Source organism: Labeo rohita, chromosome 3 (genome assembly GCF_022985175.1).
Source record: "Labeo rohita strain BAU-BD-2019 chromosome 3, IGBB_LRoh.1.0, whole genome shotgun sequence".
In the NCBI taxonomy this organism is placed as follows: domain Eukaryota; kingdom Metazoa; phylum Chordata; class Actinopteri; order Cypriniformes; family Cyprinidae; genus Labeo; species Labeo rohita.
In genome coordinates this window covers 29816236-29880957 of record NC_066871.1, presented here as the reverse complement: position 1 = coordinate 29880957, position 64722 = coordinate 29816236, and the positions used below count along the sequence as shown (strand labels likewise).

The following is a 64722-nucleotide window of genomic DNA, read 5'->3' as shown; positions in this document are numbered from 1 at the left end:
ACTCACCCTTGTGTCGTTCCAAACCTGTAAAACCTTTGTTTATCTTTGTAACACAAATTAAGATATTTTAGATGAAATCTGGCAGCTTTCTGACTGCATAGACAGCAAAGCAACTGACATGTTCAGGACCCAGAAAGGTAGTAAGGATATTGTTAAAATAGTCCATGTGACATCAGTGGTTCAACTGTAATGTTATGAAGCTACATGAATACTTTTTGTGCGCAATGAATGATAAATGAAGTTCTTACGGGTTTGGAACGACAGGAGGGTGAGTAAATAATGACAGAATTTTCATTTTTGTGTGAACTGTCCCTTTAAGTCACAGTGGTTTACTGTTAGAAGAAATAAAATCACAGTAATCAATTTACACAGTATTTTAAATAATTCTGTTGCAGTCAGAAAAAATACAATGGCTGCATTAGCTTTTCACAATACATATAGACACAAAAATAGTGCTCTAAACCTCAGAAAGGTTGGAAATGGAAAAACTCTAAACACAGAATTTGATTTGTGTGTTGTATTTTTTTTCTGCGCCTTCAATGTTATATTTGGTGTGGCCTCTTTAGAGCTGGAATGATATATTTTGTTTTAATGCAATAAATTGAAAAACAACAGTGGACATGACAAAGTATAGAAAAATGAACAGACAACACCATCACCACCAATAACAAAAAGGAATGTACCAAAACCAAATACAGATATATGATGAATAAACATAGAATGTGTAGTGTAAACATTTTCCATAGCCTTTGAATTTGAAGAGAAAAAATAATAATAATAATAAAAAGTTACAATAATATTAATGTACAGTTGTGACATACATTACAATAATTGTGTGTTGTATTTTTGTGAATCTGATTATTCACAAGTTGCAGGTTGCAATTGTGAGAAACCTAACCCTAATCCCAAGCAGATGTGAATCAGAAACTAGAGGTGTTACTAACATCTCCCAAAACTAAAGAAAAGAACTACATAGTATATTTGAAATTATGTATAAGCATGTTCTGAGTCAGCTGAGCTTGTTTAGGTAGGCTTTGTGATGCTCTGAAGGCCGTCTACAGCTCAATGGCTGAATAGGTTTTTGAACAGAAGTGGTTTTGAATGTGTCTATGAGGCTCACATTTTTGGATTTTGTATATGTGATGATTCCACAATATGTGGCCAAGTTGGGAAATTTCAAGTTTTTGTAAAGCTGAGCTCAGATCGTGCAAATGACCCCCAAAGAGTAGCTCTAGGTTGGCAGCACACTAGATTTTGAGACCGATTATAAGCTAAGATGACTTGCAATGCATTTATGCCCTTTTTATGTGAGTTTGATCGTGCCAATGAGGCCCAGAAATGCTGTCTCACCAGATATTGAGGTCTTCAAGGTGGACCGACTCTGCACACGCTTATGTTTCCCAAAAATGCTGGCTACATGGTCAGCTACAGGGGTTGGACAATAAAACTGAAACACCTGGTTTTTAAAAAACAATTAGTACGGTGTTGAGCCTTTTTGTGCCCAATGCAGCATCATTTCATCCTGGGAATGACAAATATAAGTCCTGCACAGTAGCCAGAAGGATTTTAAGCTATTCTCCTCTTGCAAAAAAAAAAAAGTGGCCAGGTCACTATGTGATGCTGGCGTAGGAAAACTTTTCCTAACTCGCTCTTCCAAAACATCCCTCAATAATATTCAGATCTGGTGACTGTGCAGGCCATGGGAGATGTTCATCTTCACTTTCATGTTCATCAAACCACTCTGTCACCAGCCTTGTTGTGTGTATTGGTGCATTATCATCCTGATACAAGGCACTACTTTCAGGGTACAATGTTTGATCCATTGGGTGCACATAGTCAACCTTCACTCTCTGCTCTTACTGGTGCAGTGTGCAATCAGTGAAGATAGGCCACCAGGCTGTGCAAATATATCCATGAAACCTCCAACACTATATTGGCCAGTGTTTCAGTTTCATTGTCCAACCCCTGTATGTCCTACACTGTAAAAAATAAAAAATACAATTTGTTGAGTCGTCTTAAAATAATCTGTTACCCTGCTGCCTTAAAATTTTTAGTTGTACTAAGTAACAACTTAGATATTTGTGCTAAACTTAACAGATGGGTACGTAACCCAGCTGCCTTAATATTTTAAGTTGATTCAACTCAAATATCTAAGTTGTCAATTTAACATTTCAAGTTGAATAAACTTTTTTTGACTTGACTCAACTTAAAATTTTAAGGCAGCCAGGTTACAAATTATATTAAGTTGACTCAACAAATTGTTTTTTTACAGTGTATGTTTTGAGCAGAAGTGCTGTCTTGTTAAAGGAATAGTGATTTATTCACCCTCATTATAAAATCTATCCATCCAGGGGTTTAATAAAGACCTTCTGTGGCAAATTGATTCATTTGTGTAAGAAAAATATCCATATTTAATACTTTATAAACCACAAGCTCTAGCTTCCACTAACTGTCGTATGCGCGTTCACAATAGAGTGGCGCTACAGCAGATGACATAGGATGCAGGTGTAGTCTAAGCTCTTAACATGCTTATCATATCAAAAAATCCTGTGTACACAGAGAAGTCCCTAGTTTTGGAGTTTTTTGACCTGAGCTCACTCAGAATACACTGAAAATGCCCAAAAGGCAGGCCTTGATAGGAAGAATGACTGGGTTTTAAGATGCAATCTGAAAACTGAGATCACTTGCAGTTTGTTTAGGCCCAAAAATGCTGTCTTGTAAAGCAATATGAGGTTTTCGGGCCAAATTGACTCTGAACATGTTTATCATGTCCAAAATGCTAGTTACATATTCAGTTCCCAAAGCTGAGATGACTTGTAATGTGGTTATGCTCTGTTACATTGTTGCCAGTTGCTGTCTAGCTATCTATAGGGAGCTCACTAGGTTTTGGAGTTTCTTAAGTCAGATTCACTCTGAACATATTTCTGATGCAGTAAAATGCTGGCTACAGTCAGTTTTCTTGGTTCCCTGCTGTAAAAAAACAAAACAAAAAACAACTGCTAAATCCAGCCTATGCTGGTCTTCCAGCCTGACTAGCTAAAGGAGTGAATAAAACACCCTAAAAAGCCTGTAAGTTAGACATGATAAGGCTGGAAGACCAGCTAAAACCAGCCAACCATTTTAGGCTGGTGTTTTTGTCTCATAAGTTGACCTGTAAAGCGATTATGCCAAAAAATGCCTAGTTTAGTGAGATTTTTGAACTAAGATGACTATGAACATGCTTATGATTGCCAAAAATGCTTAATACATGGTCAGCTCCCTATATTTTTTGTGTAAAAATGCTGTCTAGTTAAGCAAAGTTTCTTAGCTGACTATTAATGTGTCCATGATATCCAAAAATGATTTGTAGACAGGCAGCTCACTTGGTTTTGGAGTTTTTGAGCTGGAATGACTCTGAACATGCTTATCATGCCAAAAAATAATGTCTACATTCAAGTCCTGAGCTCAATCAAAATACACTTAAGATGCACAACAGGTAGGCCTACATAGGCAGCTGACTAGGTTTTGTGACACAATCTTAAGTGTGAGATCACTTACAGTCCATTTAGGCCCAAAAAAATGCTGAATTGACTCTGAACATGTTTACGATGTCCAAAATGCTGGCTACATATTCAGTTCCCAAAGCTGAGAAGACTTGTAATGTGGTTATGCTCAGTTACATTGTCAGGTTTTTGAGCTGAGCAGACTCTTAATGTGCATACAACGTCCAGAAATACTGTCTAGGTTAGTAGCTTACTAGTTTTTGAAGTTTCTTTAGCTGAATTCACTCTGAATATGTTTATGATGCCAAAAATGCAGGCTACATAGTCTGTTTTCTTGGTTCTCTGCTAGAAAAAACAAAACTAAATCCAGTCTATGCTGGTTAGCTGGTTTAAACCAGGCCAAGCTGGTTAGTCAGGTGGTCTTCCAGCCTGACTAGCTAAAGAAGTGATCAAACCACCCTAAAAGCCTGCAAACTAGATACGAACAGGCTGGAAGACTAGCTACAACCAGCCAACCGTTTTAAGCTGGTGTGTTTTCAGCATGTTTTTGAGACCCAGTCTCTCAACTGAGTTGATTCGTAATGCGGTTATGCCAAAAACTTTTTTGACACAATCATTCAGTTGAGATCACTTACAGTCCATTTAGGCCCAAAAAATGCTGAATTAACCCTGAACATGTTTACAATGTCGATTTTTGAGCTAAGCTTAGTTATAACATGCCTATGATGTCCAAAACACTATGTAGTTTGGCAGCTCACTAGGTTTTGGAGTTTTTGAGCTGAAATGACTCTAAACATGCTTATCACGCCAAAAAATAATGTCTACATTCAAGTCCTGAGCTCACTCAAAATACACTGAAGACGCCCAAAAGGTAGGCCTATGTCGGTTTTGTGACACAATCATTCAGTTGAGATCACTTACAGTCACTTTAGGGCCAAAAAATGCTGTATTGACCCTGAACATGTTTACGATGTCCAAAATGCTGGCTACATATTCAGTTCCCAAAGCTGAGAAGACTTGTAATGTGGTTATGCTCAGTTACATTGTCAGTATTTTAACTATTAAAGTGCATACAATGTCCAGAAATGCTGTCTAGGTAAATAGCTCACTAGTTTTTGATGTTTCATTAGCTAAATTCACTCTGAATATGTTTATGATGCCAAAAATGCAGGCTACATAGTCTGTTTTCTTGGTTCTCTGCTAGAAAAAACAAAAAACAAAACTAAATCCAATCTATGCTGGTTAGCTGGTTTAAACCTGGCCAAGCTGGTTAGTCAGCTGATCTTCCAGCCTGACTAAAGAAGTGATCAAACCACCCTAAAAGCCTGCAAACTTGATATGAACAGGCTGGTGTGTTTTCAGCATGTTTTTGAGACCCAGTCTCTCAACTGAGTTGATTCGTAATGCGGTTATGCCAAAAACTTTTTTGACACAATCATTCAGTTGAGATCACTTACAGTCCATTTAGGCCCAAAAAATGCTGAATTGACCCTGAACATGTTTACAATATTTTTTTGAGCTAAGCTTAGTTATAACATGCCTATGATGTCCAAAACACTATGTAGTTTGGCAGCTCACTTGGTTTTGGAGTTTTTGTGCTGAAATGATACTGAACATGCTTATCATGCCAAAAAATAATGTCTACATTCAAGTCCTGAGCTCACTCAAAATACACTGAAGACGCCCAAAAGGTAGGCCTATGTCGGTTTTGTGACACAGTCTTAAGTGTGAGATCACTTACAGTCAATTTAGGCCCAAAAAATGCTGAACTGACTCTGAACATGTTTATGATGTCCAAAACAATGGCTACATATTCAGTTCCCAAAATCTGAGAAGACTTGTAATGTGGTTATGCTCAGTTACATTGTCAGGTTTTTGAGCTGAGCAGACTCTTAAAGTGCATACAACGTCCAGAAATATTGTCTAGGTAAGTAGTTCACTAGTTTTTGAAGTTTCTTTAACTGAATTCACTCTGAATATGTTTATGATGCCAAAAATGCAGGCTACATAGTCTGTTTTCTTGGTTCTCTGCTAGAAAAATCAAAAAACAAAACTAAATCCAATCTATGCTGGTTAGCTGGTTTAAACCTGGCCAAGCTGGTTAGTCAGCTGATCTTCCAGCCTGACTAGCTAAAGAAGTGATCAAACCACCCTAAAAGCCTGCAAACTAGATACGAACAGGCTGGAAGAGCAGCTACAACCAGCCAACTGTTTTAAGCTGGTGTGTTTTCAGCATGTTTTTAGACCCAGTCTCTCAACTGAGTTGATTTGTAATGCGGTTATGCCAAAAACTTTTTTGACACAATCATTCAGTTGAGATCACTTACAGTCCATTTAGGCCCAAAAAATGCTGAATTGACCCTGAACATGTTTACAATGTCGATTTTTGAGCTAAGCTTAGTTATAACATGCCTATGATGTCCAAAACACTATGTAGTTTGGCAGCTCACTAGGTTTTGGAGTTTTTGTGCTGAAATGATACTAAACATGCTTATCATGCCAAAAAATACTGTCTACATTCAAGTCCTGAGCTCACTCAAAATACACTGAAGACGCCCAAAAGGTAGGCCTACGTAGACAGCTGACTTGGTTTTGTGACACAATCATTCAGTTGAGATCACTTACAGTCTATTTAGGCCCAAAAATGCTGAATTGACTCTGAACATGTTTACGATGTCCAAAATGCTGGCTACATATTCAGTTCCCAAAGCTGAGAAGACTTGTAATGTGGTTATGCTCAGTTACATTGTCAAGTTTTTGAGCTCTTAAAGTGCATACAACGTCCAGAAATACTGTCTAGGTAAGTAGCTCACTAATTTTTGAAGTTTCTTTAGCTGAATTCACTCTGAATATGTTTATGATGCCAAAAATGCAGGCTACATAGTCTGTTTTCTTGGTTCTCTGCTAGAAAAAACGAAACTAAATCCAATCTATGCTGGTTAGCGGGTTTAAACCTGGCCAAGCTGGTTAGTCAGGTGGTCTTCCAGCCTGACTAGCTAAAGAAGTGATCAAAAAATGGCTAGTTCAGCAATGTTTTTGAGCTAAGCTGACTATCGACATGCCTATGATGTTCAAAAACACTCTGTAGTTTGGCAGCTCACGCTTTGAGGAACTGAGATGACTTGGTATGAGCTCCAAAAAAAAAAATAAAATGTCACTGCTTGTTCTGGCCTCTACCACTATTGCACCTCAATATAGGGCACTTGACCCCTGGGTGTCTTCCGAGGAGGCTGACTGTCCCTCCAGCTAGCGAAGCCAAGTGAAGCACTATTTTGCTCAGCGAGTCAGAAGGTGGGCATCATCATTTCACTACTAGTGACTCCATCATCTGATGATGCTGGACCCCGTCTCGCACCCGCCCAGAACAGTCGCAACTCCGACGGAACAGTACGGAAACAGCACTGTCCGGGAAATCCCGATCGCCATCTCCCCCTCCACCCCCCTTTACTAATGTTACCGCACCTCCAACCTTCCCTCCCCCCAGCCAGAGGAGTAGAAACAACAAGCCGCCATTTTGTTTGTGCGGAGAGAGTGAAGGAGGCAGGAGCGACCGAAAAAAAAGCCACTCGAGCGCCGACCACTGCGACTCCGAGCGCCGCCGGCTCCGTCCTCGCGGATCCAGACCGGATAAAAACGCAGCCCGGACGATTCGCGGAGGCAGCGGAGGGAGATTATAGATTCTCCCGTGTAGGAATCAAAGAGCAGACTGGTTTTTCCTTTCTTTTGCTGTTCTTTTTTGAAACGAAGCGGAGAGGCGGAAGAGGGCAATACATTTAAACGAAGGGAAGCTCGTCAGGGGAAAAGGAAAATAACAGCGTCACGAAGTGGGAATATCTGTGAAATTACATCGCCGGTTGCAGGCGGACGACAGCGAAAGTGGCGAAAATTGCAGGAACTGTGCAAGAGAAGGGAGAAATTTAAAAGGGATGAACGCGCAGGGGGGTTCACAGCATCACAAAGCCTATGAAAGGGGTTTGAGGACCCCCAGATTTTGGGGGGTGCAGCTGGCAATATCACCCGGATCGGCAGATGCTTCAGACCCCAAATGTTACTGAAGCCCACCTCGGTTCGGTTCACGCTATTTTCGACCCGCTGCCTGTTCCTCTCGCTCTTTCTTAATGCTCCGCAAGGCTCTTCGTGCAGTGACAAATTATTCTTATTTGCTTGATGTGTCAGTGCATATGCATTGACCAACTTCACTCGATTCCCATTCTTTAGCTCGTGCACCGCGGACTGCGAGACAACATCTTCTTGCACTTCAGACGAACGAGCGATCGCATGCGTGTTCCGTCCATTAGACGGACACTTTTGAAATCATTTCTTTGCATGCATAAGCTGTGCGCAGTGCAGGGTGGTCTCGTGAAGCAATGGTCAGAACACTTTTAACTCGTGCAGTGGACACATTCACACAGAGGGCGCACGAACCATATTCAGACGCGAATGCACAATAAACCATTTAACTTGACACTTTGAAGTGTTGTTGCAAAATACTAAGACGTGGACACACATGCAAGTTGCTTGGCATCATCTAAAGTGGGAGCTCGTCATTACAGCCCTTGGATGCACATTTACCCTGTTATTTATTCCGCAAAGAGGATGAAAGGAACTTTTACACGCATATGATTGTTTAATTATATTGCCATTTTTCAAGTATTTATTTGTTCTTAATTACTTGGGAGGAAATAAAGACTTTGATGAAGGAGATTCAAACATCCGTGTCAATTCTGACGAGCATGATGGACTTTTAAAATCTTTTAAATAAAGTGATGCTGGCTGAGAATCGCACATGCTGCAATGCAAAGACAGACGTAATTGTGAATCTTAGTGTTTGCTCGTAAGCATTGCATGAAGCCGCACCGGAGCGAGTTCGCTTTCTCGTACACAACGCCTTAAAAAAAAAGCCCAACACTTCAGCTCGCCGCCGACAATGGCGGAAAAGACGGATGCAAGCAGCGGGGATAAATCTCGGGAAAATTGCTCAGTCGCCGAGGAGGCTACGTGAGTTTGCGGCGAGCTTGCATGACCGTCTGTCCCTCCCTTCACCAATATACTTTGAGGAACTAAAGACTAGAAAATCTTAAAAGGGAGCATTAAAGGTGGACTGAACATTGAAGCGTTGCATTGCATTGCATTGCATGCATGTATCGTCCCATGAAAGGGAAACGGGAATCCGTCCGGAGTTCGTGAACGAGGAGAGATTTCGTCGCGACTGCACAGGAAGGGCTATCCTACGCGGGATATATGCTTTAAACACTAAACCGGAGGAAAACTATGGCCGATAATGTGCTGGAATCCGGTCCGCCTTCAGCTAAGAGGCCTAAATTGTCTTCCCCGGCTCTGTCGGTCTCTGCGAGTGATGGAAACGGTAAATAATCATGTTTCACGCGCTGCGGTGTGCGGCCACTCTCACGCCTGCACGCTGGAAAAACACACTCGACGTGCGTTTTCAAAAGCTTTCTTTTGTTGGGTTCGTTTGTTTGTTTGTTTGCGTCGCCTCCCGGTATTTAAATAACTTAGCAGGGATAGCTAGCAGGCTAATTTGCGCCGTGTTTTCATTTGAAGTTGATGAGGTGTGTTACAATACTGTTTGTGCGTGGTCATCTGAGTGTGCAAAATAGTATGCAGTGTTTTTCCGGGTGTGCGTTACACAAACTTTTCGCTTTGTTCGGCGTTATGAGCTGGGCTTGGTGTCAAAGGTTTATGAGGTGATGCATTTTGAGCTTGTCAGGCGAAGGAATACTCGACAGGAACATGTTATAAATCACGTCGTTTTACTGACACACGGTTGCGAGTCAAGTCTACAGCACTTTGAGACGCCAGAGGTGTTTCTTTTCAAGTTGGTTTACGTGTAGTGCGTACTGCATAGTTGACAAACCAGCGTCTGCGAGTTTCTAAACACCACCGAGCCACAGAAGCTACTTCATCTGTTTGTTTTCTCTGTATTTCAACCAGCTTAAGGTGGTTTGGTCAGATGAAAAGTGTCCAAGACCCTTCTTAAACAGGCCTGAGCGGTCAAAACCAGCAAATCATTTTACACTGGTTTATACAGCTTTTTTACAGTGTGTCTGCAAGTGAACGTCAGGGCATAATGTCTGAACTCTAGTGGTCCACCAGTAACATTTTTTTTTTTTGTTTGTTTTTTTTAAATGGCTGATACTGAACTTAACAAAGCAGATGGTGACTGTTATGCTAATATATTATCTATTTATGCATTTATAATTTCACAGTTGCAAGTAAGATAGATTTGATTTAGCACAAAACCAGTCACAAGGGTCACTTTTTTTAAATTGAGAGTTATGCATCGTCTTAAAAGCCAAATAAATAAGCTTTCCATTGATGTGTGGTTTCTTAGGATAGGACAGGATTTGTTTGAGATGCCACTGTTTGAATATCTGGAATCTGACGGTGCAAAAAAATCAAAATATTGAGAAAATCACCTTTTAAAGTTGTCCAAGTGAAGTTTTTAGCGATGCATAGCCTGTCACTAATCAAAAATTAAGCTTTGATATATTTACGGTGGAAAATTTACAAAATAACTTCATGGAATATGATCTTTACTTAACATCCTAATGATTTTTGGCATAAAAGAAAACTCAGTCATTTTTACCCATGCAATGTATTGTTGGCTATTGCTACGAATATACCTGTGCTACTTATGACTGGTTTTGTGGTCCAGGGTGATATATTTATCTAATTAAAAAAAGCTTTTAATAACTAAAAACAAGTTTGAGGAAATTGGGGTAAGTTGCACCACTGTTCATGTTGTCATCTTGGCAATAAGAAATTACTGTTTGTACAGCTAATACTTTAAATTAAATCCTTTTTTTTTTAATTTTTACTGCACACTATCTGCAGTGACCTAAAGATGAACCCATAAACTAGGCGTAAGATGGTTATTTTAATATTCAGAATATTTAAGTCAAGTTAAAAAGTTTTTAGAAATATTCTATAGATGTGTAAAAAAAAAAAAAAAACATGCAAAATGTTTTAGCATGAAATAGGCTAATGCTGTCACTTTTCTCATTTGCGTCTTTTAAAAATGTGCGTGAATTAAATAAATTATCCTTTAAATATAAATTAAGGGGGCGCACTCTCACCTATCCATAAAAAGGGTTGTACTGAGACTTTAAAACAAATCAAAATGTATATTTGTATAGGATATGTAATATTTGGCTGAGAGACAACTACTTTAAAATCTGTAATTCTATATACTGAGAAAAATCGCCTTTGAAGCTGTCCAAATGAAGTTCTTAGCAATGCATATTACTAATCAAAAATTAAGTTTTGATATATTTACGGTAGGAAATTTACAAAATATCTTCATGGAACATGATCTGTACTTATCCTTTTTAATATCCTAATGATTTTTAGCAAAAAAGGAAAAATCGATCACTTTGACCCATGCAATGTATTGTTGGCTATTGCTACAAATATACCCGTGCTACTTAAGACCGGTTTTGTGGTCCAGGTTCACATGTATCGATCACTAATGTGAAGACTGCACTCAAAAGTTTGTTTGCTTCATATGTAGAGTATGTTGCATTTATTAGTTGTCGGTGTGTTGCTGTTATCAGGACCTGCCATTATGTAGGAAAAGGCCCCCATTTTGTCCCACCGCTTGTCCATTGTTATGCCATGCCATGTGTTTTTTATTAGTATGAACCATTAGGACGTGCACACCGGCTCTACTGCATACTGCTCTCCTGTGAGCCGATAATCTCAGTCTTTCTCTCATCACGGGAGCTGCGGTAAACTGTTGCATGAGATTCGTTCAGTCGCGCTTTCGTCAATTTGTCTAGATTTCGTGCTGTAGAGTGATGGATCAGCCCGTCGCTTGTCCAACCTCCCGATGTATTACAGATGTGTTGTGCACTTGTTGTGTTTAAGTATTACGTCATCTCATCTTATTAAATTCTGTCTAAAAACAGTTTTTAAATGTCTCTTATGCTATTTCGATTCGTTATTCGCCAAGGAAGCTGGAATGGTGTTTAAACGCCAACCAACTCAATGTGAAAACTCACAAGTAGGGTAAAACATGGTTTCCTCTGCTGTGGCTTTGCTTAAAACGTCAAATTTTTTGGGCCTTCTATAATTATTCTCTAATGTATCTAGTTATTCTGTGACTAACAACCTGAGTAAAGTCTCTTTTCGCCTTTTTTTTTTCAGATTTTGGCTCTCTATTTGACCTGGAGCATGACCTCCCGGACGAGCTCATTAACTCCTCCGACCTGGGCCTTTCTAACGGGATGGACCCCGGCCAGTTACACACCAGTCTGGGTGGAGGAGGGATGTCGGGCCCCCTGGGCGGCTCGGGCCAGGACACGGCGGCCAAACACAAGCACCTCTCTGAGCTTCTCCGCCCTGGCGCCCCTCCATCCACCTCCACGGCCGCCGGCAACCCCGGTAACGCACCCTCCTTGGGGATGATGGGAGGTCTGAGCGGCACCCCGGTTACTCAGGGACTGGGTGGCCCTCAACAGCAGCAGCCTGGCATGATGCCGCAGCCTGGCATGGTGGCGGGACTAAACCGGGGCATGATGGGCACCCAGAAAGGGAACGGACAGCCGCAGAGCATGATGGGAGGGCAAATGATGAATGGTGCACCTAGAATGGGCTACGCCAATGTGAACATGAATGCGGGCATGGTTGGTAACGGGAACATGCTGCCCGATGCTCTGCAGCAGCAGAACGCAGGGCAGCAGATGGCACAGGCCACAATGAGACCGCAGCAACCAGGAGCAGTGAACAAGGTAACGTGTGAACAAACGCGTGTCAATATAATAATTCTGTGCGCGCCAATGAACTGCATGCAAAAAGGGTTTTGCTTGAAGCTTTAAGGTTAACTTGGTTAACTTTGTTTTATTTCTCATTATACATCTGTGAACTGATGTGTTTTTGAGTGAATGAGCTATTTAATTTGGGGTCAGTAAAATTTTAATTTTTAAAAAAAAAAAATATTTTTAAGATTTTTCAAGGACTGAATTTAATGTAATATAATGTAACAATATTATGTTATAAAAGTTATATTTAAACTAAATGCTGTTCTTTTGAAATCTCTATTTAAGAATTCTGAAAAAAAAAGATCAAGTTTCCACAAAAATATTATGTAGCACAACTGGTTTTGACATATTAAAACATATTAGCATATTAAAATGGTTTCTGATGGACGTGTGACATTAAAGACCTGAGTAATGATGATAAAAGTTCATCTTTGCCATCTGAGGAATATTTTATATTTTAAAATGTATTCAAATGAAAAGCGGTTAGTTAAAATTGTAATATTTCACAATATTTAATCAAATAAATGCAGCCTTGTTAGCATAAGAAAATAAAAGGCTCAAATGTATAAAAACATTTAAAAGAGAGAGAGCAAAAAAACAAAAAACAAAAAAAAAAAACAATAAATAATAAAAAAGGACTCCAGATTTTCTCATATCTATTTAATTTTGGTCTTATTGTTAATTACAATAAATATATATTTAATTAACTGTATTTATATAATTGAATGTTGTTAATTTAATATTATTTTAAACAAACATGAGTTGTTTTTCACAAAGGTTCTTTTTAAAAAAAGTTTTTAATTAATTAATTAATTAATTATTTTTTAATAAATTATTATTATTATTTTTTTACAAAAGGTGTGAGCCCTTAAGCTCTTCAGTCCCAACTTCCTGTTTCAACAGTTGGCAAACTATTTTATGGAGCAAAAAGCACACTAACAACAAAAAGTGCAATGTTCTGATGCTGTCACACACCTTTCAGTCCTGTGTCCAGACTTTATGGCTATAAGTTGCTTTAGAGAGAACCTAATATTTAATATTAAAGGTCAAACGAAGAGTTCTCAGGATTTATGACTTTTAAAGGCCAAGTTTTCTTATTTTCAGACTTCATAACTTGAGTAAAATGACTTGTGTAGTATTTATTGTTGGTTGCTTGATTTAAAAAACAAAAAAAAAAATCTGGGTTTCATCATCAAGACAAATCTGATTAGTTATCTTCAATGTATTCCCCTACTTTAAAACCACAATTATTAGTTCATTTTTTGTGTAGTTAGAAACCAGGTAGTGAAATAGACTATTCAACTGAAAAGAAATAGCTTGTGATGTTTCTTGGTTTGAATGTGATGTGATCCTTCACAGTGAAACAGACCTCCGTTTGAAAAACCTTTTCTACTCCCTCGTACGAGGAACTGTGCGCACCATTTTGTTGATTCACAGGCGATTGCACAACCTGGACCGCAGGAAATGGGCAGAAAAAAGAGGGAATGACATTTTCTTTGTTGTTTTGCTGGGTTCAAGATTTTTAGCAGCTGTATTGAGGTTTATTTTGCAGAATTGATACCGCGGTGTCACTAACATTATATGCGTACTGTAAGTAAACAATGAGAATGTGAGCGTCAAACAGAATGAATGATTGATTCTCATCTATTGATGTTCATTTGCTTGTTTTGCTGTTAATATTCACTTAACACTTTTTTTTTTTTCAGCTCATCGTTGATTGTTTATGACTCTGCCCAGGATGATGGATCAGGTTCTGTCATAACTGGAATCTTCGAGACTGATAAACTAGCTCATTTTCATTCTTGACAAAGTTTTTCTTTGCTTTTTTTTTCTCTCAGATGGGAATGATGGGCGCTCCAGGCCCCTACGGTGGCTCGTATGGCCAGTGCGGAGGACAGTCTCTTGGGCCTCAGCTCCAAAACAAAGCGGGTCAACCCAACAGCATTAACCAGTTTAACATGGACAAGAAACCTCAGCATGGGCAGAACATGGGCGGCATGGTGAGAGAACCACATCCACACATGTTCCCTGACCCTCTTTGACTGAAGGGATTTAATTCCTTCTCTAACTGGCCAGCAAGAGGCTTCAGTTATCATTTCCCCTCAGACCTCATCCAGTGGTTCATCCCACAGATACATAACTTGTTGACTGATTATTTATGGGTAGTCACAAAATTTGTTTCCCCAGATTTTTGCGCAATTTGAAAATCCATTGTTTATGAAATTCCACACATCATTAACCCCATTTTCATTTAGTTTTAATGTTAAAAAAATGCTTTTAATAGTGGTGCATTGCAATGAAAATTTGTCATCCACTACTGAAAATTCTGGAATCACTGGACTGAAAGACAAAATGAAAATACTAAAAAAAAATACAATTTGAATATGAATCCTTCATGTTCTGTGTGTCTCTGTGTGAATCAATGGCACAGATGTGCGGTTTCGCTTACTATACACGTACTGACTGTGACACTCGCTGTGTTTTCAGTCTTTGTCACCTCAATATACGAGTACATGAACGTACACATAATTTCTGGAGTTTCTCTCAGAGTCACTTCATGAGCATTTTACCGTTTCTTTTGAGAAAAAACTATTGTCTTGTCACAAATAGAAACTTTATTGAAGCCATTAAAGGAGAAGTTCACTTCCAGAACAAAAATGTACAGATAATTTGCTCACCCCCTTGTCATCCAAGATGTTCATGTCTTTCTTTCTTCAGTTGTAAAGAAATTGTTTTTTGAGGAAAACATTTCAGGAATGTTCTCCATATAGTGGACTTCAATGGTGCCCGTGAGTTTGAACTTCTAAAATGCAGTTTAAAAGCAGCTTCAAAGGGCTCTAAACGATCCCAGCCGAGGAAGAGGGGTCTTATCTATCAAAATGATTGGTTATTTCCTAATAAAATTTACAATTTATATACGTTTTAACCTCAAATTCTCATCTTGTCTAGCTCTGCGTGTACTCCGTGTATTCCAGGTTTAAGACCGTTGTATGTCAAAAAACTCCTCCAATTTCAAAGTCGTCCTACATTGCTGTTTTACATTTTTGATCTTCTTTGACATTCACTTTGTAAACACTGGTTTGGTACTTCTGCAGCGATGTAGGACGATTTTCAAGTTGTACGAGAGAATGAGATGGGAGTTTTTCAACATATCCTAACTGTCATGAACCGGAATACACAGTGTTCACGCAGAGCTAGACAAGATGAGCATTTGAGGTTAAAAAGTATATAAATTGTCAATTGATTTATAAAATATCCAATTGTTGCGCTAGATAAGACCCTTCTTCCTCGACTGGGATAGTATAGAGCCCTTTGAAGCTGCACTTAAACTGCATTTTGGAAGTTCAAACTAGTGAGCACCATAGAAGTCCATTATAAGAAGAGAAATCCTGAAATGTTTTCCTCAAACACAATTTCTTTATAACTGAAGAACCAAATACATAAACATCTTGGATGACAAGGGGGTGAGTAAATTATCTGTAAATTTTTGTTTTGAAAGTGAACTACTCCTTTAAAATGGAATCCAGAAAACAGAATTAAAAAGGTCAAAAAAAATTCTTAGGGCCTTAAAATATATTTTTTATTCAACTGTTAATAAATTGCTGTTAAATTGTGTACGTTTCAGGATTTCAATTAATTAGACCTTTAAAACTATTCTAGAGTCTAGAAAATTTAAAACAGAATTTGGGAAAAAATAAAACTGATTTCACGAGACCCTATTCTTGTTTTACTGATGTATGTGCAGAACACAATAGTGCTCACAAGCTGATTTTTTTAAGCGGTAAAAATTGGATCTGCAGGGACAAGGACTTCTGAGTTAAATATGTCAAAAATTATCCACGTACACACTGCAGATAAATTCTGTTGTCAGTTCACCTTTTACTCCTTAATCGAGTTCTGTATGCAGTGTGTACGGAACTGAACTGAACAACCAGCTGTTAATTTAAACGTGCATCAGAAATGTGTCTTCGTCTGTATGTGAGATGCAAGAAAATAAAGTATAAGAAGTTGTAACTTTAACCTTAGTGTCAATGTTTCCAGATCTTTATATAACAAAAAAACACAAGGACAAGCACAAAAAACACTGAAACACCCAAATGTTTGTTTTGTAACACCAAAAAAAAAATCATCCACAACAGACCACTTTATTAACTCCATGAAGTGCCTGGCTTGATGAGCTAAGACCAAACAACATGCATAAAAGCGCTTGCAAATATGTGGACATGGCAACACTACAAGACAGCACTCTCTAAAGCAGCCTCCCGAGCATAAACAAAACACAGCACATGTTTTAAGCCAAAAAATGGCAGATACCAAATGGCTAAATTCTTATTCACTATTCCGTACACAAATGGACGATAATTTACAGCACTCACTCCCTCATTTAATGCGGCTGTCACTCCTGAAACTTGCAGTGTGTACGTGGCCACAGTTACAGTTATCTGATCTGGAAGTTTCAGTTTCTTCAGAATGTTTTCGACAGCCAAAATGTTGGTACATTCCTTCTTTTGAATAAATTTTGTTTATTTTAAATATACAAGTAATTTCTGGCTGGTTTGCTTGAATTGCAGTATACTCCGTATTAACACATTTAACCATATTAAAACTATTCCGCAGAATCTATACATTCATAATGTTAAAAAGTGTAAAAAAAAGTGTACAGGTTTTGCATTTAGATCACAGTTTTCCCAAAAATATGAATCAACACAGCTGTTTTTAATATGGATAGCAATGTTTCTTGAACGTCAGATCAGAAGTCTCTGAAGACTGAAGTAATGAAGTAATGATGCTGAAAATTCAGTTTTAATATCACAGGAATAAATTACATCCAAAAACAGAAAACTGTTATTTTAGATTGTAATAATGATTCACAGTATTGGCTTTTTTGACTGTATTTTTGATCAAACAAATGTGAATGGTACCGTGTATGCTGCTGTCTTTTCTAATGCAAACTCCAGCTAATTCTCTGATCTTTAACACACTGCAGCAGCAAGAACATGAAATCTTGCCCCTTGAAAACCTCCTTTCTGTCTGTCTCTAGCAGAGCTCAGGTGTGGTGGGTGGCGTATCGGGCCCAGGCGGGGCGGCGGCGCCCCCTGCAGCGGACCCAGAGAAGCGTAAACTCATTCAGCAGCAGCTGGTGCTGTTACTTCACGCTCACAAGTGCCATCGCAGAGAGCAGGCCAATGGAGAGGTCCGCCAGTGCAACCTGCCCCACTGCAGAACCATGAAGAACGTCCTTAATCACATGACGCACTGTCAGGCCGGCAAATCCTGCCAGGGTGAGCATTGCCACCTATTCATATTCTTTCAATCACATTTTAGTTTCCCACACATAAACAAGATAATACGGCATCTTAAATGCTTGTGTGTTCTTCTGCAGTGGCTCACTGCGCGTCCTCCAGGCAGATCATCTCTCACTGGAAGAACTGCACGCGGCATGACTGTCCCGTCTGCCTGCCGCTTAAAAGCGCCGGGGACAAAAGAAACCAGCAGTGTGAGTTAATACGCACAAATACTACTCATCCTTTCTCCTGTCCAGCGCAAACGATATTTCGAAGAATGTTTCAGCTGTTTTCACCCATAAAATGAAACTGTACTGGATTCCATTGACATTTCTTAAGACATTCTATTACTTCTATTACATTCACATAATACAATATCAACATATTTAATATTTAAAAATTGTTTGATATCTCATCCTTTCTCTTTAGCTCTGCTGGGAAGTGCTGGGATGGGCATGGGTGGTCCATTAGGTGGGTCGTTACCCGGCGGCCAGCCTTCAACCCCAAACTTAAACCCTCCCAGTCAGATTGACCCAAGCTCCATTGAAAGGGCGTACGCCGCCCTTGGACTCACCTACCAGGGCAACCAGGCATCCAATCAGAATCAGCAGACCTCTGTACCTGCTCAATCCGGCATGAGGACACTCAACAATATAGGTGAGAGTTTACATAAGCTTTTTTCTCTAATGTATATCCACTATTTATTAGTCTAGAACCAAAAAGGTACACCTTCACTAAAGGATCAGACTGGGAAAATCGTAGTATTTCAATACAGCATAGTGTAGTTAGGGCTCCACGATTTTGGGGGGAAAAATGTAACTGGTCGCAATTTTAAAATGCGCTTAAAATAAATAAATAAATAAAGGTTTGATGCACTTTTTGGTAAGGCTTCAAAATTTGGTCAATTTTGTGATTTATATATCAACATGACTATAATAATAATAATTTATGTATTTACAATACTCTTTTATCCAAAGTGACTTACTAAAGATAAACATAAGATGGTAAGATGTTTGGCAGAGTTTGTGTGGAGCGGCATTTACAGCAAACCAAGCAGATACAATGCAAATATGGGTAGGGGATATGATCAAAATCTTATCAAAATCTTTAAAGACCTTTTATGTTAAAATAAGGAGTTTAAATATATTTTAAAAACTACACTTTTTGACCTATTGTTTAATATCATCATGTGGCCATGATAATATTGAGACAGTTTTGCTATCGCGATTTTACGATATTGATAATATCGTAACATCCCTATTCATTATTAATCATACATGTAGTTTGTTTTCAGTGCAAAAACTAGTCAGGAAGTGCACATCCTTAAAACGTCTTAAACTGTGTGCCCCAGCAGGTGGGAACTCAATGGGAGTGAACGGTGGAGTCGGCACTCCGATGACGAATCAGCATCCAGGAATGCTGCCTGACGGCATGCTGCACAGGAACATGACGGCTCAGAGGTACTGAACATCACTGCGGCTCAGTGGACCAGGCCTGGTTTAAAAGGATTGGTCAGCGAAAGCTTTATGTTGATGTTTGATTTCTCTCTCTGTTGCAGTCTGATGAATGACAGCTCTGGTGTTGGTAACATGGGTTCTGCAGCGACAGCCGCTCCCCCCTCTGCAGGAATGAGGAAGAGCTGGCATGAAGACATCACACAGGACCTCCGCAATCACCTCGTACACAAACTGTGAGTGATATGCTAACACACAGTCTGTGACTTTATAGATCGATTATTAGAAATGGATGTAGAAAGAGCAGAATTATGGTTGGGGAATTTTAAATTATGATAAATGAATACAATTGAAAGGGTGTTAACATGAAATAATTGCTAGTTACTAGTAGACATTCCTGCTTGATCACTGTGTCCAGCTGAACCAGGTGGTGGATTACACTCTGCACTCTAATTGGCCGTCCGCCGAATCACATCACTGCTCATTTGCATAAAGACAGCTAAAAGTCACTGTTGTATGTCATCAGAAAGCACCAACTCTCATTGAAAATGAATGACTTTAGGTCTTTTTATATATATACGCATACACACACACACACATTACCATTAAATGAATTGAAAGTCCAAAAAACTAGCATAGAAATCCTTTGTAACATTATAAATGTCTAAAGATGCCATGGACCGGAATTAGCCGATTTTCCGCTTGATTCTACTGGACTGGCCTGGACTGGCCTGGAAATCAACAAGCGTAACAGCACTTGTAGAAAGTTATAGACGCATAGTGCGATAGGAAAAAAAATTTTGAATATATGGTTTATGTACGCAGCATTGCCCAACCAAGATGATGTTTAACACAAATATAATTGCAATGTGACACTGATTTTATACCATAGTAGTTCAAAAGTTAAAATGAAGTGACTTACATTTTAGAAACAATATTGGCTGTTTTTGTGACTATAATCAAAGCCACAGCAGAACTGCTGCGTATCTCCGAGCAACATAGCGGTTTTTCATTACTGTCAAAGATTTAGAAACCCATTCATAAAAGACTGTCACTTGCCTCATTTCTGAATGAATCGGTTTGGACCCTTAAACAAATCGGCTGAATAAATGACCTACTGGTGGTTTGGTTTCATATTTAAAAGTATTGTTGCATTTTCCCCAACTTTCTTATTTGCATGTTTAAAAAAATATTTAAAACATCAATCTTATATAATTATTTATGCATTTGAAATTTTGCAGTGTAAATGCATTTATATAGAATGTCTGTAACTTAGTCCAGACTGGGGGAGTTGTAATGTTTAATAAATTTTTATTAAGCATTTTTTTTTTTTTGCAGTGAAAAAAATAGAGATTTTTGTTTTTTGTATATGCTCTCAATTATAGTTCTTAGAAAATCAATCAGAATCTGCTAAAATCTGTATTTGTAGGTCACACTTACAAAAAAAAAAATCGGAAATTGGAATTGGCCATGAAAATTGCAATCGGTGCATCTCTATAAATGTCTTTACTGTCACATTTGATCAATTTAATATGTGAATAAAAGTATTAAGTACATTTTTGAATAATAGTGTATGTTGTTACAAATGTGTCTGTTTATACTTAACTCAAAATATTTTTGTAATAGTTGTTAAAATGTCTAACTAAAACTGAAACAAAAATTGCTACATTATATAAATGTTAACTGAAATAAAATAAAATATCCAAAATGCAACATTTTATTTCAGCTAGCTGTCAGGGCAGCATTTCTCTTTTTTTTTTTTAAGCTGATGTACTAAAATAACCAAATATAAAACTTAAATAAAAAAAATCATAAAAAATGTACAGACAAAAACTTACTGAAACTAACAGAAATGAAAATGAAAATGGAAAATACAAAAATAAAAGCTCTTTCAAAATAATAAAAACTATAATAGAATCTTTCATGAGTAAAAACTATAATAGGATCTTTCATAAATAAAAACTATAATAGAATCTTAGTGATATTAAAATAGCACTGATTTAATGCAAATTGCTCTTTGTGAACTTACTCTGCATAAAATGATTTAAAATCCTTATCTAAAAACTTGGAAGTCACCCATAGGGTGCTGTTTAATTTCGTGCACTCACTCTGTTACGTGTGTCTTGTGTGTGTGTGTGAGTAGTGTGCAGGCCATCTTCCCCACTCCAGACCCTGCAGCACTGAAGGATCGGCGGATGGAAAACCTTGTAGCTTACGCTCGCAAAGTGGAAGGCGACATGTACGAATCTGCAAACAGCAGGGTAAGAGAATGCTTGCATGGTCTCATGTCTGTGGGTTATATTTAGTAAATATCTAAGTGAATTCACAGAATCACTTGATTCCTCACATTTTACCCATGACGCAGCTGTCACAGTCTAGCATTGGACAGAGCGCTGGAAAACCTCGTCCTACCAAGATCTGATACGTCCATTAATTTTCCGGTCTTTGCTAAAAGCTGCATGAAAAATACTGAACTGTTTAAAACGAATTGGAAGACTGATAGTCCTTGTGAATGTTTATCTCTTCCAGGCGGAGTATTACCACTTGTTGGCGGAGAAGATTTACAAGATTCAGAAGGAGCTGGAGGAGAAGAGGAGAACCAGACTGCAGAAGCAGGGTATGATGCCAGCTCAGCCTGGCATGCCCAACAGTGCTCTACCTCAGGCACCAGCCGGCATGAATCAGGCACAGCCGCCTAGTACGTACACATACACACCTGCAAGCACTGGGCTTTAAAGGAATAGTTCACCCAAAAATAAAAAAATGCTGAAAATGTACTCATCCTCAGGCCATCCGAGCTGTAGATGAGTTTCTGCATTGGAACGGATTTGGAGAAATGTAGCATTACATCACTTGCTCACTGGAGGGAATGGGTGCCGTCAGAATGAGAGTCCAAATAGCTGATAAAAACATCATAATAATCCAGTCCACTCCAGTCCATTGATTAACATTCTATGAAGTAAAAAGCTGCATGTTTGTAATAAAAAAATCCACCAAGGCGTTTTAAAGGAGAAGTCCACTTCCAGAACAACAATTTACAAATAATATACTCGCCCCCTTGTCATCCAAGATGTTCATGTCTTTCTGTCTTCAGCTGTAAAGAAATTATGGTTTATAAGGAAAGCATTTCATTTTCTCCATATAATGGACTTCAGTGGTGCCCCTGATTTTTAACTTTGAAAATGCTGTTTAAATGCAGCTTCAAAGGGCTCTAAATGATCCCATCATTTTTTTTTTTTTTTAAATTAAAAATTGTATACTTTTTAAGCACAAAAGCTTGTGTAGCACTAGCTCTGGGATGCACGTCCACGACGCTACGTACTACAGAATCACGTCGAAAGGTCACATGCAACTCACCACCTGACTTGCTGATTCTTTCCAACAATGGAGTAGATATGGTCCATTCTTGACAGCATTGAGATTCCTGCTCTGTTGGCAATGGTTGGCATTTTCCACACGTGCACCACCATGTCTTGTTTGAACGTGGTCTGCTCGAGTTCATCATCTGTGTACTCCAGCTCAAAAAGATAGGGTATGGCAAAAAAACTCCATCTCATTTTCTCCTACGACTTCAGAATCGTCCGACATCATTGTACCTTTTTGTTTGTAAACAGCGTTTGACCTGCACTTCATTAGTCTTTGCACATTCACTTTGTAAACACTGGGTCTGTAGTTCCGTCTACGTCGCACGTGACCTTTCGAAGTGATTCTGAAGTACGGAGTGTCGTGGACGCGCATCCCAGAGCTAGTGTTGCATGAGCTTTTGTGCTTAAAGTATACAAATTTACATTTTTTTTTAAAAAATGACGGATCGTTTCACTAGATAAGACCCTTTTTCCTTGGCTGGGATCGTTTAGAGCCCTTTGAAGAAGCATTTAAACTGCATTTTAGAAAAAAAATTAAAAATTAGGGGCACCATTGAAGTCCATTATACGGAGAAAAATCCTCAAATGCTTTCCTTAAAAACCATGATTTCTTTACGACTGAAGACAGAAAGACATGAACATCTTGGATGACAAGGGGGTGAGTAAATTATTTGTACATTGTTGTTCTGGAAGTGGACTTCTCCTTTAACTTTAAACTGTCGCTTCTGACCGACATACCAGTCCATAATCCATAATAATGCTTTCTCAGTGAAACGGTCTGTTGTCCTCTCACATCAAAATACACTGACGTGTCACAATTTTTGACTGGAGAAAGCAATATTATGCATAGTTGACTTGGAAGCAACTGGTTTAAAGAGCAGGTCATATGGTGTTTTAATATTGTGTTGGAGGTCAGATCTAAGGTCAGAAAACATTGTAATTTTTTCAGGATATACATTTAATATTAGAATCATTTTGCAATGATTTTGAAACGATCCATTTGAAGCAGTTCTGAGCTTAAGGTCTATAAACTCCTCCCTTCCATAAGCCTACTCAGCTCTGACTGGTCAGCTGGCCAAGTCTGTTGTGATTGGTTGTTCCGTATATAATGCAAGCAAATCGTGCCCACGTGCTAAACTGTAAACACTTCACAAAACAATAATAGTGGATACTTTAGCCAAGTGCTAACTGATGAAACAATACAGTTTGTAAACCAAAATATGTCTACGTTCTTTATTATTAAACAAAGTAATTAGAACAACGACAGCCTGCATTAATCGACACATTCTAAGGAAATAGTGTGTTCACAGCGAATTATCAGAACTATTTCAGTAAGACAGTAATATTGTGGTTTACCTGAAACCCTAAAGCTGCACTAGGTATACATCACATATTAACACAACCTTGATATTTTGCGCACTCAACTGAAAATGTACACATAACATTAATCGTACTTACAGGTTGTGCTTTAGAGACGCTTGTTAGTCCAAACAAAAAGGTACGGCCTTATCTTTCATGGACAAGCGTTTGCCGAAGATTAGAGAAACAGTCCTTGGTAAAATGACAAGCACACAACAAAAAGTTTGAGTTGTATTGCTATGGAATCGTGGAAAAAATAAATTTTAACTGCTGATTCTTCACATTATCATCTTTCGGCCATGAAAACAAAAGAAACTTGATTTCGCAGCTCAGAACACAGCATCTTCTCAACATGAAACACACTAACTAGCAGAAGTGTTTGTGGGCAAGTCAAAGTGTTTGGATTTTGCAGCAGGGTTGCCAGGTTTTTTACAACAAAACCCGCTCAATTGCTTCTCAAAACTAGCCCAATCGCATTTGCGAGGTGGGTCCCCTGGTAAAAATTGTGTTCTGAGGGTAAAATCCAAGTTTTTTTGACACGACTCTCCTGGATTCTGTGAAAAACAGCGGGCAACACTGTTTTGTGAGCAGGCGGGGATTATGCTAATATATTACCGGTAACAGGCAAAAGTGAAAATATAATGACTCGTTAAGGCGGCTCCAAGTCGACTTTTTTGAGAAACAATATCTTTATTTATCATGCACTTTTTTTTTTTTTTTTTTTGTTTAACAACTTTGCGGACTGTTTACATTGAAGGATAGCTACGTTATAAACTGCAAAAAATATTTTTTTGAAAACCCATATGACCACCTATTTGAAGTTAAAAAAAAAAAAAAAAAAAACAAATGCATTTGCTAATTATAAACATGCAGCTTTTCAGTTGTGTTGGTTACTTGTGGATCATAGTGATGTTTTTATCAGCTGTTTGGACTCCCATTCTGACGGCACCCATTCATTGCAGTGGTTCCATTGGTGAGCAAATGATATAATGCTAAATTACTCCAAATCTGTTTCCATTCTCATCTACATCTTGGATGTCCTGAGGGTTTGAACATTTTCAGCACTTTTTCATTTTTGGGTGGACTGTTCCTTTAAATTTAAACCAAATTTTAAAGTGCAAACACACACAGTCACATCAGGTTTTGCTCTTTGTAATGGGTGTTCTGGTGTTTCTTAGATGGTCCCCTTTCAGATCCGTCCTTAGTTCAAGCCGCTGGACCCAATCAGATGGTCAACCACATGCAGAATCCTGCTGGTATGGCACACTCACTAAATGGTCTGTAGTTGAAGCAATTTTTTTGAACATCTGTAAATAAGTCACTTTTTTTGTATTTGTCTTTTTTTGTAACTTTTGTGCATCTCTTGTGCAGGTATGAATCAGTTTCCCCAGGTGGGGATGCAACAGCCAATGGGACAAAGGGCAACTCCACCCCTGCCGATGGGAGCAAACCTCAATCAGGTAAAATTTCTTGTGACCTGAAGAGGGACAACTAATTTAACTGGTTTAAGTGTTTATTCAGAGTCTATATTTTTTATTTTTAGATGGGTATGCAGGGAACACCTCGAATGACTCAACCCAACGTACCCCAGTTACAAAACCAGTACATGCAAAACCAGTTTCCAGGCACGGGTGCCGGACTGGGCCAGGGTGCAGTCGGTCTGAACCAACCTGCAGGGCAGGGAGCCATGCCACAGGTCAGCTATTAAAATGCATTCATACCATATTACTCAGTACAGCTTGTTGTCTCTAATGCATCTAAATATGATTTGTCTTTTGGTAGCTAAAAGAGTGAAAGTTTTTCTATTGTGAAAGACAATATGATGACTAATGTGAATGAATGACTAATAGTTTTAGGTAAACGTACTGCTTTAATAAGATTTAAAGGGATAGCTTACCCAAAAATGAGAATTGTGTTATTAACGTTATATATATATATATATATATATATATATATATATATATATATATATATATATATATATATATATTAGTAATGGCACCCATCTAATTCTCATTTTTGATTGTTGTGGTTTTCTCTCTCTCTCTAGAATCAGATGCCCACTCCACCATCACTGGGAGTCAGTAGTCCAGTAGCTCAAACCCAGGCAGCAGTCTCGGGCTCCACAGCTGCTGTCGGCCCTCAGGGGCCTCCGTCCAACCTCCCCCCACCTGCTCAGCAGCCCGGACTGCTCGCGCACTGTCCTCCGTTACGCCAGAACTCCCCTTCTCCTGCACGCAGCCTCACCCCTACCCCTACCCCTGCCCCGCACCAAACGCCCCCGCAGTTGCCGGGTAACCAGACCCCCCAGCCCCACACCCCCACCTCTTCGACCACTATGGCCCCACCTGCAACGCAGCTGCCCCCCATGGCACAGGGGGTGGGCTCAGAAAAAGCCAGTCAGCTACAGCAGCCGTCGCATGGGGGCGGAGCCGCTGGAGGCCCCCAAACAGGGCTAGCGTCATCTGTGCCTTCCCAGAATGCACACGGGCTTTGTGCACACCCACGCACTCCTGTGAGTATGACAATTGAGAATGTATTAGTTTGGGGTGTTTTTGTTTATACCTTCACATCGACTCATAAGTTGACTGTCCCTGAAGAGCCTCCATTTATCATTTTTGTTTGGGACTTCTGATGCGGAAAACACAGAATCATAAAAAGTGGAGTTTACAGTAAGATGTGAAATATTACTGAATTCGGCAAAATTTTGATGAATAAATCAAAAGTAGGGCTGTATATTTAATCAAATCACAGTTTTAAAAAAAAAATAATAAATAATAATAATATATATATATAAATATATATATATATATATAATATATGTATATATATATATATATATATATATATATATATATATATATATATATATATATATAATCTTTGAATATTAAATCACAAAAGACTGCCAGTTAACTCTGTGGTCTTTGTGAATGAAAATATATTTTTCAAAGTAATAACAATAATTTTTGTGGGCTGTTCCTTCTGACTTTTGTTTGCCTTTGGCTGTTCTTTTTTATTCTGCCTTTGGCTGTTCTCTTTTATTCTGCTCTTTCATTTTATAGGCTGTTCCTTCTGATTTTTGTTTACCCTTGGCTGTTCTTTTATTTTTGCTCTTTTATTTTATAGGCTGTTCCTTCTGATTTTTGTTTACCCTTGGCTGTTCTTTTATTTTTGCTCTTTTATTTTATAGGCTGTTCCTTCTGATTTTTGTTCGCCGTTGGCTGTTCTCTTTTATTCTGCTTTTTTTATTTTATAGGCTGTTCCTTCTGATTTTTGTTCACCTTTGGCTGTTCTCTTTTGTTCTGCTTTTATTTTATAGGCTGTTTCTTCTAATTTTTGTTCACCTTTGGCTGTTCTCTTTTGTTCTGCTTTTATTTTATAGGCTGTTTCTTCTAATTTTTGTTCACCTTTGGCTGTTCTTTTATTCTGCTTTTTTTTATTTCATAGGCTGTTTCTTCTAATTTTTGTTCACCTTTGGCTGTTCTCTTTTGTTCTGCTTTTATTTTATAGGCTGTTCCTTCTAATTTTTGTTTGCCTTTGGTTGTTCTCTTTTATTCTGCTCTTTTTTTTTTATAGGCTGTTCCTTCTAATTTTTGTTTGCCATTGGCTGTTCTGTATTACTCTCCTGTTTTTTTTTTTTTTTTTTTTTTTTTTTTTTTTTTTTTTGCCAGTTCCTTTTGATTTGTTTTGTTTTGTCTTGCTCTGCTTTTCTTTATTTATTTCTTTTATTTTATTTCCCAGTTACTGTTTTTATTAGTGGCTTCTTCTAATTTTTGTTTGTCTTTGGCTGTTCTCTATTACACTGTTTGTTTGTTTGTTTTTTTTTGTTTTTTGTTTTTTGTACTGTTCCTTCTGATGTTTTCTCTTACTGTACTTTTCTGTTCTATTCTGACAGTTTTGTTATTAGATCTTTTGGTGCTGTTTTTTTTTTTTTTTTTTTTTTAAGCTGTTGCTTTGATTTTTGTTTGCTGTTGGTTAATCATTATTGACTTGTTCTGACATTTTCTTTATTAGTTGTTAAGTATTTTTTTGGCTGTTCCTTGTGTGTGTTTGTTTTTGTTTTTTTGGGGGCTGTTCTACTGTTCTCTATTGCCGTGTGACATTTGCTTTTCTCATAGACATTTGTTATTCTTAAAACATTTATTTCATTATTTGTTTGTTTGCTTGTTTGTTTGGGCTGTTCCCACTGATGTTTGTTTGCCATTGGCCCTTCTCTTGTTCTTCCTGACTTGTTTCTTATTTAGCCATTTGCTTGGTATTATTTATTTATTTCTCATTGGCTGTTCTCTCTGTCTGCTATACCTTGTTGGCTGTTCCTTTTTGTTGGTGTTTGCTCTTCTCTCTTAATGAGCTGATTAATTTTGTTTGCTATTGGCTGTTCTCCTAATCTGCTGTTCTGTCCCACCCCTTAGCTATCTCAGAAGTCGTCTGTGACTGCGGACGGTCAGGCCTCAACTCCTGCATCGGACAGCAGTGCTGACCCTAGCTCGCAGCTGACATCATCCGAGCCCACCGCCCCACTTGACCCCAAAACTGAGGTCAAACAGGAAGAAGAGGATGAAAATGAGACTGAGGATAAGGCCTCGGGGAAAATGGCTGCCATGCAGACTGAGATTAAGGCTGAGGAGAAACCAGAGGTGAGTAGGAAAACTTTACATCTATTAAATCTGAGACTGATCTTTTCAGTCTGTATTTCATTTCAGTCTCAACCTTATTTTGTTTGTTCTGCCAGGTAAAGAAGGAGGAGCCTGCAGGCGATGAATGTAAGACAGAGCCAATGGAAACATCGACTGGGTCGACAGACGAGGACAAGAAGCCAGTGGTCAAAACCGAACCCAAAGAGGAAGAGACTTCGGGAACAAACAGCACTCCCGCAAACACACAAAGCAAGAAGAAAGGTAAAACAAAACTGCACAGTTTTGTAGATGCATTTTCCACAAAACAGTTTTGGGGTACAGGGTAAAACTTTACCTTTAAAGAGATAGTCCACCCTAAAATAAAAATTCTGTCATTAATTACACTACCTCATGGTGTTTCAAACCCATAAGACCTTCATTCATCTTCAGAACACAAATTAAGATATTTTTGATGAAGTTGTGAGACCTTTCTGACTCTGCATAGACAGCAACACAACTGACACGTTCAAGACCCAGAAAGGAAGTAAGGACATTGTCAAAGACTGACATGATGGAAGAGATGAAATTGTTGAATAAAGTCATTACTTTCGTTTTCTTTTTGCAAGTATTCTCGTAGCTTTATAACAGGGGTGGCGAACTCCAGTCCTGGAGAACCGCAGCTCTGCAGAGTTCAGCTCCAACCCTAATTAAAATTCACCTGCTTGTAGCTTCCTAGTAACCCTTCAGACCTTGATCGGCTTGTTCAGGTGCGTTTGATTAGGGCTGAAACAAAACTATGCAGGGCTGAGGCTCTCCAGGACCGACGTTCGCCACCTCTGCTTTATAACATTACGGTTGAACCACTGATATCACATGGACAACCTTGAACATGGAAGTTACATTTCTATCTATGCAGGGTCAGAAAGCTCTCGGATTTCATCAGAAATATCTTTATTTGTGTTCTGAAGATGAACGAAGGTCTTACGTGTTTGGAACGACATGAAGATGAGAACCTAATGACAAAATTGTCATTTTTAGGTAATCTAACCCTTTAAGGATCCTGCAGATGTTCTTATATAATTTGCATACAGTCATTAACAAAAGCATCTTACAAAAAGGACAAGGATTCATTGTCATTTTATATCGTGGTTAAATTTATATGATGTCAGAAATGGAAAAAATCATCAGTTGTCATTGCATGAAATCTACTAATTCTGATCTAGAATCAGCAGGTGCTTGTTCCTTTCCCCGGTTCAATATGAAGGACAAACACTGCTTTGAAATCAGATTTTCATATGAATATGTGCCTGATTCTTGACTCTGCTGCTACCTTTATTTCCTTCCTCTCCATCAGTCTTTAAACCCGACGAGCTCCGCCAGGCTTTAATGCCCACTCTGGAAGCTCTGTACAGACAGGACCCAGAGTCGCTGCCCTTCCGGCAGCCGGTGGACCCCCCAGTTACTGGGAATACCCGTACGTATTCGAACTAGTAACAAAACTAACCTGGTAAGGGCCTGCGCTGGCACGCATTACGCTACAAACAACCTAGCACTTTTCAGTTCTAGTCTCATTCCTTTCCTTTCCTTTCCTTCCCTTTTTTTTTTTAATTTTTTTTTTATTACCTTTACCCCCTCTTTTCTCTTTTCTGCCTGCTGTTGTGTGCACTGTGTTTGGATGTGAGAGAGACGTTGCAAGCTTGCTTCTGTAGCGTTTCTGTCAGAAAGCAAAAGTGAATATAAGGCAGCGCAGACTATGAACATCTGCTCTTGTGCTTGGTATGTCTTCATCTTGTCAAAACATAGACAGGAAATTATGTCAGACACAAGTCAAATCAGGAACATTTAAAGCTGAGTTTTTGATTATTTTGAAGGTAAAACCCTGGATTAATGCACTGAGATGTTTCTTGACCAGCCCAAAACCACAACTTTAACTCAACCAGTAGTGTTTGGGAAGTTTGGGATGGGAATGTCTTTTTATTTATTTATTTTTTTAGTCAACCAGTGGCAGACAGGATGTGTTTGGGGAAACACATAATTTGTTTTTTAATCCAGTGCTGTTGCTAATTCCACAGAGTTTACACACTTAAGCTTTAAATTTGTTTCATTTACGCTATTTCTTTAAACTGAGGATTGTAGTTTTAAGATTATTTCGAATTGGGCTATGAAACCAGAACATTTTAGTTAAACAGTTATTTGGTGAAATTGAATTGGCAGTTTAACTAGTCCACTTTGAATGTTCAATTGGCATTAGGTCTTAAATGTTACTGGTTGTTTGGCGTCAACTAAATGAAACTGCTCTGAAAGATCTCATAGTCTGCGCTGGCTTTATTTTCTTCATTTAGTATTATTTTTGCTCTCATCTGCTTAAACTCCATGTAATTCATTATCTTAACCTGAGCTTCAAGCCATTGCACTTGTTTTATTTTGCCACATAAAATCCTCATGCTGAGTTTACCATCGTTCCCCCAGAGTTATGGCCAAGTATTTTAGCAATAACCAGCAAAACAGATGAAAATTTACTGATTGATCAGTTCATCACATTTATGCAACGTACAATTGGCTTGCATTTACATTAAAGGATTAGTTTGTTTCCAGAATTAAAATTGCCTGATAGTTTCCCCACCTCCATGTCATCTAAGATGTTGTTGTCTTTCTTTCTTCAGTCAAAAAGGAATTAAAGGAGAAGTCCACTTCCAGAACAACAATTCACAAATAATTTACTCACCCCCTTGTCATTCAAGATGTTCATGTCTTTCTGTCTTCAGTAGTAAAGAAATTACATTGCTTTTGAGGAAAACATTTCAGGATTTTTCTTCATATGATGGACTTCAATTGTGCCCCTGATTTTTGTAGTTTAAATGCAGCTTCAAAGGACTCTAAACGATCCCAGCCGAGGAAGAAGGGTCTTATCTAGTAAAACGATCGGTCATTTTTTTTTTTTTTTTTTTTTTTTGGAAAAATACAAAATTTGTGCACTTTTTAAGCACAAAAGCTTGTGTAGCACAGGTTCTGGGATGCGCTTTCACGACGTACTATTGAATCATGTCGAAAGGTCACGCTGAACGTAGGCGGAACTACAGACCCAGTGTTTTTACAAAGTGAACGCGCAAAAACTAAAAGTGCAAGTAAGTCAAACACTGTTTACAAACAAAAAGGTACAACGTGTCGGGCGATTCTGAAGTTGTAGGAGAAAATAAGATGGAGTTTTTCGCCATACTCTACCTTTTTAGCCGGAGTACACAGACAATGAACTTACACGTGATTCGTAGTAGTGATGGGAAGTTCGGATCATTTTACCGACTCTGACCTTTGAGTCTCGTTCAGCAAAATGAAAGAATCTTTTTCCGAGTCATTTCGTTAATTTTAGCAAAATCAGCGTCACGTGACAGCCTCATAAAATGAACGAATGACTCGAAAAAACCTGAAGACTTGAAACAGGTGAACTAATTCCAGTACAGAACCTAATAGGATGTTGTGCATGCGCGACTGAACGAATCACTCCCCGAGACGACTCGTTCTTCCCGAGTCACATTAAAGATTTGTTCAAAATGAATGAATCGTTCAAGAACGACCTGTGGACGCGAGTTTTTGTGCTTAAAACGTATGCAAATTTTTATATTTCGAAAAAATATATATATATATATTTTTTTTTTTTTTTCACTAAATAAGACCCTTCTTCCTCGGCTGGGATCTTTTAGAGACCTTTGAAGCTGCATTTAAACTACATTTCAGAAGTTCAAATTCGGGGGCACAATTGAAGTCCATTATATGAAGAAAAATCCTGAAATGCTTTTCTCAAAAACCATAATTTCTTTACGAAACTTTTGTAAATTGTTGTTTTGGAAGTGGACTTCTCCTTTAGGGTTTTTGAGGAAAATATTCCAGAATTTGTCTCCATATAGTGGACTTTAATGGGGATTTACACGATCTGAGCTGAGAAATAAGGATCTTATCAAGCAAAACAACTGGTCATTTTTTTTTTTTTAAATAAAACAAAAATGTATGTTCTTTAACCACAAATTCTTGCACTAGCTGGACTTATGTAGTCATTATGGAAAGGTCACACACGACATAAGCGGAAGTGCCGACACAGTGTTTACATGGCAAACATGCAAAGAAAGTCAAACGCCCTTAAAAAAAGAAAAAGGTAAAACAATGATATCGGGCGATTTTAAAGTTGGAGGTGGACATGAGATGGAGTTTTTCCACCCTACCTTACCTTTTTGAACCAATGTAAGTCGTAGATGTGCACCGCTGAGCTAGTGCTATATGAACTATGTGGAGTAGTGCTGTGCATGATTAATCACATCCAAAATGAAAGTTTTTGTTTACAAAATATTTGTTTGTGTTGTATATGTAAATACACACACATGCATGGATATATTTAAGAAAACTGTTGTTTATATATTAAATATGTTTGTATATAATACTAATTATATCAATAAAAATATGTACATATGTACAAAATATGTGTATATGTATATTTTTAAAATGTATCCATGCATGTGTGTATTCCTCTGTGCATAATAAATATACACAGTACACACGCATATATTATGTAAACAAAACTTATATTTTGTATGCGATTAATCATTACACAGCGCTAATATGGAGAAAAATCCTGGAGTGTTTTTCTCATAAACCTTAATTTCTTTGCAACTGAAGAAAGACAGACATGAATATTTCGATGACATGGGGGTGAGTAAATTACCAGGAAATTTTAACTCTGGAAGTGAACTAATCCTTTGAGCTACATGTCTTCCACTGATCACTGTGTTGCGTGATGGGATCAGTTGACTGATTCTGTTTCTTAGAATGTGGCGAAAATTAAACTTTCCTGCTTTTCTGGTTATTTTGCTGCTTTATCAGTGGTTTGTTTGAATGAGGCACCGGCCCTATTTTTAAGGTGTGACAAGCAAACATTACAGACAAAGAGAGAGATGTTTGACCTAAAAATTGAGGAGTCTAGGTAAAGTTGAACAAAACATGTCTAAAACTAATCATGGACAATTCAAGAAGTCATAAAAATCTATTGGTCTAAGGGTAAACCCTAAAAAATTAAAACAACTCATGTTCTTGTCTTTCCAGTGTGCTTGTAAAAAGTCCATTTGATTCTGGGTTTGTTCACTCTCTTTACTGGTCTAAGATCAGTGTTTGTTTGAAACACCCCAGTTTGTCCTGCCATTGTGTCGCCCCCATCGTGTCTGTTTAAAGAACTCATATGGTTGTGTAAACAGATGAGAGAACCATTATTGTAATCACCTTCATATTTTAATATATGGCTCTGCAGATCTGTCAGATGCTTCTGGTGGTTGCAGTCTTTTGATGTGACCCAAAACCTTAAACTAAATTTCCCTGAAACTGAAGTTTTGACAAGTCGATTCCAAAAAATTTGACTCTCTATGTCACACACAACCTGAGTAGGGTGGGGTTTGACACCTGAAGGATTGTATTTCTCCTGTGTCTTTGATTTGTGCTGTTGGACTGTGAAGAAGTGAGTCCAGCTGTGCTGTGTGGTGTAAACGCTCATAGCTACGCTGCTGTAATTTAATATCGCCCCGCTTGTACTCACCTCAGCTTACTGTACCCTAAATGCTAACCCTGCCAACATCAGCCTAGAAAGCCTCAGTTTATTTGGATTTTTTTAGCCAAATGGATTCATTTTTGTATCTGGGCTGTCTTCCATGTGATATTATTCCACCAAGCCCGGATTTAAATTTAGTAAATGTTTTCTTAAAAATGATTTCCAAGCTAAAAATAATGACAGAGCATAATGATGAATTACAGTCATAACGGTTCACAAGTGAATCGCTTGAAGAAATGCTGGGCTCATATTTCACCCCGAAATCAAAAGAAAAACAGTAAATTATATTTTGCATAAAGTTTATAATGCTTAGTTTTAGGACTTTTTTTTGCATTGTAGCATCGTGACAATTGAGCACATGTAATGTCGTCTTTCTTTTTTATTTTTTTATTTTAATTACTATTAATTGTTAAAATGATGATGATGATAATGATTAAAAAATATATAATGATACTCATTATCATTATGGTGACACTTTACAATAAGGTTCTATTTATGAAGTATATATATATTTATTTATTTTATATATATATATATATATATATGTATTTATTTTAATAACAATATTAATTGTTAAAATGATGATATATATATATATATATATATATATATATATATATATATATATATATAGATATATAGATATATAGATATAGATATATAGATATATATGAAAATAAAAAAATCTTTCTTTTATTTATTTTAATATTAATTAAGATGATGATATATTAATATTTATGTATGTGTGTATATGATTGTTTATTTATTTATTTATTTATATAATTGTAATTGTTAATTGCTAATTGTAAAATGTTACTATTATTATAATTATCAATTAATAAAAAAATATTAGTAATTATTATTAATCATAAATTCCTGAATTCATTATTTTTTAGTAATATATCAGCATTAATAGCATTGTCATAAAAAAGCTTAATTGTCATGAATATAAAAACGATGCAAAATCTCAAAGGTCTTAAAAATGAGCTAAATTTCTTAAGCAAAATCTAATTTTCCTGGCATTTCTTGACATTTTGAATGTGATTCAGTCTACTGTCTGACCATATTATGTTCATATATCTTTGCCCACCCCAGTTCATCAATATTTGTCTGCCGTCATTGCCGCTGGCCCAAAGATTTGTGTGTGTTTTTGTGTGTATGGGAGAACAGGAATGAAATAGGGTACAGATTTGAGTGAGGCAGTGGGAGTCTGTTACGTTTTTCTCTGTTTGTGCATGTGAACCTCTTCTACAGCGCTCAACATTGTCCCCCTGCACCCTCTTCTCTCCCCCTGATTCTCAACCCGCCGGGCCGCCGTCCCTCGCTCTGTTCGACATCAACGTCTTTTCGCCTCATGATGACCTTCATCTGCGATGTGGACTTCGTTCTCCAGGACTACTTTGACATAGTGAAAAACCCCATGGACTTGTCCACTATCAAGCGTAAGCTGGACACGGGTCAGTACCAGGAGCCCTGGCAGTACGTGGACGACGTGTGGCTGATGTTCAATAACGCCTGGCTGTATAACAGGAAGACGTCACGGGTGTATAAATACTGCTCCAAACTGGCTGAAGTGTTTGAACAGGAAATAGATCCCGTTATGCAGGAGTTGGGCTACTGCTGTGGAAGGAAGGTGAGCTGTGTGTGTCTGTGTCTCTGCGTCACATTTGAGTTTTTTACTGTTCAATTTTTGTAGGAACATGGCTCAACTGATCAGATTTCATCGGTTTTAAAGTAACCAAAATATGCTACTATATAGTACAAAACTTAATATAATAATGCAAGAATTTTATTATTATCCATCATATTATTATTATTATTATTATTATTATTATTATTATTATTATTATTATTATTATTATTATTAATTTTAAAAAAAATTCAGCATCATGGTATAAATATATTTATTATTGTTAGTAGTAGTATTATCATTAGTATTATTATAAAATTTTAATAATGATTCTTCCAGCATGTTATTATTATTATTATTATTATTATTATTATTATTATTATTATTATTATTACAATAATTTCAGCAAATAATATAGTTTTATCCTTAAATGTATGTTAATAATTAATAATAATAATAATAATAATAATAATTAATGTTAATGTTAATAATTCTTCATAAAATACCACTTATTTAACAATACTATTATTATTAATTAATTTTTAATTGTAACAATAATTCTTCCAGAATATTATATTATTATAAATACTATCATTATTATTATTATTATTATTATTGCAATAATTTCAGCAAACAGTATAGTTTCGTCTTTAAATGGATGTTAAATACTACTTAATAATACCAAACTTATTTAACAATACAACTATTATTATATATTTATTAACTATATATATATATATATATATATATATATATATATATATATATATATATATATATATATATATATATATATATATATATATATATATATATATATATATATATATATATATATTTTAACTAATTCTTCCAACAAGAGTTTTAAATATATTATAATATATAATATAATATAATATATAAATATATTTATTATTATTATTATCCATTTTAACAATAATTCTTCTAGCATAAATATAAATACATTTATTATTATTATTAGTATTATTATTATTATTACTACTACTACTATTCATTTTAACAGTAGTCCTTTGAGCATGTAATATAAATATAAAAACATTATTATTATTATTATTATTATTATTATTATTATTATTAATAATAACAATAATATTAATTTTAACAATAATTCTTTGAGCATGTTATATTAATATAAATACATTATTATTATTATTATTATTATTATTATTATTACTATCATTATTATTTTAACAATTAATTATTAATATTAAATATATTTATTATTCATTTTAACAATAATTATTCAAGCTAAAATGTTATGTTATTAGAAATACATTTATTATTATTATTATTATTATTATTATTATTATTATTGTTGTTGTTGTTATTATTTTTGTTCTGTTTTTTTTTTTTTTTTTTTTTTTTTTTTAGAAATAATTCCAGCATGTTATATTATTATAAACACATTTATGATGATATGATGATGATGATGATTATTATTATTATTATTATTATTATTATTATTATTATTATTATTATTATTATTATTATTATTATTATTATTATATAGTTATGTCCTTAACGGTATGTTAAATGCTACTACTACTACTACTACTACTATGCAAGTTGAATTATAATACACTGCCATTTAATGCAAAACTTATTTAATAATAATAATAATAATAATTATAATAATAATAATAATAATTATTATTATTATTATCATTATTATTATCATTATTATTCCAGCAAGCAAGTTAAGCATTTTGTTATAATTAATCATTAATTATAAATTAATGATTAATTAAAAAATTAAATTGTTTAATATAGCATTTATCATGTTTTTTTTTTTTTTTTTTATTGCAACAATAATTCAGGGAAGCAATATAGTTAATACTTGCCTTAGATATATGTTAAATATGTATTATTATAACTACTTTTTTTATTATAACTACGTTTTTACTACTGTTAAGTTGTAGTTATTTCTTGCTTCAGTATCATTATCTGACCAAAACTATAGGATATTGTTACCCCACTCCTCTTCTTCTTGTTCTCCCTCTTTTAATCCCTCTATGCCTATTTTTTTTTTCTTTCAGTTGGAGTTTTCTCCTCAGACTCTGTGCTGCTATGGCAAACAGCTGTGCACCATCCCTCGAGATGCTGCGTACTTCAGTTATCAGAACAGGTCAGTATTATACACACTATTATACACACCTTAGCTTAATACTATGCAGCACAGCCACTAGAATATGGAGTTATCAGTCCTATTAGAGTAAGAATAACCACTTGAAAGTTCACAGAGACTTAATTTGGGTCTATATTATTCATACAAACAGAAGCAAGTTATTAGATTCATACAAATTGTTATATTACAGTGAATGTGGCCTGATGGGTAATTGCCTGACCTCATCAGGCATGGCATCACACTATTGTAGATCATTTGCATTTCAGCCTAAAATCAATTTCATGTTGCCTGGCATCGTTAAAAGCGCTGCTGTGAAACAACCCAGTGCTAGAATGAAGTATTATGAAAGCTGTTTGTTTTCTGAACACTTTAATGGACACTTGAGACTACTCCACTACATCTGACACATTCACATTTGGTTTACGTTGTGTATTTGTATGTAAAAAGACTAAGGTGAGTATTTTTTTAAGAGGTGTGTTTTCATGTGCTTTGTAAAAATGTAAATGCTGTTCTGCTGTGAGCACATATTTCCCACATCAGGGTGTTGTTAAATTTCAGGCCTGTTGATTTGACTTTCGGTGGCGAAATAGACCACATTTCACATCTTTGCTCTTTTTTCTGATTTTAAACGGCCATTTTAAAGAGGGTCTGCTTTTCTGTGTTGACGTTTTCGTTGATGTTCTTACAGTTAACATATTGGCAGGTGTGTTGGCAAGTATTTGTGTTGATTGCCTCAGTTGGTAGCTACAAGCACAAAATAAGAGTGCTGTTAAGAAGGAAACACCAAACCGATTGCAGTGCTCTTCCTCTAATGCGTTAGTGAAAATCATTGCCAATTTTCTGAGTTGCATCATCTTAGATCCTAACAGCAAAACTCTTATTCACAAAAGCTGGCAACGACTTTCACCAGAATCAGAGGTTTTGGCGTAAACAAACTTGGGTTGTGCAAAGCTGTTTGCTTAACTTTGGCTACACTAGACTTGATCTGAACTTTACTTTTGTGTTATAAAAATGGTACAGAAAACCTGTCAAGTACGTGTCAAGGTCACATTTCAGCCCGAAATTAAAATATGATTTTTATTTTAACATGTAGGCTGTTTTAGGAACTGCACTATAAAAATTTCCTAAGTTAAACACATACCCATTTCCAATACTACTACTACTACTACTACTACTACTACTACTAATAAAAAACAGTCGTAACATGACATTGCATGTTATATTATAGCATAGTAATAACAATAATACAGTAAAAAAAAAAAGTGTAATATATCATCAATTTATTATTATATTATTCTGATTTCAAATCTTTTAAAAATAAAATGTGTAAGTTACAATTATTTATTATTATATATAAAAAATGAAAAGTTATTAAATAAGATGATACTGGTTTGTTGTTATTATTTATTATTATTATTATTATTATTATTAGTAGTAGTAGTAGTATTATTAAAACATTGAAAACTAATTATGACAATTAAATTGTGACATAACCTTTTATTTTTACTGTTTTAATGTAATTTAACATTAAATTATGATTATTATTAACAAAATCTTAAAATAAAAGTTGTGCGTGTGTGTATATAACACTTATTACATTGCATGTTTTATAGTAGCATAATGGTAATAATACGGTAATAATAATGTAATATAATAATTTAGTCATATTATTTTGATTCAAAATGTTAAAAATAACATGTTGTAATATAACAATGTTAAGTGTTATATTACAATGTTATTTTTTTATTATTAAATAAAAATGATTGTATTATTATTATTACTATTATTATTATTATTATTGTTGTTGTTGTTAAACATTGAAAACAAATTGACATTTTTTTTATTAAATATATTTTAAAAAGTTATAAAATTACCAGAAGATACTGATTTTATTATTATTATTATTATTATTATTATTATTATTATTACTATTACTATTATTATTAAAACACTTTTATTTCTACTGTTTTAATGTAATCTAACATTAAATTGATTATTATAAAAAATCTTAAAATAAAACGTTGTGTATATATTGTATAATGTGTGTATATATATATATATATATACATAATGTATAATGTATAATAATGTATAATGTGTATATATATACATTTATGATATTGCATGTTTTATTATAGCATAATAATAATAATAATAATAATAATAATATAAATATAATAATGATAATAATTTGATGATGATGATGATGATGACGATGATGATGGATATTAATAATAATAATGTAATACAGTTTAATCTTACAATCTTTATTAAAAATAAAATGTAATATAATAATGTTATGTTATTAAGTGTTATATTACAATGATATTTTTATTATTTTTAAATATATTTAAAATAAAAGGTAATATAAAATAACAGAAGATACTGGTTTATTCTTCTTCTTATTATTATTATTATTATTAAAACATGGAAACAAATTCTGACAATTAAATTGTTGTTATAACCTTTAATTTTTACTGTTTTAATGTAATCCAACATTAAATTATGAGTATTCAAAAAATTTGTCAATAAAAGGTTGTAATATAACACTTATTATAATAATTGTAATGGCAAAAATAAAAAATATTAAAAACAACGCACGGTAATAAAGTCCAAGAAGCCCATGTGGCAACAGCCATATGTAATGTTATGTTATATTGTTGCTGTGTTTATATATTTTAAATATGTTGTGATACTTTTATGCTGCATTTAAATAAAGAAATTTGTAAGACGATAATATCAGATCTCAGTAGTCCTTCGATTTCTTTTATTTAAATTTTTTTTTTTATTATTTTTGGGGTAAAATGTGACCTGGATGTGTTTCTTGATTCACCCAAATAGTACTTCATTCATGCTGCCAACTCCAGGGTGTACTAACTGTTCATCTGTCGCACGTTGTTTTAGCATTGAATCTTGAGACCCTCTTTAAAATGCCCTGAAAGGATGATGGGTCTCTGTTGCTCCTGTTCTCATTCTTCTCATCGGTTCGGTCACTCAGTCCATTGTTGTCCCTCGCTCCTCTGGGCGTCACGGTTGTTTTAGAGCTCATGGGACGCGAGGGCGACCGTCTGTGCTTTTGCCTCGGCTTCCTGCTCTCTCTCTCTCTCTTTTGGTTAAGTTTTCTTCTTCTACATCTGACCCACCCCTCCACCTGTCCAACACGTAGCTCTCTTTGTCCCTCATAACGGTTTTGTTTCTCACACTTTTTTAAAATATTCATTCTGCCCTCCTCCCCCCCCCCTTCCCTTTCTCTCCCTCCTTTTTTAACGCTTGTGATGTCTGCATTGGCCTGCTTTGATGTGACCAATCATCCGCTCCGAAATTTACACGCAACCAATCAATCAATCTGCCCACACAAAAAACCTGCTTCATGATTGGCTGCTCCCGGCGACGAACCTGCCTTCTCCTGTGTGCCTGTCTCCTGGCCTGCCCTGCCCTGATTGGTGGCTGCTTCCACGTGCCCTCACTGTGATTGGCTGTGCTCTTGGCGAACGGTCTAGTTCACCCAAATATGGGCTTCTTGCTGACAGGTACCACTTCTGTGAGAAGTGTTTCAACGAAATCCAGGGGGAGAATGTATCCCTGGGGGACGATCCGACCCAGCCTCAAACGTGAGTAACCATCTAAATGTTTGTGTTTTCATCTTCTGCTTCATTGTTATTGTCGTGATGCTGTTCCTCCGGAGAGCGTTCGTTCTGTGATTCTCATGACCCACTCGATTGGGCGGCTTCCTCTTCTCTCTGTCTCTCGATTTCTCTCCTCAGGTCCATCAATAAAGATCAGTTTCAACGGAAAAAGAACGACACCCTCGACCCTGAATTGTATGTACATATTTTCTTCATCCAAATGTATCATCTCATTTCGCTTGTTATGAAGTTTAGACAAGGCGTGGATTTGCTGTCACTGTCTGACCTTTGTTTTCCGCTCTTCCTCAGACTGTTGGAATGTGGTGATTGTGGTCGGAAAATGCATCAGATATGCGCTCTGCACAATGAGACGATATGGCCGTCAGGGTGAGCTAGTTTTATTTGAGCACACTTTTATTGCACACATTTTATTTCAAAATGGGGATTAAAAAATTCAGTCAGCGAACTGTTAGTGAATTTGGCTTTACCTGAGGAAGTAAAACTTGCTATAAAATTTGTCTTTTCATGTATCTTTATTTTTTTTATGAGGTTTGCCGTTTCTTTTTGTTAAAAACAACCCTGATTTGTGAATTTGAAGAAATAAATATATATACACACACAATGCCAGTCAAAAGATTATTAATGTTTTTTTAAAGACGTCTCTTCTGCTCACCAAGCCTGCATTTATTTGATCCAAAATAGAGCAAAAGCAGTAATATTTTGAAATATTTTTACTATTTAGAATAACTGTTTTCTATTTGAATATATTATAAAATGTAATTTTATTCCTGTGATCAAAGCTACATTTTCAGCATCATTACTCCAGTCTTCAGTGTCACATGATCCTTCAGAAATCATTCTAATATGCTGATTTGCTGTTCAAGTAACATTTTTATTTTTTTGGGAACAGAAATTATAGAAATTAATGATTTTATTTCACATGGATGCTTTAAATTGATCGAAAGTGATGATAAAGTCATTTATAATGTTAGAAAGATTTCTATTTCAGGTAAATGCTGCTCATCAGACTTCCTGTTCATCAAAGAAACCTGGAAAAAATTCTACTTGGGTGTTTTCAACATAATAATAAATGTTTTTTGAGCAGCGAATCAGTATATTAGAATGATTTCTGAAGGATCATGTGACACTGAAGACTGGAGTAATGATGCTGAAAAATTAGCTTTGAAATCACAGGAATAAATCACATTTTAAAACAGAAATGTTATTTTGAATAGTAAAATAATTTAAAATTTTACTCTACTTCTAATTTTACTCTAAAGTTTTTGCTCTACTTTGACTCAAATAAATGCAAGCTTAATGAGCAGAAGAGACTTCTTTAAAAAACATTAAATGGTTCAAAAACTTTTGACTGCTAGTATGTGAAGTCAGCATTACAATAAGATATCCATTCTTCTAATTAATTGTCAGGTTAAAATTTTTTTAAATGTTTTTCACAGCTTTGTAAACATGGAAGATGTAGGACGACTTAGTGTCCTTTGTTACTGCTATTCTTTATGATTATTAATATTCCGTATTGTATCTATAAATGCAAAGTTAACTGCATATCTAGAGATCTAACGCTCTGTTTCCAAATATCCTGCTCTGTCTTTCTTCCTTTCAGGTTTGTTTGTGACGGCTGTCTGAAACAGGCAAATGCAACGAGGAAGGAGAATAAATACTGTGCAAAGAGTAAGTGTATAAGAGCTTTAAAAATCTGTAAAAAGTCTTTTGTTTAATATCCTGAGCATAGAATTCCATGCTTGACTAATGAGAATCAAGTATTATAGCTTTGTAATAAAAAATTTAATGGCATATCTTGAGAGTGAAGATGCTGTGTTGCACTGTTTTGTGTTAATGAATGGTCATAATGTGTTGTAAAATGCTTTAGTTGCGTTATTTTCAACTCCTTGTTTTCTTTCACCTATTTTCAGGGCTTCCTCAGACAAAGCTTGGTAACTTCCTGGAGACGCGAGTAAACGAGTACCTGAAGCGTCAGAATCATCCAGAAAGCGGTGACGTCACCATTCGTGTGGTTCACGTCTCTGATAAAGTGGTGGAGGTCAAACCTGGAATGAAGTCTAGGTGAGAGTGCAGAATTGATTATTATGAAATTTAAAGGAATAGTTCACCCAAAAAAGAAAATTCTGTCATTAATTACTCATCCTCATGTCATTACAAACTTGAAAGACCATCTTTTATCTTCAGTACACAAATTAAGATGTTTTTGATGAAATCCAAGAGCTTTCTGACCCTGCATTGACAGCAACACAACTGACACGTTCAAGGCCCAGAAAGGTTGTAAGGACATTATTAAAATGGTCCATGTGACATCAGTGGTTCAACCGTAATTTTATGACGCTACGAGAATACTTTTTGTGCGCAAAAAGACAAAAAAGTTATATTTTACATTTGCATTTTATAGCTTGTAACAACTTTGAATCATTTTTAATTTGTTTTAATTACCAATAACACTTAGTCTTTGAACATCATCGTTTGCCTTCCCTAGTTTCTGGTAATGAACCGCAAAACTAAGATGTTCTGTTTTGTCAAGAAGTCAGTTTGAGGGGAAAATACTTCTAAGGAAATTGCAGCACTGTATAATTCATCATATAAACATGAAAGATTATGAATGCATGAATCAAACTGTTCTAGAACGCCCACACTTTTACATACATTTTTTTTTATTATATCGATGTATGTGGGCAGATGAATTGCTCGCAGTAAACAATAACATCTTTATCTTGCATAGACTCAACTACAGTATCTCAGAGGAGACCGCTTGCGCATCGCTGTTGCACTTTGGGATCTTTCGCATTAGTAGTCAATCTCATTGCTTTGTTGCTCATTTGCATAAAGTGAAATTGTTCTAAACTTTGGACATGACTGCATTGCATCAGCATCAGTCACTGTTGTATAAAAAGCCCTTGAAAATGAATGGCTTCAAGGTGTTTTGAGTTTGAAAACCTCTAGAAGAATGAGAAAACAACATTGGATTAATATATTATGCAAACTGGGGTATTGCATAGTGGATTACTGAATGGATATTTGATTCTGAAAAATTATAAATATTCATACTTGCTTAATTGAAAATTCCTTTTTGCCTCTTTAAAAAAGAAGAATTTTAATGGACACCATGAAAAGATCTGAAGAATTTACTGACTGTCTTTCACAGGTTTGTTGATAGCGGCGAGATGTCAGAGTCGTTCCCGTACAGGACGAAAGCTCTGTTCGCGTTTGAAGATATTGACGGGACAGATGTCTGCTTCTTTGGAATGCATGTGCAAGAATACGGCTCCGACTGCCCTCCGCCCAATCAAAGGTTAAAAATAACAAAGACACCCAGCGACGCTTCAAGCGCAAACTGAATCTTCCCCCACGTGCATGTGGATAACATTACAAAGGGGTCTGAGAAACGCAAGTAACTTGGCGATATCCTCTGTCTCTCTCTCCCTCTCTCCATGCAGACGTGTGTACATCTCCTACCTTGACAGTGTGCACTTTTTCCAACCCCGTCACCTGAGAACCGGCGTCTATCACGAGATCCTAATTGGATACTTGGAGTATGTTAAAAAAATGGGGTTTGTCACTGGCCACATCTGGGCTTGTCCACCGAGCGAAGGTGACGACTACATTTTCCACTGCCACCCGTCGGATCAGAAGATTCCCAAACCTAAACGCTTACAAGAGTGGTACAAGAAGATGCTTGACAAAGCAGTAGCTGAGAGAATTGTGCATGACTACAAGGTACTGCGACAGCTGTACTTCTGGCAGACAATAGTAAAAATTTAGACTTGAGTCAGCATACTGCACGATAGTCTTTTTTCCTTGTATGGCTCGTTGTTGACTGTGCCATCTATTTGAAGTCATTCACTAACTATTGCTTGTTTCTTTGCACCCAGGACATTTTTAAGCAGGCAACAGAGGATCGTCTGACCAGCGCGAAGGAGCTCCCGTATTTTGAGGGCGATTTTTGGCCTAATGTGTTGGAGGAAAGTATTAAAGAGCTGGAACAGGAGGAGGAAGAACGGAAGAGAGAGGAAAACAACACCTCTAGTGAAAGCATTGACGTGAGTGATTGTAACCATTTTGTGCTGGGGGAAAAACACACACTCAGGTGCCAAAAGACGACATTTGTTGTGCATATTTCTTTGATAAACTAGGAAACTTCAAGAAGTTGTGCATGTCTTTCTTTCTTCAGCTGAAAAGAAATTAAGGTTTTTGAGGGAAAAGATTTCAGGATTTTTCTCCATATAGTGAACTTGAATGGGGATCAATGAGATTGAAGGTCCAAAATGCAGTTTTAATGCAGCTTCAAAGGGCTCTACATGATCCCAGATAAGAAATAAATGCCTTATCTAGCAAAATGATCAATGATTTCTACGAAAAAATAATAATCATGTTGGAAAGGTTCTTCGTCTGTGTACTTTGGTTCCAAAAGGTAGGGTAGGGCAAAAAATCTAATTTTCTCCTCCAACTTCAAAACAGTCCGAAATCGTTGTTTTTCCTTTTTTTTGTAAAGAGCGTTTGACTTTCTTTGCACGTTTGCTTTGTAAACACTGGGTTGGTATTTCCACCGTATGTTTTGCGTGACCTTTCCAAAATGATTACGTAACGTGAAATCAAGCTAGTGCAAGACGAGCGTTTGTGGATTAAAAAGTATTTCAATTTAATTTTTTTTTTTTTTTTTGTGGAAAATGACTGTTTAGCTAGATAAGACCCTTATTCCTCGGTAGGGATTATGTAGAGCCCTTTGAAGCTGCATTGAAACTGCAAATTGGACCTTCAACCCGCTGGGTCCCATTGAAGTCCACTATATGGAGAAAAATCCTGGAATGTTTCCCTCAAAAGCCTTCATTTCTTTTTGGCTGAAGAAAGAAAGGCATGAACATCTTGGATGACAAAGTGATGAGCAAATTATTAGGAAATTTGAATTCAGGAGTGCAAGGAGTCGTTTAATGGTAAAATTAATTCTAGTGCAGCTGCTTTAATATGTGTTCTTAAAACCTAATTATCATAACTTAATGCTTAAGATTAATATTTTTGGACTGTCTAGGCTACCAATGGTGACAGCAAGAATGCCAAAAAAAAGAACAGCAAGAAGACTAGCAAGAACAAGAGCAGTTTGAGCCGAGCCAATAAAAAGAAACCAGGCATGCCAAATGTCTCCAATGATCTATCCCAGAAACTCTATGCTACGATGGAGAAACACAAAGAGGTATGTAGCTCCCAAAAACATTTGAAGCGTTTGTCAGTTACACATTCGGATTGAGCTCACAAATGTCAACTCTCTGCTTAACTTCAAGGTTTTTTTTGTTATCCGTCTCATCGCTGGTCCTTCTGCCAATTCCCTTCCACCCATTTTGGACCCTGACCCCCTGATGGCCTGCGATCTGATGGACGGACGAGATGCTTTCCTAACACTTGCACGTGACAAGCACCTTGAATTCAGCTCGCTGAGGCGAGCCAAATGGAGTTCCATGTGTATGCTAGTAGAATTGCACAATCAGAGCCAGGACCGTTTCGTCTACACGTGCAATGAGTGCAAGCACCACGTTGAGACACGCTTTCACTGCACTGTTTGTGAGGTAAGAAATGCCACGTAGGATGTATGATATCTTGTATATCTTTCCAAAAATACTGTATAGTGGTGCATGTTTTTTTTTCATTTCAACTTTTGAAATGCTCCCTTCTTGCTTCTTTTATAGGATTACGATCTTTGCATCACTTGCTACAACACTAAGGGCCATGAGCACAAGATGGAGAAACTTGGATTGGGTCTTGATGACGAGAGCAACAACCAAGCTGCAGCCGCCACCCAGAACCCCGGCGACTCTCGTCGCCTCAGCATCCAACGCTGCATCCAGTCACTGGTGCATGCGTGCCAGTGCCGCAATGCTAATTGCTCTTTGCCATCTTGCCAGAAGATGAAGAGAGTAGTGCAGCATACCAAGGGCTGCAAACGCAAGACCAATGGTGGCTGTCCCATCTGCAAGCAACTCATTGCGCTATGTTGCTACCATGCCAAGCACTGCCAGGAAAACAAGTGTCCTGTGCCCTTCTGTCTCAACATCAAGCACAAGCTTCGTCAACAGCAGCTGCAACACAGGCTTCAACAAGCGCAAATGCTGCGTAGACGAATGGCCACCATGCAGCGAGCAGGACAGCCACCACCATGTGGAGGTGCGCCTCCTGGAGGTCTTCCATCACCCGGCAACAATGGGGCCACAGGTCCTAGCACACCTACGTCCGGCGGTACGCAACCTGCAACGCCTCAGACGCCCACACAGCTGACACCCAACCTTACGTCTCTGCCCCAGCCTGGTGTGGGTGGAGTCCCAGCCGGAGCTCCGCAGCAGCCTCCTCAGCATCCCGTCCACCACCAGTTTCAGCAGATGCCAGGTGCGGGCGGGATGATGACCTCACCGCAGCAACAAATGGTTACTCAGCAACCTGTGGGACAACTCCCGCATCCACACAATCAGTATGGTCCCCATTCCGCAGGTCCCTCCCCAAATCCACAGTCGCAGGGTAAGCCAGGCCTTGGTCCTGCAACTCCTCCGCAACTCCCTAGCAATCCAGGCACAGCACCTATGTCCCAGCAACAGCAACCTTCGGGTCCTCCACCTGCAGCTGTGGAGATAGCCATGAAGATTCAGCAGGTGGCAGATGCGCAGCGAAAGATGGCACAAGTTCAGATGCTACAAAGGCAGGCTGCGCAAGCTGGCATGATGCCGCAGCACCATCAGCAGCCACAGGGACAGATGGGAGTATCCCACCCTGGAATTGGCATGGTAGGACCTCAAGGAATAGCCCCGCAGGCACAACCATCAGCAAACAGAGTACAGATGGAGCAGCAGCAAGGACCTCAGGGAATGATGGTGGGAGCTGGTCCCATGCAGCAGCAGCAGCAGCAGCAGCAGCCGCCGCCTCAACAGGCAGGTGTGCAAGGCCAGATGCCACCACAAATGCATCTACAGCAGCCGAGAATGAACCCACCACTTCAGCCTCAGCAGCAACAGTGGCCGGGGCAGGGTATGCCAAGTCAGCAGAGACCAGCCATGATGGCTCAACAGGGAATGGTTGCAATGCAGCACCCACCACAGCAGCAGCAGCAACAACCACAACAAATGCAACAACAGCAAGCACCCCAAATGCTAAATCGAAATGCCTTGATGAGTATGGTGCAGGCTGGTCTGCAGAGTGGTGTAGCAAGTGGGGCAGCAGCTGGCAATCTGCCTCAGGGAGCCCTGCAGGATCTTTTGCGGACCCTGCGATCTCCGAGCTCGCCTCTACAGCAGCAGCAAGTCCTCAACATTCTTCGGTCTAACCCTCAACTAATGGCAGCATTTATCAAGCAGCGGGTTCACAAGTATAAAGGAGGCACTGGTGGTCCTGCTGGACCACAGGGTGGGCCAGGACCTATGGGAGGCCAGCCAGTGGGTGTCAATACTGGGGTGCCCCAGCCTGGCATGCACCTTGGACAGGGTGTTAACATGCAGACTCAACTTCCTCAACTTCCTCAGCTCCAACAGCAGCAGCAGCAGCAAATGCAACAGCGGCCGCTATTGCAGCAGCAGCAAGTTGCTGCCTTGCAGCAGCAGCAGCAACAACAACAGCAGCAGCAACAGCAAGGAATTCAGGGTCAGGGGGCTCCAAACATGGCTAACATGAATCCACAGTTTAGAGATCTGGTCATGAGGAGGCAACAGCAACTACAGTTTCAGCAGCAGCAGCAGCAGCAGCAGCAACAACAACAGCAGCAGCAGCAGCAACAAATGAGTAATCACGCAGCATTCCAACAGCAGCAAGGTTACATGGGTCAGCAGGGTAACATGCAAGTCCCGCCAGGAGGTCAACCACTACAAGGCGTTCAACCGGGCCAGCAGCAGAGTTTTTCTTCGCAGCAAGCTGCGGCTGCTTTGCAACAGAGGCTTGCACAACACCAGCTACAGATGCAACAGCAGCAGAACGTGGCATCGCAAGGTCCTGACGTGGGGCACGGAGGAGGTCCGCAGCCCCCACAAGGCGGTCCCGGTCTTCAGACACCCCAGGCATTATTGCAACAGGCCTTGCATCAGCGTCTGCTTCAACAGCAGCATCTCAGTGGCACCTCGCCGGCACAGCAGAACAACCCGATGAGCCCGCAGCAGCATCAGATGTCTCAATCGCCGCACTTGCAGGGCCAACAGCACCCATCCTCTCTCAGCAACCAGGTGTGTTCCCCTCAGCCCTCCCCGCGACCCCAGTCCCAGCCACCTCACTCGAGTCCGTCCCCACGCCTGCAACCACAGCCCTCGCCCCATCACATCTCGCCTCAGACCCAGACGGGTTCTCCGCATCCCAGCCACCTTCAGCAGCATCACTCAGGCATGGCTCCACCTCCTCCACCTCCCCAACAGCCACAGCACAACTCTAAGGACCCAAGTGGATTTGGTGCAGATCAGAATGCCATGCTGTCTCAGCTGAGTGGCTTGGCAGGACTCCACGGACCAGGAGCTAATGATATGCTGCCCCCTAGTGGCCAGGACCTTGGCATTAACATGAATAACCCTTTAGACATCATATAATTATGAAATTCACGAAACCTCACCAGAGACAGTGTTAGCTTTTTTATACTATGAGGATGAAGTTAGTGTTTTTCATCAGAAATGCTTTGAAAATGGACCCGCCTAGAGAGATAGCAAATAAGTATGGGAGGTGTTTTCTTTTTTTTCGTTTGCCAGTTGTGTACAAAGAGAGGATTGTTTCTCAGCCTCGGAGAACAAACCACAAGTAATATTTTCAACGTCAGGTCCAGGGGAGTACTTTTCCTTTTTCAAGAGATATTTTTTAAGATTTTAAAAGTGGTATAAAATTAAATCGAAATGATTAAGGACTTTTTTTATATATTGTTTCACCATGTACCAGTCTCTGTTAAGTGTTCTACAGAGTCATATGGAACATTTCAAACGTTGTGATGCCTATATTATTATAATTATCTGAACATCATGCATATCTTCCTTGTAAATTTTGAGTTTTGCATTTTATTTATTCTAGCTTTTTCATTTGTCGTCATGATGGATTTTGTTCATGTGTGTTCCCAGAGACTGCTACAGTTCACATAGAATATATTTTTGTTAATACCTATTAAAATGGGGAGCTATTCCTTTACTTAAGCTGGAGATTTAGGTTATTGAGTATAATATAAATTACAGTGTTGGGGGATCGGGTTTGGTGTGCGCTCCGCTGCCCAGTGGATCTTATTTCATGCCATATTGGAAATTCCATTGGACATCACTTCTTTTGCAACAGGACAACTTCTTAGACGCACACACCCACCCTCAGAATGTGTGCACCCCTTATAAGACTTACTGGATAGTGGAGGTGTCTGTACTAGTTGGATGATTGTGTATATGTGCGTGTGTGTGCGTGCGTGCGTGTGTGTGTCTGCTCTCGCCAATATCATATTGAGCAGCGTTTCACATATGAACTGTATTGCGCAGTGAAACGATGGAGAAGGAGAGCCACTGATTTCACCGTTTTCGTCCTTCTTCAGTACCACACCTAATTTTCCTCCACTTCCAGAATTTTCTTTGCTCTGAACTTTGGGAGTTTTATTTGAATATTTTGTACTGTACAAAGGAAACACAAACTGTGGACTTCATACCCTTTTTTTTTTTTTTTTTTAATAAAATGAAGATAACAATTTCAGTTTGTTTCATTTGAAGAGTGCACTTTTTATCCATTTGCCTTCCTGCTTTAATCTTTTATGTCCTTATTTGCCGTAAAAAGATATTCTTTTGGCAGAAGGGCAGTGCTTTTGGACTTGGGTTTGTTTGGTTAAATGTGTTAATAAGGCCTGTTAGGCTGGTCATAGTTGACTCATCAGCCAGCTGTCATTGCTGGTTGACGTTCAGATCGATGCTGAAGAACCTGTTGCTTCTGCAGATCATCCTAGAGGTGATAAAAGGGAACTGTAGAGATTGCCTGGTGTAAATGTGTCTTTGCTTAAAGGAGAAGTCCACTTCCTAAACAAAGATTCACATATGATGTACTCACCCCCTTGTCATCCAAGATGTTCATGTCTTTCTTTCTTCAGTCGTAAAGAAATTGTTTTTTTGAGGAAAACATTTCTACATTTTTTTCCATATAATGGACTGATATGGTGCCCCGATTTTGAACTTCCAAAATGCAGTTTAAATGCGGCAAAATGTGGTTGTAAATGAGTCCAGCCAAGGAAGAAGGGTCTTATCTAGCAAAAAGATCGGTTATTTTCATAACACGCAAACACCCTCATTTTTCGACATACCCTAGCTGTCATGAACATGAAAATAACTGCTAGATAAGACTCTTTTTTTTTTTTTTTTCTTGGCTTGAGTCGTTCACAACTGCATTTGGGATCGTTTGAAGCCGCATTTAAACTGCATTTTGAAAGTTTAAAATCAGGGCACCGTATCAGTCCATTATATGGAGAAAAATGCTAAAATATTTTCCTCAAAAAACAATTTCTTTACGGCTTCAGAAAGAAAGATGTGAACATCTTGGATGACAAGGGGGTGAGTACATTATATGTGAATCTTTGTTTTGGAAGTGGACTTCTCCTTTAAAGGATAAGAATCATCTGCTAAAAAATAAATAGAAACCATCACAAGTATTCTAATGGTTCCCCTACAAATACCACAATCATAAACCATCAACTTTTAACCATTAAAACTATTAAAAACGGTTTCCGGCGACCAATTAAAGACCAGTAGGCACCATTACATAACCAGTAAAACCATTACAAATTCTGTGATGGTTTCTATTGTTTTTTTCAGCAGGGTAAATGAGTTGGAACTGTCGGCTTATTATGTTTCATCATTTTTGACTAGTAGTTTAGAACACTTACCTGAACATTCTTTGTGGAAAGAGTTGTTCCTAGTGCCAAAATTCTAAGAAAATTCTTAGAAATGTGGGTGTTTCCTCTTAAAATTAATGAGAAGATCCTAGTAAAGAAAAAAGTCTTTCAGAAAGCATCTTAACCCTTAAAAGGGGTCTTAAGGTCCAAATTTGTTAGGAGTACAGACAATGACTTTTAAGAGGCTTAAAAGTTTCTTTAGCAGTGGAGAAAACTGACAACTTGAGGAGGGAGAAGAAACATGTTGCACACAATGCATGACAGTGAGTTAATAACACGCCACGCATTAGATTGTGCAGGGATCATGTTTGTGACCGATTTTATTAGACACATGCTAACATCTCCGACACGGCGCAGAAATATCATAGCGCCACAAATGGAAGTATTCACTACATTAATTACATCAACATATTCGGCAGCTGGAAAAAATACAACTACAGCAGTGATGATTTGGGTTTGTTACAACCTTCTACAAGCAAAGAGATCACACAAACAGTTACCTTATTGTGTCACTGGTAAATCCCTATTGAATACGTTACAGCATGATAAACTAAAAAATAAAGAATATATAAATATATATATAGAATGTGTGTGTACGGTAAAACAGGAAAAAGTACGCCTATAGTTTCAAAGTGACAGCTTATAATAGACCCTACACTTAAAAGTGCTCTTTCATTTATTTTGTGGACAACCAACCAATCACAGTGTTCAAAAGGTCATAGCTGTGTCATAGCTAGCAAGGTCAGGCCTACCTTCTCACTAAGATAAAGGTTTTGGTCTCTCAGAGGTGCTCTTAGATTGACCCTGATTCACTCTTAAACTAAGACTCCTATGTAGGAATTTTTAAGCTAAATTAGGAGCTTTCTGAGAGAATCTTTGGAATTTTTGGAAGCTTTTTGAAAGCTTATTTGGAAGAATACGGGCCCTGGTCAGATTGACAAGAGAGTATTAACTTGAGGTTCTTCTCCTGGGTTTATTTTGTAACAACAATTGGCTGACTGTACTTGCGCTGTTAAATGAGTATTTCAGAGCGTGTTTTAAGAATAATTTACACTCCTGTCTGGAAGACTTTATTAAATACATTTTACGGAATCTGCCTTAAAGTCAAAAAATGAACAAAAAACAGCTTCGTGCCTTATAATTGTGACTATTTCTTGTAAATGCGCCTTTCTCACAGTGTGACTCGCATTTGCAACTGTTTTCATAAATGTGACTTTATATCTCACAGTTGACCCTCGCAAAGACCCGCCACCCCCTTCGTTACCGTTGCTATGTCCGATGGCGCTCTAACGCCTGTTATCACGCAGTTAAAAATACATCGAAGAGGAAACTGACAACGCGCCAACAGACATGACATTGACAAAGCAGGTTACTTAAGGTATGAAACAGTCTCAGCTCAAATTTCGCCATTTTTCAAACATTTCAAACAACAAATACCGTTTTGTGGTTCCTTAATGTGTCGTGACAGATCACTGTAGCGCCTCAGTTCAAACGACACGTGAATCTCTTCTTTTTCTTTACTAGTTTTAGCATTAAATCAATAGGAATGAACATCATAAGGGTTTCAACCAAGGAAAGACTTCAATACACACCATATCCATATCTCAAGTCCACCGATGTTACTTTACTCTCATGTCTGGTTTGTTTGTTGTACAGAAATTGTAGATTCAGCATTATGATTGGTCAGATCGCCTGTCAATCAAACTACCTAGGAAGGGTCAGTTTGTGGTTTTACTACTCTTTTTGGTCAGAACATTCTTTATACTTTTCCAGTCATTTTTCCTTAACAAAATAACTATCTTCCTTAATATGGTTATTTCAATGTAACTACAAGTCAAAAGTTTACATACACCTTGCAGAATCTGCAAAATGTCATTTTACCAAAATAGCAGTTGAACTTATAAAAAAGTTTACATACACTTGAGTCTTAATACTGTGTTTTTACCTGAATGGTCCTCAGCTGTGTTATTTTAGTGATAGTTGTTCATGAGTCCCTTGTTTGTCCTGAACAGTTAAACTGCCAGCTGTTTTTCATAAAAATTCTTCAGGTCCCACAAATTCTTTGGCTTTATAGCATTTTTGTGTATTTTTGAACCCTTTCAAACAATGACTGTATGATTTTTAGATCCATCTTTTCACACTGAGGACAACTGAGGGACTCATATGCAACTATTACAAAAGGTTTAAACGCTCACTGATGCTCCAGAAGGAAAATGATGCATTAAGATCTGGGGTGAAAACTTTTGGAATTTGAAGATCAGGGCAAATTTAACTAATTTTGTCTTCTGGGAAGCATGTAAGCATCTTCTGTAGATTATGAAGAGCAGTACTAAATGAAAAAAAAAAAAAAAAAAAAAAAAAAAATATATATATATATATATATATATATTTTTAGGCTAAATAAGAAAAATGTACACATCTTCATTCTTCTCAAAAGTTTACACCCCTGCCTCTTAATGTATCAATTTTCCTTCTGGAGCATCAGTGAGCGTTTGAACCTTATGTGATAGTTGCATATGAGTCCCTCAGTTGTCCTCAGTGTGAAAAAAAGGATCTCAAAATAATACACTCACTGTTGGAAAGGGTTCAAATACACAAAAATGCTGGAAAACCAAAGAAGGGACCTGAAGGACTTTGCTGAAGAACAGTGGGCAGTTTAACTGTTCAGGACAAACAATGGAGTCGTGAACTACTGTCAAAAAACAGCGGTGGATCATTCAGGTGACAACACAGTGTTAAGAATCAAGTGTATGTAAACTTTTGAATGGAGTCATTTTTATAAATTCAACTATTATTTTCTCTTGTAGACCCTATGCAAACATATTTCATGTGAAATATCTTATTCAGGTCAGTACTAAATTTTGCAGATTCTGCAAGGTGTATGTAAACTTTTGACTTTAACTGTAACTTATAAAGTCTTTTAAGTTACACACAAAAAAGTGTCACTCCACAGTGAATTAAAATCACCCACAACTTTATTTTGCCATTTATTTGCTGTAAATACAAGCAAAACAAATGTAGTTGTCACATGTGAGAGCAACAACAGAGCTGACAAGCCATGTTCAACTATCACCACGACCAAAACATGTCATTTAGCCTGGGCTTTGATTTCTGCCATGCTAAAAGCACACCTAAAGCACATGTGTTCAGATGAACAGGATCTACCCCTATGAAAGCGTCCACTGTAGCAGTTGTGAATGTAAACCAATACTGTCTCTTTAAAAATGCACAAAGGCCTCCGTACAGAGTGAGGACAGCTCGGGCGCAGATATGGAAACAAAGCCAGTTGGCCTTTTCTTTTTCCCACCTGGTTGCTTACAGGACAAAAGAGGCAACGTAACAGTAGTTTTGTCTTCGAGTCGGAACTGAAAAACAATTTCTTCTCATTGTTATGCCAGTGACTTTGTCAAGTGGAAAAGTAGTGGTACACATACAGAGATTTGCTTTACATGCTTAAAGTCTTCGCATACAGCATCACTGAGTATAATCAGAAATGTCGTCTTTCATCGGTTATTTTACCACAATGACACAAGGACAAACTTAAGAGGAAAACAAATGCCTTTTTGATGTCTTTACCTTGTTTAGACAATATCTGCTTCACTACTGCAAACTGTATTATTCACTTGGTCCTCACTAAATGTACATGAATCTATTGTATGTTCTTGGGTTCCTTTGTCAACTTACACCTCAAGCCCGTAGCCACTAAAAAAGCCTTCTGCACTCACGGCCTCTTTGAAGGTGACAGTCAAGGAATTGATCGTCACCTGAGTCACAATGACTTTCCCAGGATGCACTGGAGTGGTGGAAGGAGCCTGTGATTGGTCAGTTGGGACCTGTAGTGTTGTTGTGCATTCTGCTGTAACATCAGCATCCATCTCTTCCTTTTCTTTGGCCTCTGAACTGTCTGCCTCACTTCTTACTCTTACCTCTTCCTGTCTGCATTTAGTGCTCGAATGTACCTCGATAACCGAAGGTCTGTTTTGTACTTTGTCAAACACACCTTGCTCGGCTCCTGACTTGGTGCGGTCGTGTAGTGATTGGTCAGTGTTTATTATGTCATGTGATACCCGTACGGAGTCCTCACCCCCTGCAGTGTTTGTGACTGGCTCGTTCTCTTGTGTGTTGGTGATTGTACTGTTTTCCGTTGCTCCTAAAACTGGACCCGTATCCTCGATTGGCTTCTCAGCATGGTCGAAAATGGAAGAGCAGTTCTCAGTTTCCTTGATAATGATTACAGCTTCATGTTCTGCCGAAGAGTTGTACCCATCCGACATCTCTTGACCTGATGGAGAATGAAAGAAAGTCGTAAAGAACTTTCAAGGGAACTGTTAAACTAAAACTTAAAGTTATTAGTGACCCTAAAGTTTTGTCAATAGTCAATGAAGTTTTGGTTTTAATGATCTTCTCTGACTGGAAGGGATAGTTCACCCAAAAATGCAAATTCTGTCATTAATTACTCACCCTCATGTTGTTCCAAACCTGTAAGACCTTGTTCATCTTACGAACACAAATTAAGATGTTTTTAATGAAATCCAAGAGCTTTCTGACCCTGCACAGCAACAGAGCTGACACGTTCAAGACCCAGAAAGATAGTAAAGATATCATTAAAATAGTCCAATCAAAAATAACAACTTTATTCAACAGTTTCTTCTCTTTCATGTCATTTTTTGGTGTGCGTTCATGAGAATATCACGACACGTGTGGTGGTGCTCTTTTGAATGTGTGTCAAAGGCTGACATGGCAAAGAAGAAATTGTTGAATAAAGTCATTATTTTTGTTTTCTTTGCACATAAAAAGTATTCTCGTAGCTTCATAAAATTACGTTTGAACCACTGATGTCACATGGACTATTTTAACAATGTCCTTACAACCTTTCTGGGCCTTGAACGTGTTAGATGCACTGCTGTCTATGCAGGGTCAGAAAGCTCTTGGATTTCATCAAATATATCTTAATTTGTGTTCTGGAAATGAACAAAGGTCTTATGGGTTTAGAATAACACGAGAGTGAGTAGTACTTGAATGAGAAAGAGATTTGAAAGCAACAGCAGAAGGGCAGACTTTTCACAAATAACAATATAAACACCACTTTGTTCCTAATGTATAACTTCGAAAGACCTGGAAGTTGTATGGACTACTTTGTAAAATTAAATGAGTAGCAAAACAACCTGGGCAGTGTTTCCCAAAAGAATTGTAGGCCCAAGTAGATTGTAGAAACCAATGGCACCAATGGTCTCTACTATCTACTTGGCTTATAATGATTTTTGAAACACAGCTCTGAAATCACATTTGGCTGCTGCTTCAAGACGTCATGTTTGATTTTACATCAGTGACAACTGATTGCAAGATGTAAGAACCAATGTTTAATGTCACTGTCATCAAACCTGACACTACTTCATGTCTTTAAAATGGCAAGTTTAAATTTATTTAAACAGGATTTGAGTGCTATAATGGAGGGTTAAACAAAGACTATTTAAATGAGTCGTGGCCCACACAAAAGGTGAAATTGCTTCAGAACACTTGAAATGTATGGCAAATGTAGGGCCCTATGAAATCCGTTTCATTATTTCCTAAATTCTGTTTTATTTATTTATGTTTTTTTCAAATTCTTTTTTTTATTTTCATTTTTCTGTATTCAGTTTTTTTTCTTTTAAAACAGAAACGCGATTAATTGAAACAATGAAACTTACACAAAGTGAAAGCAATTTATTAAAAGTTTAATAAAAAAGAGGGTTTTTTTCAGTGTTTTTTAATAGTATTGCTTTAATAGTACAATTATACTATTATTTTAATAGTATAGAGTTTTTACACAGAAATTTAAAGGCATTCACGGCAACCCATCAAAATAAAATTTCGATTTAACGTGAAGAAATACTATTGTTCAGTGGAATGTATACTACTACTACTGAAATTATTAAAACCTTTTAAGGAATAATCATATATTTCTTCAGTGTTTTAATTGTAATAGTAAATCCCCTTTATTTGCCAAAAATTACAATTTGTTTACTTTTCATTCATTAAAAGATCAATAAAATTAATACTTAATGCCTTTATTTGATAACCAGAAAAATGCAAATACACAACACAGAATTTCTGAGAAAAATAAACATTTCACAAGGCTATTGTAAGAATAAATGAAAATTGTTTTTATGCATTCAAATAATTAGACATGCTAGAACACATAATTTGGTTACAATAAAATATTTCACAGGGTCCTAAACATGTTATTTTTGTTAAACTTTTAATAAACTGATGTTAAATTGTTTAAGTTTCATTAAATTATTTAGGCATGCTTTTTGATTAATAAAATTTAATTTGAGTCCAGAAAAATGAAAACAAATTTTGGGAAAAAAAATGTAAAAAAAATTTGGGAAATTCTGTGACATTCCACGTTATACAGTAAAATGGATTCTATGATTCCGTCAAAGTTGTTTCATGTTTTATGATGCGTTACGGTCCAGTTTTAAGTTTAATGGTCATTTACTTTCACTGTAAAAAAAACAGTAACTAAAATCTTTGGAATGACATACTACAATTGTCATTTTTGAGTGAGGATTTCTTAATCACATTAGGCACGTGTTAGCCAGTTGTCACTGTGATTCAGAAATATCTGGCAAGATTTTTCCGAATGGTCTTCATGACCCCTGAATATGTTCATTGCAGAGTATCTTAGCAACAGTTGTCGTATTGATGCCACACAACACCTACCACTTGGAATGTCCTGGTGCACTTCTGTTGCGTTTTCATCGATTTTTCTCATCTTCTTCACCTTTTTCTTCTCCTCATCCTCCTCGTCTTCATCCCACTCTTTTGGAGAAAGTGGATGTCTTCTTGGTTGCTGGGATGGTTTGATGTCATTCATGAGCTTGGACCTGCACTGCCTGTTTTTGCGTTTCTCCATGCGACGGCAGCGACGCCCATTCTGGTCTATTTCCGTCCCCATGGAGCGGGCGAGTGACAGGCGGATTCTCGGGGTGGGTTTATCTGCAACCTTGTGTTTACTTCGTAGGTCCATTGGGTAGATGTTCTGTTGGAAAGTTAAAATTATGCAGTATTTATCAGATGTTGCAAATACTGACTGGGTTAGATTGCTTTTTCTAAAATACTGAGGTGTCTTCACAACTTGCATTCTAGATGACTCCATTGATGCACTTACAGAGAACTGTTTTGAACCATGTCACAAAGGCAAAGTCAAGTACAGTACCCTGTGGAAGCTTAGTTCAGATTCTAGGACATTTTAGTACATCAGATCTGTTTTATTATGTGTATCAGATTGTTGGATATATGATATATGAATCGATATCATTGGCCATGGTACTTATTTTTACAGAAGCTGCACACACAGGACACAACAGTTGGATAAGGCTTCAAATACTGCCTTAAGAAAAACATCACAAAGTTTGTTACAGTAAGAAAAAAAACAGTCATAATCACTTCAAATTCATACTGGACATTATAATAGTTAAGAGATGACTCATACCCGCAGAATAATTTGACGGGGTCTCAGGCCTTTCCTCTTATAAGCCAGAGCTCTTTCCTTCTCCTCTCTGTTGGAAAGAGAGACAGATGCAAAGGAATGGGGAGATGCAAAGGAAAGAACATCCCGTTGCCTCCAGCCTATTCATCTCCCCATCAGTAACCGAAGGTTCCCAGAGTGCGACTTACTTTTCTTCGTAGGCCAGGACAAGACGAGGGTCCAATATGTTGTCCTCTGGTTCCCAAGTGCTGTACCTGACAGACAGTCACAAACAGATCATTGGAGCAGCACATGGCTAAAAGAGTTTATTTTATTTAGATTTTCTTCCCAAAGTATATGGCTCGTATTTCACCCTAAAATCAAAAGAACATAAGGCTATATTTCTGCCTTTCCGAAAGCGCCACCTGCTGGCAAAGAATGAATTAGCACTTTTTTCAATAAGTTCTTTTTGTTTAGACCAAAGCCAAAATCGACCTCTATTTTTACGCAAAAACATGCAGTTGTAAATGTGAACCGGTGGATCTACAAGAAGATAATGAATTATAAAAATCTAAAGATATAGTCTACAACAGTGGTTCCCAACCACGTTCCTGGATTCAAACACTCCTAATTCAGATCATCAGCTCCTTAGTAGAGATTCCAAAAACTGAAATGGGTGTGTCAGACAAAGGAGAAATGCAAAATGTGCACTGTTTGGTTGGGAACCACTGGCCTACGCTAAGATATACTTATAGGTTACTTAATGAATATAATTGTTTGATAATAATTGTATAAATTAATATAATAATTAATATAATTTAATTTTAAATTAAGAATTAATATCACTTAATTAATTAATATAATTTATAAATATAATCATGTAATAATATATCTTATATAATCATTTTTAAATTAACTGATATAATTTATATAATAATGTATACATTTATTAAATGTATAAATTAATATATATATTTTTTAAATTAATATAATTTATATAATAATATAAACATTTATTAAATGTATAAATTAATATAATAATTTGTAATGAATTAATATAATTCATAAATTAATTAATATAATAATATAATTTAAATTAATTTAATGCATGTGTCATGCTACTGTTGTGAATGTGCGGCGGTGACACGGAAGAGAAGAAAATGTTAAATAAAGTCATTATTTTTTATCTTATTTGCGCACAAAAAACATTCTCATAGTTTCATAACATTACAGTTGAATGACTAATGTCACATGGACTATTTTAATGATGTCCTTACGACCTTTCTGGGCCTTTAACATGGTAGTTCCGTTACTGTCTATGCAGCGTCAGAAAGCTCTCGGATTTCATTAAAAATATCTTAATTTGTGTTCCGAAGATGAACAAAGGTCTTCCGGCTTCGGAATGACGTTAGGGTGAATAATTCATGACAGAATTTTCATTTTGATGAACATTCACTTTAAATCTCATTTCCCATTACTGTAATTAGGAAAGAATCTTGATCTCATTACTGTAATAGTGTGAAACAATAATGATAATATAAAATATATACACAGTATTTAATGACAGTATTTAATGTTCTTTCTTACAAAAAAAATAAAAATAATAAAAATAAACAAACAAATGAATACATAAATAAAAGAAAAACAATTGAAAACTCATTGATGTTGCAATGCATAGCATTTTAATGTTTCTAAAATTAGTGTTCATTATCTTTTCTTAAAATAAAGTTTCTTTTATTCTTTAATTTTAGTGTTAAATATGATCTTAACATTTTCTTGACATTTTCTTGTGAGATTCAGCCCTAAAATATGTGACATTAGAGAAGAAATGAAGAATATTATGCTGTGTTTCAATCCAATATCTAGTTTTCTCATGTTAATTTTGGAGAGTTGGAGAAAAGTGACCTTGATAGGTTTTCATGAGATTCACCCACATACTGTGTCCTAGTTGTAGGTTGTATTATGTCTCGGACAAAATGACTAATATATGGTTTTCCAATCTTATACTAAAACTTACTTAGGCGGCCATCCTTGCCACTTCAGCAGATATTCCACATTTCCCTGAAATGAGAAAGAGAAAGAAAAGGGGTCACTTTCACTTTTAAAGTTGAGAGGGAGACATACGTCACCGCCATTCTGTTAGCAACAAACCCGTGACACAAACATCCCACAGATTTTGAAAAAGCACGCCTGTCTCTTTAAGATGTCAACACTCAGTAGTATTTTGACATCAAAGATTATGCAGGATGAAAACGGCGCTGCGCTCGCCAATGTCACGGCGCGTGATGTCATAGAGGAGTGAGCTCCTGAGTTCCATTTAGAAAAAAAAAAAACAGCGAGTTTCAGGAACATTCATGGGATGGAAATAGGTGGGGCCATAGAAACACGTAAACAACTCATTTTGTGCAACGTGTGGAGCTGCGAAGGTCTTTCCTCCCCTTATGCTCGAGCGTACGAAACGAAACCCGCGTGCACATGCAGCGTTAGTCATCATCATCATCACTAGCTATTACTGTACATTACAACATCTGGCTGTATACCGCACACAAAATAATGAATAAATAACATAAACACCCACCAAAGAGATACTTACTCATGCCTGCTCTAATAATAAACATGACCTAATTTATTTATCGCTATTTAAACATCTTTAATCTTGTTTATTCTGCCGATGGTCTTAACTGCTCCGATTATTTTGACAACTGCGCGGATGTTACGCGCATCATCCTTGACCCTGCGCTCGCACAAATAAACTGCGTAGCCACTAAACGCGGCGATTTTCCGAGCGAAACGCGCATCGATGGCGATGCTGATGACACGCGCGCTGTTCTCACACACCCCCCTCCATCTCTAGCGCTCGCAATTCAAGCGAGAGACCTTACAAAAATGAACAAACTTTAGAGAATAACATACCAGCCGCCGCAGTGTTTTGCACACGAGAAGAAGTCTTGCAAAGAAAAAGTTCCGAAATGTTACGCAAGCTTAGGTGTTATTCACTCATGAGTCATTCCTGAACTGGCAACAGAAGAAAACGGACTTTGGGGGGTATTCTTCATTTCAAAACAGAAAGTAAACAGTGTGTGCAAAACACATTGCGCTCAAGCAACTGGCCGAAGTGCGTTTTTATACGCACCAGCAACGTCCTTACCTTTCTTATTCGCTTCTTCGTTATTGACTCCACGGCAAACACTTGCTCTCCTATTGATGACAGCTCCATGTTCATGAGATCATCCAGTGCAGCAAACAGAGTTTCTTGTCTCTCCCGTTCGTCCTCTTCGGGTGATGAAATGTCGCTTAACTATTTTGCGTTGACTCTCGGAGTGGTTTTTAGCATGGAAACCCACCGCTAGTCTTGGTGCACCCTCAGCTCCGCCGCTGTTCCAGCTCTTTCTGAGTTTTAAAATCTGCGACACATGTACGCACTGGCTTGGCTTGGCGCGTGCACGCTCTACGCGCTCGCGCCCACCCACTTCTCTGTTTATGGCAAGCCCTGTTAACATTTATTTCTCCCGATTGTTATAATAACTGTTTTTCTATTACTATTTAGTAGTCTAATGGTGGCTAGTCCCTTTTCCAGTGTCACTAATAAATATTCATTAGTTAACAGTGCGTGTTTCCTGTCACTGGTAAATATCCCAGTTGTTATTAGATGGGTAGTGCTAGGGATGCACGATTTATCAAAGGCCATTGTCAAGTGCATTTTTTTCAGTAAAGCTTGTTGTGTAATCAATAGTAAATCTCCAGTAGGTGCTTTCAGATGGAGCAGCATTTAGTACACAGAGCCGTAGTTCACTGCGCTATATCAGGTTAATTATTGCAGGTGATTTAATTGTGTGATTATTAAATCAAAGGAATCGTTCGCGATAATGACAGCTGTTTGCGTAGATTCTCAGAGCTCTGTGAAGAAATGCTGCAGAAAACATGTGCAAATACCACATTTAATAACATGTTTTTACTCCAAACTCACTTCATAACGTCAGCCAAGTGTTTGAAATAATTTTTTACACAGAATAAGGCACGCATAGCATTCATAGTATTCTAAGCAGCGATAAAGGCATTGTATTATTATATACTGTGATATAAGGAAAATTATAATAAGAACTCAGATAAACCATACATTGTTGTAGTCATGTGTTTATTACTCACGCTGAATCAATGAAAGCAGTTAAATTTTCTGTTTATTCAACTGCAGTGATTGTGATTTCCTGGGTGTCTTCTTCATCCTCTTCGAGTTTTCATGCGAGAGCTGATAACTGCAGAACCGTGCTTCACTGAAAGATATGCATGACAATCGCAGCTTTTGATTAATTGCGTTTGCGATTCCATTTTGATTTATCATGCAGCCGCAGGTTGTATTACTAGTTTTATTTATTGTTTTTTACTTTTCAGATGTAAAGGGTAGACTTACGACTTTATAGTTCAATTAAAAATTAATTAAAAAGATTTTCAAAATTTTATATTTTAATTTATTTTTATTCTTTTAGTGAAACATTTTTACACTTACATACTAAATATTGAGTAAATTCTAAAGCAGTGAAATCAACTGGATATACCTTAAGAACTAAGTAAATGTAAAAAAAAAATATTAAATACATTTGAGTAACTACATTTGTTACCAGATTTGCTGACAAATAAAGTAGACCCAACAGCTTAGGGTAACGCAAATATTTGGGGAATAATAAATAAATAAATTAGTGCTGTCAATCGATTAAAAAAATGAACTAATTAGTCACATTTTTTTCTCAAATTAATTGTAATTAACTGCAATTAATCCCACCTAACATTGAAGTTTTTACTTTTATATTGCAAGAATTTTACATTCAAGCTTCAAAAATAATTTTAATATTTGTTTAATGGCATTTTTTATGATTAAAGGTGAGTATCACTGATGCCAATATTACTGATGTCTCTAGGAAATTGTTCTTTTTTTCCTGATATTTAACCATTGACCATAGCCATTTAACATTACAGCATAATTGAGAGCTATCAATTTTAACATTTATTAGACTTAAAAATAACAACTTCTAATTTAAGTTAACTTAAAACAATCTTCACACAAACCT

At 37.2% G+C, this 64722-nt stretch overlaps 2 protein-coding genes across 2 annotated transcripts; one reads left to right on the top strand and one right to left on the bottom strand.

The window, feature by feature from the left end:
- Positions 1-6697: 6697 nt before the first annotated feature.
- Positions 6698-50665, top strand: ep300b (E1A binding protein p300 b). The gene is given in 31 exon segments (XM_051106765.1): positions 6698-8847; positions 11649-12232; positions 14101-14262; positions 17304-17544; positions 17646-17759; positions 17977-18204; positions 18902-19007; positions 19106-19237; positions 21145-21262; positions 21531-21699; positions 24904-24981; positions 25097-25185; positions 25269-25421; positions 25776-26240; positions 28141-28365; positions 28461-28626; positions 29699-29796; positions 29798-29818; positions 35322-35561; positions 37616-37704; positions 41235-41315; positions 41469-41525; positions 41640-41717; positions 42952-43019; positions 43262-43412; positions 44503-44649; positions 44795-45074; positions 45230-45397; positions 46384-46545; positions 46634-46915; positions 47036-50665. Coding segments are annotated over 31 exon segments (7908 nt in total). The 5' UTR covers positions 6698-8753; the 3' UTR covers positions 49898-50665.
- Positions 50666-55159: 4494 nt separating this feature from the next.
- Positions 55160-63106, bottom strand: cbx7a (chromobox homolog 7a). Its single transcript, XM_051106766.1, has 6 exons — positions 62808-63106; positions 61677-61720; positions 59869-59934; positions 59684-59750; positions 58912-59230; positions 55160-56488 (listed from the first exon to the last, which is right to left on the bottom strand). Exons 1-6 carry the CDS (start codon positions 62880-62882, stop codon positions 55887-55889), a joined length of 1173 nt encoding a protein of 390 aa, XP_050962723.1. The 5' UTR covers positions 62883-63106; the 3' UTR covers positions 55160-55886.
- Positions 63107-64722: the final 1616 nt, after the last annotated feature.

What these genes read in the sequence shown, in the direction of transcription:
- cbx7a (XM_051106766.1), bottom strand. Translation starts at nt 62,882, where the DNA reads ATGAACATGGAGCTGTCATCAATAGGAGAGCAAGTGTTTGCCGTGGAG. An exon ending in CGAAGAAGCGAATAAGAAAG is followed by an intron (nt 61,721 to 62,807) that starts GTAAGGACGTTG and finishes TTCTCATTTCAG; the next exon opens with GGAAATGTGGAATATCTGCT. An exon ending in GTCCTGGCCTACGAAGAAAA is followed by an intron (nt 59,751 to 59,868) that starts GTAAGTCGCACT and finishes TCTTTCCAACAG; the next exon opens with AGAGGAGAAGGAAAGAGCTC.